Source organism: Simochromis diagramma, unplaced genomic scaffold (genome assembly GCF_900408965.1).
Source record: "Simochromis diagramma unplaced genomic scaffold, fSimDia1.1 OVJJ01000626.1, whole genome shotgun sequence".
Classification (NCBI taxonomy): domain Eukaryota; kingdom Metazoa; phylum Chordata; class Actinopteri; order Cichliformes; family Cichlidae; genus Simochromis; species Simochromis diagramma.
The window spans coordinates 78318-143534 of record NW_024387430.1 but is presented as its reverse complement, the minus strand read 5'-3'; the positions used below and the strand labels follow the sequence as shown (position 1 = coordinate 143534).

Here is a 65217-nt window from a genome sequence, read left to right as displayed (position 1 = left end):
AATAAAGAACATCAATGCTCTGTTCATGTTCCAAAAATGTACAAAAAAAAGGTTTGTTCACATTTAGCACGTGTGTGCGTGTGCTTCTGCACCACAGGGTAGAAAATATAAAAGCATATGTACCAGGCAAGCTCTTTTTGTCACGGTCCTGGGTCTCCTGACCCAGCGTTTTTAGTTCTTTGTGGTTTTTGTATTATTGTACTTATGTGTGTGATTTATTCTATGGTTTCTAGTTTCGATCCCTTGCCCTTCATGTTTCTCTGTGTCCCCTCTGTTCTGTGTAAGTCTGTGTCTGCATGTTTGAGTTCCCCTCTGTGTCCCCTCTGTTCTTAGAGTCCTCTGCCTTATGGTTTATGTCTCTGTGTTTCTTAGTTGCTGTCTCCACTGTGTCAAGTTCGCGTCTCTGTGTGATCCTTCCTGTTTTACTTTGAAGGTCCGTGTCTTATGTAAATGTGTCCTGCTTTGCTTGTCTCGTCAGTCCTGATTTCTCCCAGCTGTGCCCTCCTTCTGTGTCTCATTCCCCTCGTTACTTCCCAGTGTATTTAAACCCTGTGTTTCTCTGAGTCAGTGTCGTGTTGTTCCTCATGCTGTGTGTGAGTCTCCCCTTGTCTTCTGGTATGTGTTACAATTAGCTCTTCCCAGTTTAGTTTTGTATCTCTGTTATCGTTTGTCACCTGTCAGCAATAAAGCTGCATTTTGAGTTCAGTTCTGTTTTCCCGTGAGTTTGTGTTTGGGTCCTATTTCCTGCCTGCCTTTTATTACTCCACACCGATACATGACACTTTTTTTTCTTTGTAAATAACAAAGGGCTGCCATGTTTAGCTTGTCGGATTCTTATTAACTCACCCTCGAGTTTTTGCTTCTCATTGGAGCATGTGAAAAACAAATAAGAGGCTGTCTGACGTGTGAAATAACAAGCTGTGAAAATGATTTGCAGGAAACCATAAAGTATTTCCAGTGGCTGAGAACTGAAAAAGGAAATCAGCATGCTTTCTAGAAACAGCTGTAATTCCTGTGAGTAAATCACACTTTAATGAACTGTTCTCAGACCTTACCATTTCCAGCAAAGGCATTTTATTGTTGTGGTACAACACTAAATCAGAATTCATTCTTGTGTGTTTGCCTGGCTAAAAAAAGTAGCTTCTCTGTGGCTCAAACTCAGGATTTACCTGTAGTCATCATATAATCTAAAAGTGTACACTTTTTGCTAGTTATATTACTAGTCATATCAACTAATATCATATCATGGTGTGTGAAGAACAGGTTACAATTTCCAGCAAAGAAATGTTAAATGAGCAGCCACTGTGTTGTAAATGAATGGATATTTTGTTGATAAGAACAATGACTTGTACTTAAGTAAACATTATGAGTCAATGACTTAAAAATTTAAGACAGTACATCCTTCCATCCATTTTCTAAACCTTGCACAGGTTCAGGTTGCAGAGGCAGCAGCTTGAGCAGAGAAGCCCAGACTTCCCTCATCCTGGTCACCTCTTCCAGCTCATCAAGGTCCTGGGTCTGCCCTGGGGCTTTCTCCTGGTAGGACATTCCCAGAATATATTCCCTGGGAGTCATCCAAGGGGCACAGTCAGATGCCCGAAACACCCCAACCAGCTCCTTTTAATGTTGAGGAGCAACATTAAAGCTCCCTCTCGAATGACCAAGCTCCTCACCCCAGAGATGGGGTTCCTCACTCGATCTCTAAAGGAGAGCCCAGCAAGGAATCGTATTTCTGCTGCTTGTATCCACAACCTTATTCTTTCGGTCACTACCCACAGCTTGTGACCATGGGTAAGGGTAGGAATGTAGACTGACGGTAAATTCCGCTCAACTCTCTCTTCATCACAACAGATCTCGAACCGCCACCTTATGAAGGTTGAGGTGTTTGTGCGCTCCAGTGATCCTGGGAACTAAGTTGTCAGGAGCAATCTGCCCCTGGTAGGGTCACCCGTGCAGATCCTGGGTGAGGGGCCAGACAAAGTGATTCAGGCAACCTCTATGCAGCATAATAAATCACAGGTCCAGCGTACCACGCCTGGGGCATGGTTAATTGGGTCCTACTCTGGAGTCAGGCTGGGTAGTACAGTTGGTGGCTGAACCTTAACCCATGGGGTCCATATTGTTCAGTGGTCTGTGGATCAGGTACCAGTCAGAGCTGGCGGTCCTGGTGCTCCGATCTAAAACTGGTTAAGTAATATAATAATAATAAAAATAAGACAAATCTATAAAACACTAAATATATTTAGTATAAATCTAATAAATCTAAAGTGGCCTGCATCTGGGTGCATGTAGTAACATTTTTTGATGACCTTCAACTCTTCTTAAGCAACACTTTATTCGTGCAGTGCAAAACCAAAAGATCATATCAAGTCTCAATCCTATACTGCATGACCAAATATAGATGACATAGAGACATAACAGGGATGCAAAATATGTCTGGAAGGCTGCTTGGGTTTGGTTGGTATGACTCCAAAATAAACAACTTCCCCAAATGGCTGCTCTCCGGGGCTTTAAGTGCTAGTGTGGTGGCTAGTGCTTGTATGGGTTTAAATGTGTTCATAAATATTTTGTACTTGTAAATCAGTTTTGTACTTGTAAATCAGAATGCGTATATTTTTACATCTATAGATAAGAATTTGTGTGTCAGTAAAGCATCCCTCCAACAGCCAAACCCATCTGTTCTCTGATTGGATAGTTAAATTTGTGATTGACATGACATTTACCCATCAGCTGAAAGGAAGAAAAATTGAGTCAAAATTCGTACTTGTAAGTTGAAACTTGAGTGCAGAGTTTCACACTTATTTTTTTGCTTTGTATCTGTAACCAGACCTTAACAAAAAAAATTTGTACCTTGTGTAAATATTTTTACACACACAAATCTTTTTTACGCACAAATTCTTTTTACACACACAAATCTTTTTTACGCACACACAAATTCTTTTCTACAGATGCACAAATATACGCATTCTGATTTTCAAGTACAAAATATTTATGACCACAATTTGAGCCCACATGCTTGTGCTACTTGGCTTGGTGACCGTGTGTAGCAAAGACAGGAAGTTTGGTAGCTAGGGTGGTAGATGTTGTTGTGCTAGGTGTGTGGTGGCAGCTAACACACTCTCCCACCTGGCTCTTTGGAGAAGAGGAGGCTGGAAACGCGAGCCATGCTAGCGCCCGGGGACCAAAGTGTTAGCTTGCTCGTGTGGACAGTTAAGCTAGCACTCACATTAGCTGTGTCCCAAAACGTAGGCTGCATCCTTCGGAGAACCCGGCCAGGTCCTAAGAAGACAGAGAAGGCCGGAAGTGCGAGGCTGTGAAATGGGACGGTCTAGCCTTCAGATTTACATCACCGCTGTCTCGGTGGAGTTTAGTAAACTCGGCCTTCTGCTCCTTGTTATCTAAAATATAACAGGACACTGGTGTAAATTCTCGACCGGCTCACACTTCCTTTCAATGAGTTTTCTGTTTGACGTTTATTCAGCTGTGTGAAAACTAGAGATGGCACGATACCACTTTTTTATGTCCGATACCGATACCGATATCATAAATTTGGATATCTGCCGATACCGATATGAATCCGATATAGTGTTTTTTAATCAACAAAACTGTTTTTTTTTAAATATCTTGCTGCATTTTGTATAAGTTCATACTCAAGTTTAAAACAACAACTACACTAAAGCTATTCTGTTATACCTGTATGCAAAAAAAAATATTCATAGTTCATCGCAAGATAATGTGACCAGAAAGTCATTAAAATGTATTATGTGGTATTTGTACTTATTGACAGTTTTGGAGGCGAGAGACGTGCTGAATGAGAGCCAGGTGTCACAGGCTGGGTCTCTGACCCAGCGCTCTGAGTTCATGTTTGTATTTGTCTCATTTTGTTATGTGATTAGTTTTTGTGTCATTTCCTATCTGTCTTTAGTTTGGGCAGTTATTGTTTATTGTTCCTCTGGTTTTCTATGTTTTGGGTTCTTGTATTATTCAGCACGCATTAGGTTTGTTAAGTTTGTGTTGTCATGTCTAGTTTTAGTGTTTCCTGTTTTATTCTGACAGTGTCATGTGTTCTTTGTTCATTGTATTTAGCTTTCCTCTCCTGGTCCTGTCATTAGGTTTATGTCAGTCAGCTGTTCCCCCATGTGTCTCCACTTCCCCTGATCACCTCATGTATGTATTTAAGCCCTTTGTTTTCTGCATGCCATTGTTGGGTTGTCTGTTTATTTTGACCTTAGTCTTAGTTAGTTTTCCTCACCCTCAGGCATAGTTATGGTTTTTGTCTGTCAGTTCTACATTAGTCATAGTCTTTGCCTGTTATTTTCCACCACAGTTATAGTTTTTGGTCTTAGTACCTCTTAGTGTTTTGTTTCTTAGTGTTTTGACAGTTTGCTTTGGTTTCCTGGTTTTCCCTTGCCGTTATCATTAAAGGATCACTTTTCTGTTCAAACTTACAACTCATCGTCCTCATCTGCTTTTGGGTCCTGTTTCATCACACATCGGCGCACCCCGCTGTGACACCAGGAGCCATGTGACTCTTATGTTAAGGTATGTGCTACAGAACAGAATGATGAAAAAAGCCATTGTGGAAACTCTAAGACAGTAGTTAGTACTGGTTTTTTTTTTTTTCCTCTTCTCCTCAGGTTGGCTTGTTTCCAGATTCTGATCCCTTAGAAAGACAGAAGACTCAGATGGTTCCCCACATTTTGTCCATTCCTGTTATTTTGTCCATTCCTGTTATTTTGTCCATTCCTGTTATTTTGTCCATTCCTGTTATTTTGTCCATTCCTGTTATTTTGTCCATTCCTGTTATTTTGTCCATTCCTGTTTTTTTGTCCATTCCTGTTATTTTGTCCATTCCTGTTATTTTGTCCATTCCTGTTATTTTGTCCATTCCTGTTATTTTGTCCATTCCTGTTATTTTGTCCATTCCTGTTATTTTGTCCATTCCTGTTATTTTGTCCAACACAAATGCAAGAACAATCATGCCAGGATTGTGAGTGATTGCTGAAAATGTTGAAATGTACTTACTCACTTTTTATTATTGAAAGAAACTCCGTCCCGGGTCTGGTCCGTGGATCGGGTTTCCCCAAGGCGTGGGCGTCTATAAGCAGAGTTTTGTCTTTACCCTATAAGATTCAAAATTATTCTTAAGTAACACTCAGCAATATATTCTGAAGTAGCACTCAGATATGCCGTCAGCGGGTTAGTTACGACGTCGGGAGCAGTTAGGAGAACAAAATGATACAGAGACTGTTCAGGTTGCTTTCCCAAAATCAACTCAAAGTTTTATTCTTTTGTGCAGCGGTATTTATAGGCAGAAAGTTCGTGTGTCAACAAGTTTCAAGTTAAAACCATATAAGGAAGGTCCCCCAGCTCTGAGAGAGGCCTTCTACAATTGTATCTCAACATACCTTTGACAGGTCCGTTAAACACTAGACAGTTGCAATCCTTTGTTCTACAATTGCAGTAAGATGCACTCTCAAGGCCTATAAATCTTATACAGAGGTCTCCTACATCCGTGAGTTCTGACACAACCCAGATGGTCTTCACATAAACATCTTCTGCAAGGGAGTGATAAGTAAAAGAGTGATTTGTTGGTGTTTTCCCTCAAACCTTAGTATCTACTTTCACACCATAAAATCTTGAGTTGACAAAGCAAGAGAAAATGAGGTTAACATAAAGAGCCTTGTTGAGTCACAGAATCTTCTGTTCTAATATCATCAAAAAAAGTACCCAGTACATGCTCCCATAATACTAAAATATCTAACAATTATTATTTGTAAATATGTGTACAAATGGTTGGGTTTTTTGGTACTGTTTTTATCAATAAATCTCAGCAACAAAGGACATACACCCATGTGTGTTGATTTCTCCCTAAGATGGCAAACTGAAACACTCCAAGTTGGTGACTTTTGGAGATTTATTTCCCTGGATGATTGAGAATGCATCAGACGAACACAAAAGGAAGTTCACAGCTTTTAGCAGCTCCCCCACCCCCTCATTCACACACCCCCACTCCCCTCCCTCCAAAATTCCCAGGTAACAACCTAATATACATATGAATGACTAGCCAATTTAGCTTCCACTTGGCTGAAGCTAAAGCCTAGCTAAAAGCCATTTGGCTGGTAGGAGGGTTTTAAAGGTAGAAAAGCCAAATGGCTGCTCTCCGAGGCTTTAAGTGCTAGCTAGGTCACCATAGCTACCCGACCGATTTATTAAAAAAAAAATTTAAAAAAATGCGTTATTATTCCTGTCCAGCCATTCCAAGCTAGCTACACCAAGCTTCCTTAAGATGGCAGACTGCATACTGCCCAGAATTTGTCCTTGCGTTTGCAAAATCTTAGGTTCAGATACACATGACGCTTGTGTGATGTGCCTCGGACTGAAACGCCCAAACGGCTGTTTCCACACCAGGTTTATCTGAACACTGCACTTGCTTTACCCTGAAAATATAAATAGCAACACTTCACTGAGTTCTTTTGATTCCTCAGAGGCATCCAATGGAAGACAAAACACTGCTCAGTAGACCATTTAACATTTTATTACTTCTAGAAGCGTCCTGCGTCCTGCATGACACGTTGCCACGGATCAAAATGGTGGTGCGCCCTGTTAGAGTGAATTGTTAAATGTTGTCATTTTTATGCTTGCCAACTCTGATGAAAGGAATTCCACTGTCCTTCCCCCCAGATTCTCGAGGTTCTGGGTGGGGGGCTGTAATGTTTTATTGCAGATACATCCTATCTGGAAGATCTGTTTCTTGTGTTGTAAGCTTCCTGCTTTTATGACCCTTTTGGTCAGCAGGAGGTCACACAAACGCACCCCCATGAGACAGACAGACACACACACACACACACACACACACACACACACATTCTTACAGAAGTTCACACATATACATACAATGCCTTGTCTTAGAACCATGTGGGCGTCTGCTTCGCTGTGATGTGTTTTGTGTGAACTGTCTCTCAATAAAAGGCAGCAGGAGGAGGTCAGATTTGGGGTCATTTTCGTGGTGGACACAGACGAGGCCTCCCTTGCGCGAGTAATCGATCGATCGACTGTCTTGTTTTCTTCATGATGAATAAGTCTCTAGAATTAGCGGGGCTTGTGGAAACACAGACCCCAACACGCCCCTAACAGTTTTATTACAGAAGCTTTCTCATTCTAGTCTAAACAACAGTGTCTCAGTAACTTCCCACTAGAGATGGTCCCCTCTTATCTACATTTTTTCCCAGGCAAGTGTGAGCGAGTCTGCAGCTTTCTACTCCCCAAGGACACATGGTCTCATGCCTTTGTTTTTCAGGGCTGTGTCCACTTAATACTACACTATATAACTTTATAAAACTTATTATTAATAAAAAGCATAACATTATTGAGGCACTGAAAAATTATTTATTCCCAACAGTCCCTCCTTTGATCTGATCAGATCAGATCGACACTACTATAAGTCATCGAGTATCATCATGTTGTCTTCAGATCCCCAACAGCCCTGTTAACCAAGTTTAGCAATAATAGCCAGATAGAAGGCACACAACAATCACCACAAATTACCCAATTAGCTGTAAAAATGGATAAGGAAACCCTAATGGACATAATACACCCCTTCCATTGCCCAAGGACAGATGTCATCCACTCCTCCAACGGATTATCAATTCAAAAATATTCATGCATTTATTATTTTTCTTAAATGATGTTCTGAGTCTTTGCGGGGCTCTAGTTACAGAACCATCTGGGGTTGCTGGGAATGAAAGTGCAGCACATCTCTCCAAATATTACACACACACACCCTTTTTACCCACTAGGTGTCTGCCCCCTCTGTCCCCTTTAATGGTTGCACCATATATGGGATGACTGCTGTGTCTGGGGAAATGTTACACACAAAGGATCCTCGTATCTCCGTGACCTTGTCTGGTGTCTGCTCCTTCCTCTGTAAGAGACGGTAAAGGAAAACACCTCTCTGCCTAGCCTCAATCGTCTAATTTTGTCATCCATTGTTCTTCTAGTGATTCAAAGTTGGTTTAGATTATCATGTTCGGGACTCTCTGACCTAGAGAATTTGTCTAATTATTATCTATGTGTGTAAGCGTGTTTGCAGTTGTTTTTCCTGAATACTATCGTTGTTTATATTTAATGCGGGAAGAAACGGTAAAAACTGTGTTTTATAAGGAAAGTGCTTGAAAGCACTCTCCGCCTGTGAGCAAAAACAAAACCAAAAAAACTCACCCTTTCCTATTGGTGGAAAAATGTACCATGTCGACCAACCAAAAAATTATATGGCAACATGGCATTTAGTTGTTTAGGAAAGGGGGGAGTTTTAGGAGTGACATCGAAGTTTTGAGATGTGAGAGATTTGCAACGTTTAGCGTGTTTGGAGTCTAAAGTTAGTGTGTTGTCTTGTGTAGTTAGTGTGTAGTGTAGTCAATAGTTTTGTTGTATGTGTCGGAACAATGAGGCGACTGCTGAACGTCACAGGTGTTACAGGAGTGATATATCTCCTGTTGTCAGGCCTGCAGGTATCAGGCTTGGGATGTTCTCCGTTATCTCATAGTGGACAGAAATTATTTTTGGAGTGGCACAAATAATTTGTGTGGCATCAAATTTGATGCAGAACACCTGATTGTTCTGTAAATAGTTTGAAATGTTTTTTTAAAAACGCCTTGGCTGCATTTTTAGGTGCAAAAAACTTTGTTGTTTGCATAACTCAGTAACTTTTTTGAAGAAGTAACTATATAATTAATTGCCCAACATTGCTCATTATATACTGTATTTTGCAGAGAGAGAGTTACAGGACTCTCTCCCAGACCACAGACTCATAAGTCAGAGTTTTATTTAAAAAAAATATAAGTTAGCTGAAGCACTTCATTAAAAGTAGTCTAACATAAATGCTGTAGTTTGATTATTTTAATAAACCATGTAACTTGGATGGATTTGATGCTGGCGTGACCACAGTGCACACGTCTGCTGTTGCTCACAGTGGACCAAGAGACCGCTCAGGGAGTTTGTGTGTTCGCTTAGATACATGAGAAATCAGAGGGAACATGGCTCTCAAGCACAAGTATATAGTAGATTTTAAAATGGTATAACCATGCTAAATATAAGATGCCCAAGTGTGCACCAATGCACCCTAATGCAGTCCATTGAACTGTATGTTTATAAGTACATGAAGTGTACTTCTATCTCTATATCTGAAAAGAGTCTGTGTAAATAATTTCTGGATCTACTGATTTGTTTTTGATGTAGCACCTCTTTTATTAAGTCTGTACTATAACCTGCAGATGATGAAATCCACTTTATTTTAGAAAATTTAAAATATTTGATCAAGAAAGGTAACATAGCATTTAAAGACACATCTTAATGGAAGCAAAAGTGAAAATTTGCAATGAAGTTTATGTGACTGAAAATCCAAAGAAGAGTGAAAATCCAAAAGCTGCTGCAATTCTTTGTATCGATCTCCCTGTGTGTGTGTGTGTGTGTGTGCGTGCGTGTCTGTGTGTGCGCAGTTTGGAGACAGGACTTCCGGAGTTGTTGGAGAACATAAAAGTACAATCACTCATGACAAAGTTACTTTTTTTTATCCACCATCATGTATTTTCAAACACCAAGTTGTAATTTTGTTTCATTTTTAAATGCATTTCCAATCAGCTTATTTTCAAGAGGTGCAGTTTTCAGTACACTTTATAGATATGAAACTCAAAAGTGTTTTTTTTATTTAAGACAGTGTAAAAAATCAAAATTTTCTGTATCACAATCATTTCTATAAAAACATGCTGTCTTTATGGGGATAATATGACACATATTTTGTGGTGCCTATTAATGATCTGTGGTCATTATTAAAGAGGAAACAAGAACATGAAGCTTGATCCCAGGTTCTGTCCATTTTCATGATAAGTGACAGCACAGAGATCTGTTAACGTGAGAATGTGGGGGTTTTGTTTTTTTTTTATCATAAAGATTGTGATGTGAAGTATCAGCAGTGTGTTAAAGTGTCACTACAATAATGCTGCTGGGAGAAAAAGGTGCTTTTTAGAGATGTTTTTAACAGAAGGCTTAAAGCACAAAAACTATAATTTTTGTTTTTTAGAACTGAACAACTGGAGCTAGTCTGTAGTAAGGACATTGTATTTTGATAGACCAAGTGATTGTCCCTTTCAGCACTTGAAACGCATGCTGTTCTTGACAGTCGTTCACAACTCACCATTCTTCTGACATGAGCTGCTCAGCATCTCCACCTAAAGTGGAAAGTTGAAAACTTATCACTTCAAGATTCTTTACAAGTTTCCAAGTTTTCCAGCAAGGCACCTAGCACTTTCAGACCACACATACTCCGTATTGTCAAAGGAAATACAAGCATCTCCATTGCTGCTTGTAGGCTCTGACCATACCCACCTTATTTCTCCTATTGTTCGTCAGACATCGCCCTTATGGGTCTCCTGCAGCAGTCAAAACCCGCTTAGGACGGACACTCAATGGTTCTATCACAGACATCCAACCTCAGAACTGTTCAGTGCATGCCCAGTGTTTGTTCACTCCTTTTAGTTTTCCTGCAGATGAACTGTGCTATCATGTTGAAAAACTATGGTAACTTGAAACTTTACCTGTGAAAACTTAACATATCAAAGCAAGACAAGCAAACCTTAAAACTCCTTGAACACGATACAGAAAGGGTTCAAGTCAAAAGTGTTAATCATTAAGCCACCTTTCTTTGAAGGTTGGCTAATTCACACAGAAACAGGAGGACTTCTCCATTTACTGTCCATTTTATTATTAGTGGCTCTATATAGGATGGCAGCTCTTTTAACTCTAAACCTCAGCAAAGCATGTTTAAGGTCTGTTTCCTTACCACAGTTCACAGACCAGATATTTGGAGCGCTGTCTGTTCGGTTTTTCCTAAAATGTTTAGGAACATTTGGCTTCACACTGCTTTGATAGAAAACTGATGTCATGCAACATAGACGAAGGTTAGCTAAATTTAACATTTACATTTTTTCGTTATGCTAACATTTGTTTCGCAGGATATTTGAAGTGATTAAAACCCCAGTACATTTGAAAGTTTCTTTCCGGACTGCTTCGTTTTGACCGGCTGCTTTTTTTTCCCAAATATTTTTTAAAATGTTAGATTCTCATTGAATCTTGGGATAGGGTGGGCAACAATGATACACTTGACCGGTCCTTCAAATCTGGGAAAAAGAAGGACGCATTTGTGGGGCATAAATGGGCACCCTTTGTTGCCTCGCTGTGGCATAATTGGCCTACACCTTGCGTATCGGACTTGCAGACTTGAGTATTGAGAAACAGCCCATCAGTCCATGGTTAGGAGCGAGTCAAGTACAAAAAAGCAACAAACATTTTAGTCCAAAAGGATTGTCGCATGGACTTCATTTGTAAGTGGGAGAAAAGACTGGCTCAATTCATGGCAGCAGCAGCTAGTAGTGGCACTTCTGGTCTACTGTAGCAACTAGTCCTGCAACTACTCCACCAGATGTGCACTTGTTGTGATGTTTATACAATCTTTGTTCAACTTAAACTCAAGACTTATTATAAAAACTGCTAAAGACATTAAAGGTAATTCTAATTGTAACCCCTATAGACCTGGGGTTTTGTTTTTTTCGCCTTATACTATTATTTCCAACACCTCTTGAAAACACTGTGATTTTCCGTAGTCCAGTGAATGCAACATAAGCACGCTGCTGCATTAAGCTAGACAAGGCAGAGGGAGACAGAGCAATTAAAAAGCTACACAGTGAGTCTTTTGATATAAAATAAGTATTAGAATGTACCTTTAACAATCTCTAACTTGAAGTTATGTACTTTTCAGAGCCTTTTATGTGTTTTGCTCTCGACCAAACCAGGTGGAGCGTGTGTTTGTTTCTTGGAAACTCCGGTGAATTACTAAAAATGACAAGTTAGCAGGAAAACCTATGCTAATTTTAAACGTGGTAACTACTATGTATTGTCTAAAAAAGCTAAAACCAGTTGGAGTACTTGAACTGTGTGTGAAATGGAGTGTTATATTTTTTATTTCATTGTCTATTTGATTAGGCACTTTCACAAATGTGCCATACTAATGCAAGATGCATTTTTATTTTAGTTGTACATGTTATTAAGTGCCTTTTCTGCACTTTGTCATTTTAGTTATGAGTTATTTTATATAAATGAGTTGTTTATATAATAATAATTTATATAATTATATGATTAAGTTAAAACATTTCATGATTTGATTACACATGCCTTAAAAAGGGGTGTATAAATATTGTGGCGAGCTCAGACAAGGAGGAGACGGAGGTATCGTTTGGTCTTGCTTCCCGTGAGCTAGTCAGGGAGCACAGCCGTTTATTAATATTTGCAGAAGAACACTGTCGCTAGCTAACTGCTCAGCGCGGCGACAACAACAACAACACAGGGCGCCCTCTGACCCCGGAAGGACACACCGTCGCAGCGAGAGGGCGTCACCTGTCACTATGGCAACATAAACAAAACATAACTGTACAAACAGAACCCCGAACAGCCCTGACCCGCTACATAGCCCCCACCTAAGGGGTCAGTCGTCCCCGACGACCCCATTACCCCACACAAAGTCCTGCAAATGTCCAGGTGCCTTCTTTTGGCGCACCGGCCGGTCACGACCGGCGGGGGAAAAGTCACTCAGGTCAGAACATGGGGTGCCACCATCATCCCCTGCCCCGGCGTCTGCCGGAGCGAGCGGTCGGTACGGTGAGAGCCTGTCCCGGTGCAACACCACCATGCGCCCCGGGCCCGGCATGCGGATACGGTACACCACGTCTGTTAGCCGCTCCACGACCTCCGCCGGCCCTTGCCAGTGACTGCAGAGTTTGGGGGACACTCCTCTCTTGCGAACCGGGCAGTACACCCAAACCTTGTCGCCAGGCATGAAAACCCCCCCTCGGCACTTGGTGTCGTAGGCTCTTTTCTGTCGTACTCCGGCGCTGGCCTGGGCCTGGCGGGTGTAGTCATGAACCACCTGCAGCCGCTCCCTCAGCCTCCTGTAGTAGTCCATCTCTGGCCCACCATCAATCTCCGGCTCAGGGGGGGGACCCGAACACCAGATCCACAGGCATCCGGAGCTCCCGTCCAAACATCAGAGCGGCAGGTGTGCACTGGCTGGACTCCTGCACCGCAGTCCGATACGACCAAAGGACCAGGGGCAGATGCCGGTCCCAATCCCGCTGGTGGCGGCTGATGAGAATGGCGAGCTGGGTGGCCAGCATGTGGTTGAAGCGCTCGACCAAGCCATCGCTTTGCGGGTGGAGAGGTGTGGTTCTTGTCTTCTCCACCCCCAGTCGCCGGCAGATCTCCCCGAAGACCTTCGATTCGAAGTTACGCCCCTGGTCACTGTGGAGCTCAGCCGGGACCCCAAAACGGGTGAACATCTCCTCCACCAGCTTCTCGGCCGTCGTCGTTGCGCTCTGGTCCGGCACCGCGTAGGCCTCTGGCCACTTCGTGAAATAGTCCATAGCCACCAACACATACCGGTTCACTCACTCTGTGACGGGGAAAGGCCCTAGGACGTCCACTCCCACTCTTTCCATTGGGGCCCCCACCAGGTACTCCTGAAGGGGGGCAGTGGAGCGTTGAGTTGGGCACTTCTGTGCCGTGCAGGTGTCACAGCAGTGCACATGAAGTTTCACATCCCACTTCTGACACCAATGTGGCGAGCTCAGACAAGGAGGAGACGGAGGTATCGTTTGGTCTTGCTTCCCGTGAGCTAGCCAGGGAGCACAGCCGTTTATTAACATTTGCAGAAGAGCACACTGCCGCTAGCTAACTGCTCAGCGCGGCAACAACAACAACAACACAGGGCGCCCTCTGACCCCGGAAGGACACACCGTCGCAGCGAGAGGGCGTCACCTGTCACTATGGCAACATAAACAAAACATAACTGTACAAACAGAACCCCGAACAGCCCTGACCCGCTACAATATATTTGAATGCTCTAAAGAAATACAAATTGAATTAATAGAAACAGAAACAATGTTAGACCTTGATTTTGAAAACTTTATGAGATCACATTTTATTTAGAAACAACTGTTAAGAACTATTTTGTTCATTGCTCTGTACTGTATATGCAGACTATTTTTTTGTGATCCTGGATCCTGAAGTTGGTTCTGGATACGGATGGTGAGCAAGACCCTGTGAAAACTCTTGGCGAATCCAAAAGCACTGTGGCCAGCTGTTCTGGATGCAGGAGTAGATCTACATACTGAATTACTTTAAACCACAGGATTTCAGATAAGCAAGAACAAAACCCATTACTCCATACGGATTGTTTTTTGGAGGAACTATTAAACTCACAATATCCGCTTCATCAGGAGTCAGGTCTGAAGAGACTACTCATTTTATTTCATTTTATTTTTGCTTTAATTTTCAAAAAAGCGCTTTTCTCAGTTAATCTTCTCTGTTAATTTTCTTTGTTGTTTACATTGGTTTATTGCACCATTGTAACATTGTAATAAACCTGCCAGCTGTTCAACATTCAATTCTCTCAAATTAATTTTACTCCTCTCAAATCTAGTCTATAAGCCTAGCCTAACTATACTAAGCAGGTGTTACATAATGAAATATGATTATTTTAAAAAGTTGCATTATTCAGACTCGTAAAAATACTACATAATAACAGATAATAATATAACGTAAAAACTCTCTTTTTTTTTAAGACTAAAAATATGTAAGCTGCTTCCAGAGACAGTCACATGGACTATATCCAAAATTTTGTGAAAAGCTCAAACCCATGAAAGACACCATTTACCCCACTTCCTTTGTTAGAGAACAGGGAGGATGAATTTTCACCTAATTTTCCTTATTTATTTCCTTACCATTCAGAGCCTATAAAGCTCTGAATGGTTTAGGACCAAAATACATCAATGACCTCCTGACCCAGTATGAACCATCCAGATCCCTCAGGTCATCTGGATCCGGTCTTTTATCAGTCCCCAGAGTCAGAACCAGACACGGAGAAGCTGCATTCAGCTTTTGTGCTCCTTATATCTGGAACAAACTCCCAGAAAGCCTCAGATCAGCTGAAACACTCAGTTTATTTAAATCCAGGTTGAAGACTCACCTGTTCTCAGCTGCATTTGAATAAAGCACCAAATCCACACTTTAAGCTTAAATTTCAAAACTTACATTTAACTACTGATTTTATCTACTGTTCTGATTTTATCTGTTTTGATTTTATATACTGTTGTTTGTTTGTTTGTTTGTTAATTAGTTAGTTAGTTTATTTGCTTGTTTTAATCAATTTTAAATCATGCTTTTTATTTGTTCTTGTTTCTAATGTCTCTGTAAAGCACTTTGAATCACCTTGTTGTTGAATTGTGCTATACAAATAAACTTGCCTTGCCTTGCCTTGCCTTATTTAATAAGAAACTAATTTTTAAAACAGATGATGAAACATACGAGATGTCAAGAAAAACACATGTTATTTTTTTCCCCCAGATTTATTGATCTGATGTCATTGCAATTTATAAAACACAATAGAAAGTCTCATTTTGATAACACACCCAACCAGAGACATTAAAGCACTGAATATACTGTGTGCTTACACAAAAAAGGCATATAGCTCATCAAGATCAATTCACCACCTGGGGCCCGTTCTTCGTACCTCGCTTACTACATCCAAGATCAAATGACGCATCCAAGACTAAATCATCACGCTAACCGTGAGCTCGCTAATCCGGTTCTCCGAACACACCTGCTGTTGACGATTAGTACAGCTGGATGAAGTAATATGAGATCACTGGGTGTCATAAAAGGGGCTACGCATCGATAGTAGAAACATTGATCGGCAACCCTCTGATTGGTCGGCGAAAATGTCGAAGGAGCGCGCTTGGTATTTTTCGGCAGCAGAGCAAGAACTCTTGAGTGAGGGATTTCAGGAGTTTCAGAGTTTAATTAAAACGCAAGGGAACACTGCAAAGGCTGCAAAAGCAAGGAGAGAGGGCTGGCAGAAAGTTGCTGACAAATTAAAATCGTAAGTAATTTAATAATAATAATAATAATAATGGAGTGGATTTATATAGCGCTTTTCAAGGCACCCAAAGCGCATGACAATGCCACTATTCTGTCACTCTCACATTCACACACTGGTGGAGGCAGCTACAGTTGTAGCCACAGCTGCCCTGGGGCAGACTGACAGAAGCGAGGCTGCCATATCGTGCCATCGGCCCCTCTGGCCAACACCAGTAGGCGGTAGGGTAAATTTATCATATCACACTATATTATCCAATATTATATTACATTATATTATATTGTGTTATATTATATCCCCTTTCACATTAGAGCCACAACAGGACCCACTAGAACATGGGAACAAGTAAAAGTGAAATATAAGAATATTCTACAGAATGGTAATATTTATCACTTATATTGCTTTTAGTCTCTTGGAAAGAGACCCTGAAATAATCTGTTTGTTCATAACAGCAACCAAGAAAAGGGCAGAGCACAAAAAGACAGGTGGTGGTCCTGCACCCCCTCATCAACAAGTTGGTTAAGTAAATAATACCCTCACGGGAAAATCGATATCTCTCTATGAGCACACTGTCGCGCTGAGCTAAAGGATCCTGTCTATCTCGCAATATACGCTGAATTCTGAAAACTCTCCTTATCAATCTTGCACCTTCCGCAATGGGTGGCTCGCGTATACGGACAGGATATGACTGCGACAGATTTCCCAAATCCACCTTTGCTTTTATAGCCGTGGTCTCTCATCTTGATTACACGAAGTAATTTACAATTACTACTCTGAAATATGAATTACATCTGTAATAATCACATACATGTAATAGAATGATTAATAGTACATTTCCCTTTTTTAGGAAATGAGCTGTATGTATCTGTGTGAAATCAATAAAAGAATCAAGTGCTGCATTATCTTTAGTTACATTGATGTTATTTATTTATGGTGAAACAGTGGTGGAATATCGCTGTTGCTTTCGTATAAATGAAGCGGACATACCTGCGTGGCCGCGATCTAATCCTGTTTACATAAAGTAAACCTGCTCCCGAGCAGGTTTACGCTTACGGCTCTGTTGCTATGACACCAAGTCCCGGATGAGCTTCGGGGAACCGAACGATCCAAGATCACGCGAAATCGTCAACAATCAAATCCAGCTAACTTACTTAGCGAGGTACGAAGAACGGGCCCCTGGTCTACCTTCTCCCTGTGTATAAACCTATCGTACACAGGGAACCATGCTGTGAAAAGATGGTGAGACTGAAGTGGGCTCTGAGGGATGGTGGATTGAATTACAGAATACAATTTATTTTTTATTTTTTGTAGATAACACACAGTTTGATCCACTTTTTTCTATTTGTGTAAGTGTAAAGATTCAACATAAGACTCCTCAAAGAAACAAAAATTATTTATAAAGTCTGAGTCTCTTTTTTTGTTTTTAACTTTGTTATTGAAAAAAAGACGAAAACTGACTTCTCCATAATAGAAATGTGAATATATCAATTACCAAAAAAAAAATGAGAAGAAAAACAACACATACAAAACATATATTTGATATCAGATTATTTTTCATTAATTCAGTTAAATTGAACTCAGGGGAAGAGTTCCACACTGGTAAATTTTCTGTGTACTGAGAGTATTTTACTTTTGGCTCAGAAGATATTGAGACATTTTCATTAATATTACAAAAACCACATCTGCGATATCTTCTGTACAGCAGAAGGAAATGAGGAGCAATACGAGTAGTTACTTGTATGCCTCATCAAGACTTTTTTCTGCCTGATCTTTATTGATTAGATACCAAAATAATGGGATGTTAGCACATTCTGCTTCATATTCTTCAGCAAACTCCCTATTGTATTTTTTCATTACATATTTCCAGTAGTCTGATGCTTCGAGACTCTTATCTGGCTGAATATCCCAGTCCTTATAAATTTTCTTGTATTTCTTATAAGGGCGCCATTCATTGTTTGTATGACTGCAACGAAATCTGTTGTCACTGATCACTGAGGATGAGCATATGTCAGTGACAAGTCGCTCTGTCCGCTCCCACCTGTATCTACCCAATCCCTCCGGCCTATGCAGTGAAACAAAGTGCTCAGTATGGACTTTTCAAATTCAAATTCAAATTTTATTTGTCACGTACACAGTCATACACAGTATGATATGTAGTGAAATGCTTGGACAACTGCTCGTGACCTAAAGAAAAAAAAAAGGAAAAGGCTATGAATAAGATAGGAAATAAATATGAAAAATTAAAAAGGGTAAATTTAACTAGGGAGGAATAAAATATAAATTAAGGTTAAAAATGAAATAACTGTACAACACAAATTAGAATGAAGGGTAAATTTAACTGGGAAAGAATAAGATAAAATATATAAATTAAAGTTGAAAATGAAATAACTGTACAACACAAATTAGAATGAAGGGTAAATTTAACTGGGAAAGAATAAGATAAAATATATAAATTAAAGTTGAAAATGAAATAACTGTACAACAAAATACACAATATAGAACTATATGAGAATGTATGAAGAAATATAAATAAATATATACACAATAACAGCAGCTGTACAAGTATTAACTGGAAATTAAGAATATAATGTCCAGTGTTGTGCAATCCACATTATGTCTTGTGCAGTGCAAATATGCTTAAAGTGATTAAGTGATGAAGTGAAAACAATATCCAGAAAGTCCAGTGTGTGTGTAAGAACTATATGTGTGGGTCAGTACTGTGTGGTGGTGTGATTGAGAGACCGTATCGCCTGCGGGAAGAAGCTCCTCCTCAGTCTCTCTGTGTTGGTCTTCAGGGAGCGGAATCGCTTTCCTGACCTCAACAGAGAGAACAGTCTGTTGGGATGGCTGAGGTCCTTCACGATCTTCCTGGCCTTGGTCCAGCACCGCCTGCTGTAGATTGAGTTCAGGTCAGGGAGCTCGGAGCGGATGGTGCGCTCAGCTGATCGCACAACCCTCTGTAGAGCTCGTCTGTCCTGCATGGTGCTGTTCCCGAACCAGGTTAAGATGTTTCCCGTCAGGATGCTCTCTATGGTGCACGAGTAAAAGTTCCTGAGCACCTTGGAGGGCAGTTGGAAGTCTCTCAAGCGTCTGAGGTGGTAGAGACGCTGACGGGCCTTTTTCACCACGGTGTTGATGTGACAGGACCATGACAGGTCCTGCGGGATGTGAACTCCGAGGTATTTGAAGCTGTCCACTCTCTCCACTGGGCACTCGTTGATGACAGGGGTCTGGTAGTTCCTCTCCTGCTTAGTGCTGAAGTCCACTATCAGTTCCTTTGTCTTACTGACGTTTAGAAGGAGGTTGTTCCTCTGGCACCAGTTCTCCAGATTCCTAATCTCCTTCAGGTAGGCAGTCTCGTTGTTATCAGAGATCAGGCCCACCACGACGGTGTCGTCAGCAAACTTGATGATGGTGGTGGAGCTGGTAGTGGCCACACAGTCATATGTGTACAAAGAGTACAGCAGGGGGCTCAGAACACACCCCTGGGGGGCTCCAGTGCTGAGAGTGGTGGAGGCTGAGACATGTCCGCCCATCCTTACTGCCTGTGGTCTGCCAGTTAGGAAGTTGGAGATCCACTGACACATAGATGAGCTGAGTCCCAGATGCTCCAGCTTGGTGGTGAGTGTGGAGGGAATTATGGTGTTAAATGCAAAGCTGTAGTCTATGAAGAGCATTTTAACATAATTCCCCCTTCTAGTGTCCAAGTGAGTGAGTGATGTGTGGAGGAGATGAGAGATGGCATCGTCTGTGGAACGATTTGGACGGTAAGCGAACTGTAGTGGGTCCAGTGTGTCTGGTAGTGAAGAAATGATGAAGTCTCTGACCAGGCGTTCAAAGCACTTCATCACTACTGAGGTGAGGGCTACAGGGCGATAGTCATTGAGAGAAGCAGGGTGGGGTTTCTTCGGGACAGGAACAATGATGGACTCTTTGAAGCATGTGGGGATCACCGACTGAGATAAAGAGATGTTGAATATCTCAGTGAACACAGGAGCTAGCTGGTATGCGCAGTCTCTGAGGATACGACCTGGGATGCCGTCTGGTCCTGCTGCTTTCCTGGTGTTCACTCTTTTGAAGGCTCTCCTTACTTCATGCTCGGAGATGACGAGCACGTTTCCGGTGCTGGCAGTATCTTCCTGTCTGCAGCCGTTAGCGCCGCTAACACTAGCATTGTTGGAGTCCTTAACTGCAGCCTCGAAGCGAGCATAGAAAGTGTTCAGCTCGTCTGCCAGAGTCACGGCCGCGTTCGTCATACCGGTTGTTGGTGCTTTATAGTCCGTTATTGTCCTTAGTCCCCGCCACAGGCTCCTAGAGTCACTCTGTTGGAGTTGTGACTCTAATTTCCTCCCGTAGCGCTGCTTTGCCTCTTTCACCGCCCTCCGCACGTTATATGACGCGGCTTTGTACATCACATCAGTGAAGCTCTTGTTCTCCTCTTTCTTTTCCATTTTGGCTGCTGCCTGAGTCATCTCATTCAACTGATCCAGGAGCAGTTTCCTGTCTCGTAAGTTCTTCTCATGGGCTGAAACATCCGACACATTCTGGTGAACAAACTGACATTTAGGCTTTTTTCCCACCTCCTTCATCCTGAGAAAAGCGTGCACAACTATTTTTAGGATATTTTTCATTTCTGTTGAATTCTCCATTGCAATGTTGACTATGGTGACATCACTCAGCCCCACAACAAGTGTTACAAGTTCATTGTCGTGCTCATAGCTGTTGTCCAGTTGTGCAAGATCTAGTGACTTTAAGCCCTCAGTGTCAATGATCACCAAGAAATCACAGTTTAGGACGTTTTTCATGTCTTCATTGATTTTGATGAGCAACATAAAGGCACCTCGAGTACATCGACCACTGCTGACTGCAAACTGCACTCCAAACATGGTGTTAAGGAGAGTGGACTTTCCTGTGCTCTGAACTCCAAGAACTGTGACTACTCGTATCTTTCTGTTTGGAGACACCAGGTCACTGAGCTGAGAGAGAACATCACTCACCCACCTGAGAGGGATGTTGGATGCATTGCCATCTACAAGCTCAAGAGGAAATCCATCAAGCAACAACTCTGCACACAGTTTGGGCAGATGCTGCAATTGTTGACGTGATCTGTGTGTTTTTGGAAGAGACAGTGAAGCTTCATAGATCTGATCCATTTCACGGAAGAAGTGTTCAATCCCCAGTGAGCTGATGGAAATCTGTCTGTCAATTTCTTCTATCTCCTCTTTGTTCTCAGAGTTCTTGCATTTTTCTTTATATTTCTCTTGGAGTTCAGACAGCTTTATACGAGACACATTATCAAGGTTCATTCTCATCCATTTTAGGAAATAAAGCCTCTCTGTTCCTGGGCTTGATATCCCTGTGATGAAGTTTGTCATAGCTGTTGACATCTCATAAGAGTTCTGCTTTTGCCGCAGTTCTTTTTTTCTGTTTCTGAAGATCACTTTTGTAATCTTCTGTATTTTTAGACCCAACATTTCGAAGTCGAAACTCTTCCTTCTCTAACAAGGTCAGTGTTTTCCATATTTGGCCTTGTCTGGGAAGCTGATCTTCTTTATATTTATAGATATCCTGAATTTCTGCAGTGATGGTTTTTGCATTTCTCTTTGCTGTCCAGCACTCTGGAGAATCTTCATCAACCAGTATTCCCAGTTCATGAGCAACATCCACCATCTTCTCTATTTTCATCTTCAGCTCTGATTTCTCAACCACATTACTGACTGTTTTCCTCAAATCTTTTACAAAGTCTGCATCATTTTTCTGCTTTGTCTTAATCATGACATTGCCTTTAGTGAAGCCCAAACTGTTTGCTGGTTTTTTCACAGCTTCTAAATTGAAGCGCTTGCTCTCATAGTTACCGACCAAGAAGATCTGTCCTTTGTGGTGTTGGCTTTTAAGCAGATTGAACACAGACTCAGAATCCAAATGGTCAAAGAAAACAAAAACTGCTGCAGATGTCTGACACAAAAAGGAGTATTGTGTTTCAAATGAAGCAATGTCCCCACGAAGGTTAGCTACAGCCACTGGCTGACCGAAAATATCAATGTTTGTGTTTCCACCAGGAAGATACCAAGTAATTTCAGTCAGCCCGTTGGAAATTCTTCTTGGACTGTCACCACACTCCATGTTGTGGTGAACAAAGGTGTCGTGGTACTGCTGAGAATTGCTCAGAAGCTTATTGAGAATCTCTGACTTGGACAAGGAGCACTCACCCAGTCTGACAAAAGAGACCATTGGAAATTCAGAGAGAACAATCCTTTCTTCAATGAAGCCCTTTGACTGTGAAAGAGACTGAGGTCTGTACTTTTTAACAATGTCTCTCATGGCCCACAGCATGAGTGTGCACTGTCCTGTGTCACAATTAGGAAGCAGCAGAGGAACAGAGAACTGACACATGGACATTTTTAGTGCCATTTCCTGCTGTAGAAAACCATCAGAACACAGAAAGAGAGCAGTGATTATGTCGAGGGGGTTCACCATGTCCTCTGTGTTTGAATGGTTGATCATATTATCAAGATCTAAGTATGCACTCCCTGTTTCATCATCACTGTTTGATTCAGGCACTGAGGTACATTTCACATTCCTAGCAGTGACATTAAACATCATTACTTTTTTTAGAAAATACCATGGAAGGTCTGATTTACAGTTGACAGGTATATCAGTGATGGTCCTCATGTCGATCTCAAGTATTCTTTTTAGTGATAGCTTCCCCCTGTAATACTGCTTCAAGCCCAGTTCTTCCAATAAGCTCTCCAGATCTGTCACTGAGGATGTGAGATTTAAAAGTTATTGCATTTGTGTTGTTATTTACAACTTAACCAGTATGCCATCTGGTTTTGTAATTGGTGTTAACATTTACTGTGTGTGTGTGTGTGTGTGTGTGTGTGTGTGTGTGTGTGTGTGTGTGTGTGACCTTTGCTTTCATCCTTCATGTCTTCAGGGGCCTGGCTGGCTTTTTCTTCCCCTGGTTTGAGTTTGTTGGGCTCCGAGCTCTTCATGTCTGTTGACTCTTGCTCAGTTTCTTCCTCTCTGGATGTGGTCACTGTGTAGTTCTCACATTCACCCGTATGAGTGTCCAAATGCAGAGACACTAACTCACTGCTGGCATTCAACATTGTCTTCACATGACAACAAGAAAAGGTGAAGATAATAATAGTAATATTAATAATATTATTATTTGGTTTTGTAACCTGGACGTGTGTCCCTCTATCTATAAAGAGATGATCTATACTGCTCGCCCAAGTGCAATGTCTACAATATCCGAATCTAGGTTTGGGAAGGAGATTGGCGGTAGCAACTCTGTAAGAGCAATGAGACTTCCAACCCACATAACACGCACGACCACAGGTTGGTGAAACAAAGTTTGCTTTATATATATATCTTCTTTGGATCAGTTCCCTTTGCTCATCCTCAATGTAGGGATACCTTCAAATGCAGTAACCATCTCAAATGCATCACAAAAATAATTGAAACAATCAAAATAGATGTAAGACAAGAAACACAATATTTCAACACCCCAAAGAAAAGGAAAAAGAAAAGAAAATAGCATGTGAGTGTCCAGTTCCTTATGGTGTCAGTTTATTCAGTTACCCACTGTCCTGGGTTAAGAACTGAAAACGACCTGAATCTCAGGCGGAGAAAAAGTAGCAAAGAAAATGATATGGTATCTCTCAGGTGGGCTTCCTTTTGTTTTTTTCCCTACCGCCCTCCTGGTACGGCAGGCATCAACGTGTCGGCGTCCTTACACAGAGAAGGCCTCCACAGCAGCAACAGTGTCTTAGACCCACGATACCAGCTCCTCACTTGGCACCCATGGAACTGTACCTCAAAAAAAACCCAGTCTGCACACAAATACGCAGAATGTTAGATGTCCACATTCCTTAAATGTCCTTGTTCCTAATGTCCTTGGTTCTTTTGAAATATTAAAATTAATTTGCATCTTGTGACACATTAAAAGTAAATACACCGGTATTACTGTGCATCACCCGCAGTTACAGTAACAGCACAGCTATTGCACGTGAACTGCGCATAACCACTTAGCTGGCCGCGGCTGAACTAGCAGGCCCAAGAAAGTAAAAACATTAGACACTCATAATAAACAAAACTGTCACAACATTGCAATACTATGAAAACACATCTTAAACATCATTAAACACATTTACTACTATTCTGACTGGTTAGTTATTTTTTTCAGTGCATTGAACTGCAATAGCGGTGCTAAGTGAGCTAGGCTAACTCACCAGAATAGTTCAAAAAGTTCGAAGAAATACTCCGACTCCTTTCAGGTAGGTACCCGTCTGTGGTTCACCGCTAACGACAGCTCTCTCACAAATGTTAATTGAACCTCTTTTCTCTCTTTCAACTGGAAAAAACCGTGCTCCGCGGCAGCATGGAGTTTTTCCTTGCCATCCTTTTTCCTCTACACCACACCTTCACGCGCACGGAGCTGCAGATGGTGCCTTCATGGCAAGCCCGGAAATTAAACTATCAAACAAGTACTACGATGCATTCAAAGAACCCTGTACTTCTGATTGCTGTAAATCTTACCAGGGTTACAGTTTCATTTACAGACCTCAAATCATATTGTGTCTTTCTGCTTTAGCAGTAAAAAGCATAAAGCTGACTTTTACCTCCTGCAACAATCTGCTGACAGTCACCCCCAGCAGGTGCCGATGGAGGTCATGTACTAAACCTTCATCACTGTTTTCCTTTTTAACAAATGATGATAAAAAGAGAAAAAAATACATTATTGCAAACACATCTATAGAGAACAATATCTCTGTTTTCCCCTTGATCTCACAAACAATTTGAGTACTTTCAATAACATAAGCAATACAAAGCAAATGAGTAAAACCTGAGTATGATTTTTATACTCCTTTTTAGCCCTGTGCCCTAAAACATGTGGTTCACAAAACAATTGTTTTGTGTTAATAAGATTTTTGAATTGTGGTTTTTAAATATTTTGGCCCTTTAATACAGTATGAATTTAAAAGCGTGTGTTTAACAGCCTAAGTGGTGTTCTATTATTGGACATACAACATGATTCACAGGCAGTGACTTGTACACATTTTTTTCATGCTGAGACTTGCTGGCAGCCTGAAATGTGCCTCAAGACCTCTCGTGAGCATGCCACGTGATCTGTGAGTATCAGGCATATTTAAGCTTTTGTGGGTGAGCGAGAGACATGTTATGTGTAGTTTTAGACATTTGTACATACAGAAAAGTTTTTTAAAGTCAAAATGGTCATATTCGTGAAGCTGAACTTGATAAATTGTGCATAAATGATCAGTATTTATTCAGGTTTGGATGTACACAATTGTAAAATGCTTTTATGTGTGGTCAGATTGCTTGGTATGATGGCGCCTGTGTTTGGCTTTGCCGCTGCCGGGTGCAGTTTGTCACGCTCTTTCGTCGTGCTGTTTTTCTCTGCTCTGCTGTTTTCTATTTGTATCAATGATGTACTGGCTGCCTTGGTTTATGATCGTTTGACACTGTTATCCATCCAATCTTCAATGATGGCTCAAGATGTCTCATCTTCCTCCTCCTTTGGCACTTTCCATCCTCCGCCAGTGGCTGGATCCTCGGCCAGCGTCCTCAGCGTTCCCCGCAGACCACGGAGAAGGAGAGGAAGAAGAGAAGGTATCCAGGTGAAGCTTAGGCTTTTCTGGCGGCGGGGGCTGACTGGAAAGCGATGTCGAGCGTGCTTTGTTACCTATGCTCAGAACAGCTCCATGGAGAGGAATTTGTGTTCCACGTCACTGCTCGGATATGCAGGGCCCGGCTCTCCGAGACCGTGCTGCCTCAGAAGGGTTCATCCAGACTCTCCTGCTGACTGGCTTTTCATCCCCTCGGTGAGTGGAATCTACGAGCGTGAAGGCTCAAACCCCGAGTATTTACGTCCTTTAACTCGAGCCTCTGCCAAAAATGATGCTTCCACCCCGCTGAACATGGCGCTTTTTAATGCCCGATCATTGACTAATAAATCGTTCGTGCTTAACGATTTTATATCTTCTAAAAAACTGGACTTCTTATTTCTGACCGAGACCTGGCAGCGGGACTTGGATTATTCGTCTCTCATTGAAATGTGCCCGAACGGCTATTCCGTCATCAGCCAGCCTCAGGGATCTGGTCGTGGAGGAGGTCTCGCGGTGGCATTTCAGGGCCGTTTCAACTGCCGTTCAGTGAAAGTTGGACACTTTCTTTCCTTTAAATTACAGCTTATTAAAATCGGAAGTAAGGATCCTTTTTATTGTGCTGTGGTGTATCGTCCACCCGGCCCAAATAGCTTGTTATCGGAGTTTAGCGACTTCCTGTCCTCTACTATGAGGTTGTCCAGACTGCTTTTAGTTGGGGATTTTAACATACATGTTGATGATGACTCCGACCTCTTTGCCAGAGGTTTTATCAACATTATGGATTCTTTTCATTTTACCCAGCATGTGTCCAGCCCCACACATAACAAAGGACACACACTGGACCTTGTTTTTACTTTGGGTTTGAATATTGATTCTGTTTGTTCTGAGGACATTTTTTATCTCTGATCATCACTGTATTCTTTTTAACATGTCTTTTCATGAGCCTTTGTCTCCTGTTCACCGGACAATTATCTCGCGCATCATAAATTCCTCCACAGCGGAGAATTTCTCGGATGCTTTTAATTTAACACTATCCCCGCAAAACGGCGTTGATTTCTTAACAGATCTATTTAATAACCATTGTTTTTTGATTTTAGATGAAATCTGTCCGGTTAAAATGAGACCCGTTTCTGTTTCCAAGTCCTTACCTTGGCTAAATGACAACATCCGCTCCATAAAACATGATTGTCGTAAAGCTGAGCGCTTATGGAGGAAATCTCATTTAAACGTTAATCTCCTTTACTTAAAGGATATTTTAGCCTCTTTTAACAATGCAATTAGAGATGCGAGGGCTGCTTATTTTTCTCATCTGGTTGCAAAGAGCAGAGGTAATCCTAAGATATTATTTGACACTATTACTGATATTATTACTCCTGCTCCACCTGCTGCCACTAATTCTTCTAATGAAGACTGTGAAAATTTTCTTTCTTTTTTTCTAGAAAAAATTAGTAATGTAAGGAAAAAATTGTCCCCATCAGCATCTGCATTGTCAGTTCCTACGCCAGCTCGGCCTGTCATTTTAGAAAGCTTTTTACCCGTCTCACTACCAGAGCTGGTAAAAATAGTTAATGCAACAAAAGCATCCTCCTGTTCACTCGACATTTTACCCGCATTGTTATTCAAAAATGTCTTCCATTCTATTGGTCCCTGTGTGCTCACCATAGTTAACACCTCACTGGGGTCTGGTAAAGTCCCTGCTTATTTTAAAACTGCTGCTATACACCCCCTGTTAAAAAAGCCTACGCTGGACCCATCTCTCACTAGCAATTACAGACCAATCTCAAAAATACCGTTAATTGCTAAGATATTAGAAAAGGTTGTGGCTAAGCAGCTTACAGCAGTTTTAGACAAACATAATATCTTTGACAGATTTCCGTCTGGGTTTTGTAGAGCTCATTCTACTGAAACAGCCCATCTTAGAGTTTCCAGTGACATCCTGATGCAAAACAATGCAGGAAAATGTTCTGTACTCCTAATGTTGGACCTCACGTCAGCCTTTGACACCGTTGACCATTATATTTAGCTTGAAAGGCTGAAATACTGGGTTGGTGTATCTGGGTCTGCCTTAGAGTGGTTCTCCTCGTATCTCTATGAACGATACTTTTCTGTGGCGGTCTCTAAGTACAGGTCATCTTCCACGTCCCTGTCCTATGGTGTGCCACAAGGTTCTGTGCTGGGGCCCTTATTGTTTTTAATATATCTACTTCCTCTCCAGCATATTTTGAGCCCCTTTGAGGACATTTGCTACCACTGCTACGCAGATGACATCCAGTTATATATATCTTTTAAACCTGAAGATGTTTCTAAGCTGCAGATTCTAAATGTGTGCTTAGAAACCATCAAAGGTTGGATGGCTGACAACTTCCTCCAACTTAATGAAGAAAAGACTGAAGTCCTTGTATGTGCTCCAGACAGACATGTACCTAACATAATGAATGCTCTTGGTCCTCTTTCAACATTTGTGAAATCGTCTATCAGGAACCTAGGGGTAACCTTTGATTCTGCTCTTACCCTGGATGTCCATGTCAAATCTCTGGTTCGGTCCTGTTTCTATCATTGTGTGGATGCTTAAAGCATCCACACTATTGAGTTCCTCTTGGGACTTCCGTACACTTTTTGGCACTTAACTACTTCCACAATTTTCAGCCGATTTTCACCGTTCAAATTTTAAACTATTCTGCTATTTCTGCTAATGTGTGCTATGTCTTTTGGTATTTTTCACTATTATACTTTTTAAAATATTAAGCTTAATTTGTCCGATTGAAATGAATGGGAAACTTCTGCAATTCTGCTAAAATTTGCTTGTTTTTGAAACTTAACTACTTCCTCATATTTTCACGTAGAACAACCATTCAAATTTTAAAATGTTCTCGAATTATTGGGCTATTCAGGTATGATTCAGCTTTTTCAAATCTTTTACCGTTTTACTTTTATGCCTCTTAAAGTTTTGAGTTGCAAAATTGTGATTTTTCACAAAATACATGCGTTGTTATGGTTGCTATGCACTTGGCTTCCAGTGTGCCACTGAAGGTTTTGCAGTCTTCTCTTCATGTCCGAACAACTTCTTGCTACTTGCTCAATTTTCACTCAACTTCCACAAATTATACATCAAACGTAGGTATTTTTGCTGGCTTTCTGAAAATGTCACTATCATTGTTGTGGGATTTATAGAATTTTGGCAAATCTCCTCAGACCAACCAAAGTCGCAAAACTCTCCATAGAAAGTCAATAGAGAGCTTGTTCAAAATCACCGCTTGATTTCTGTAATGAGAGGCATATTCGAATCGTCATATCTCCTTAACGAAGCGAAGTTAAGACATGAGGCTTGTCCCAGTATATCTTCAGACACTCCTGACGCTCACAATTCGAGAATTATTTTCTCACCTATTACCGTTCTGAGATGAGTTAGACTTGTTTGAGGGTAGGAAATTCGTCCTTCGCTCAGATTTCTTCAGATTTCAAACTCTGGAAATGAACCACTTTTTTCTCTCATCATATCGTTTTAATGGATTTCCACAGAGACCTGAAAATTTTCATGATTGTTCACCAAAGCCTGCTGTCTCTTACGGTGAAAGAATGATATCGATACTCCAAACAGATTTAGAGTTAGAAAGCGTTGTTTGAGGGCAAGTCAAGGCAGTTTTTGCTTTGCTCTACTCAGTTATGGTGCATTAGAAGTCAAATATCTTTAATAATTCATATTTTAATGATAAATTGTCAACACTTTAAGATTCCCCCATCTCTTCTGAACAAAACGGTGTAAGAATGACCAATCTAGCCCCTTCGGTTAGGAAATTATGGTCATTTGTTTGAGGGGAGTCGTCATTATGAGAAATAGACTGCAAAAATCCTGTGTCTCTCTGTGCTGCGTGAACCTGTTTTGGCGGGAAAAAGTGCACAGGCTCTCTGATTGGTGGATTCAAATTCAGCAGCTCCCAGGCTGCTTGACTGAGCTAGAAACTTACTTCTCTCTGTGTGTGTGTGTGTGTGTGTGTGTGTGTGTGTGTGTGTGTGTGAGAGAGAGAGAGAGAGAGAGAGAGAGAAACATAGTATTTCTGCCAAATTATAGTATTTGTGCTAAAACATAGTATTGATTTAAAATTACAATATTCATAGTGTGTGTGTGTGACAGAGAGAGAGAGAGACTGAATTGGATCTTGTGTGTGTCTCCCTGTGCATGTGTGTTTCCATATATGTCCATATTTGTGATTGTGTGGCTGTTATATATATATATATATTTATTTTTTTGCCGATTTTTTTCATTTAACAAGTATATTTGAGGGACCCTTAGCATGTTCAGCATTTTTTCAGCTGTCCATTTTGCTTTTCCAATTTTTCTGTTTAAGTTATTACTATTGTGCTAAATCATGGCATTTCTGCTGTTTTATAAGATTTGTGCTAAATATAGTATTTCTGATTAATTATAGTTTTTCTACCAAATCATAGTAGATTATTTTTGCTTTTTATAGGATTTTTATAGGATATTTATATTGCTTAATATAGTATTTATGCTTTTTATAGGATTTGTGCTTAATATAGTACTTCTGCTTATTATAGGATTTGTGCTTAATATAGTAGTTCTGCTAAATGTAGTATTTATGCTTAATCATAGTATTTCTATATATTTCTGCCAGGTCCCCAGGCAGCCAATCCTCTGTGAGGACTGAGGCATTCAAATTTACATATCAGGGCCTGCACGGCTTCCCAGCCAGCCAATCATATATGTGGGCTGAGGCATTCAAATTTGCATATTGGGGCCTTCGTGGCTTCTAAGCCAACAAGTCATCGATGTCATATATCTCTAAAAATTCATATTTTAATGATAAATTGTCAACTCTTGACGATTCCCCCATCTCTTCTGAACAAAACGGTGTAAGAATGACTGTTCTGGCCAATACAGTTAGGAAATTATGGTCATTTGTTTGAGGGGAATCCTCACTATGAGAAATAGACTAAAAAAATCCTGTCTCTGTGCTGCGTGTGTGCACCTGTTTTGGCGGGGAAAAGTACACAGCCTCTGTGGATTCAAATTTAGCAGCTCCCAGGCTGCTTGACTGAAAACAGCCTGACTGAAAACACTGCCTCTGTCAGTGCGCCCCAGGGTGGCTGTGGCTACAATGTAGCTTGCCATCACCAGTGTGTGAATGTGTGTGTGAATGGTTGGATGACTGGATGTGTAAAGTGCTTTGGGGTCCTTAGGGACTAGTAAAGCGCTATATAAATACAGGCCATTTACCAAAACATGCTTCTCTGTGTGTGTGTGTGTGTGTGTGTGTGTGTGTGTGTGTGTGCGTGTGTGTGTGAAACATAGTATTTCTGTCAAATTAAAGTATTTGTGCTAAAACATAGTATTGATTTAAAATTACAATATTCATAGTTCATCACAGCGTCTCTGGTAAATCACAGTATTTCTGCTCTGTTGTACTATTTTTCTAAATCATAGTGTTTCTGTAATGCTTAAGTATTTTTGGCTAAATATATTCTTTCTGTTATCTTATACTATTTCTCCTAAATTCTTGTATTTTTGAGAAGTTATCATGTTTCTGGTAAGTTACAATATTTCTGCTAAGTTCTGCTATGCTATTGTATTTCTGCCAAGTATTATGTTTCCTCTAAGATATTGCAGTTCTGCTAAGTTATTCCATTTTAGCAAAGTTCCTTTACTTCTGCAAAGTTTTTACAATTTCTGCAACTTTTCAGCTTTTTCAGCTGGGTTTTGCATACAGCTTCAGTTTTAAAGCATCCACACTGCATTTTCGCAGGAAATGCAAATTTTTCTAGTTTAAGAAACATTTCTAAATTGAGCCCTATAGTATCTCATACTGAACTGGAGATTGTTATTCATGCATTCATTTCATCACGATTGGACTACTGTAATTCACTGTTTACATGTCTAAACAAAAACTCCCTGGAGTGTCTGCAGATTGTCCAAAATGCTGCAGCAAGGCTTCTGACAAAAACATCGAAATACTCTCATGTAACACCATTGCTTATACAGCTGCACTGGCTCCCCATTGAATTCAGAGACCACTTTAAGATTCTGGTTCTGACATTTAAGGCTCTTCAAGAACAAGCACCAGCGTACATCATTGAACTTTTACAGCCCTATGCCCCTAGTAGGTCCCTGAGGTCTTGTGATCAGGGCCTACTTGTTATTCAGTATACAAGACTGAAAACCAAGGGTGATAGAGCTTTTGCTACTGTGGCTGCCAGACTGTGGAATTCTCTTCCTCAGAACTTAAGATCTGCAGACTCAGTGATTACTTTTAAAAAACAGCTAAAAACACATCTTTTTAAAATTGCATTTTGTTAACTTTTGACTGTTTTTGTTTTATACCTTGTGAAGCACTTTGTGATCTTTTATCTAGAAATGTGCTATATAAATAAAATTTTACTTACTTACTTGGTATTTGTGTGTGGATTAAAGCATGCGTATGTTACACAGGTTACACAGAAATCACTGTACAAATTTCTAAGGCTTGGTTTACACTTCTTGATCATTTTATACGCTTTTAATTTAAAGTAGGCCTGCAGCTCAGCTTTGCTCTTTAAAGTGTTTGTTAAACAGTTCTTTCAAGTAAAACTCTCTTCTCCTTATCCTATTATTCTTGTATTAAGTATATGCATCCTCTCCAAATTCAATAGTTTTCTTACACCCCAACTGCACACACACACACACACACACACACACACACGACTCTTTTTCTCCCAGTGTTCAGTTATAACCATCATCATAATATCTGGCCCACTATATCTGACTTGTGACTTATCGTTCTACAGCAACCCAAAAATGTACATACTGCAATTTAATCAGCACAGTGTGTTAGACTAATGTGTGCTGATACATATTGTTAGATTGTTTTTATCATTGAAAGATTTATGGCTCAGCCATAAACCAAAAATTACAGGCCACAAAGAATGAACACCTTGCATAAACCAAGATGGCGCCGCGTATGGATGCCCTGGTGCTTCAGTGCGTCACTTTTGTTTTATTTTTGTGCATTTCTTCTGTGTCTGGGCACTCCTCTGGATACTCTTACACCAGAGAAGAGCTCCTTAACTGCAGGACTACAACGCCTGTGGATTTATTTCCAATATTTGTCGCATCTGCGGCAGATTTACTGCAGACTCTGATCAGGAAAGTGAGACGTCGAAAGAGAGGTAAGCGAGCCGGCGTACTCGTGCGTTTGAGGAGACGCGGACTGAGAACGGCTCTTCCTGGGATCTTCCTTTCCAATGTACGCTCACTCGGGAATAAGATAGACGAACTGGCCCTGATGAGAAGCATGAACAGAGACTTTGCCTCCTCCTGTGTCTTATGTTTTACGGAGTCGTGGCTCAGTGAGGACATCCCGGACTGCGCGCTCAAGCTGGAGGGCTTTCATCTGCTGCGCGCGGACCGGCAGGCCGCTCTCTCCGGTAAAACCAAAGGTGGAGGTGTCTGCTTCTACATCAATAGTGGCTGGTGCACAGATGTAACAGTGATTGCTCAGCACTGCTCTCCCTCTCTGGAATATCTTTTTATTCACTGCAAACCGTTTTATTCTCCGCGGGAGTTTGCTTCATTCATCCTGGCCGCTGTTTACATCCCGCCAGACGCGGATGCGCAGGCAGCTCAGTGCGCACTCGCAGAGCAGATTCTCCACATGGAGCGGACATACCCGGACTCTCTCATCATTGCTCTTGGGGACTTTAACAAAGCCAATCTGAGCCATGAGCTTCCGAAATACAAGCAGTATATTAAATGCCCGACCAGAGAGGAGAGGACATTGGACCACTGCTACAGCACGATCAGCGGGGCCTATCGTGCGGTGCCCCGCGCTTCACTTGGACTTTCTGATCACGTCATGATCCACCTGATCCCCGCGTACAGACAGAGGCTGAAGCTCTCCAAACCTGTCGTGAGGACTAAAAAACTGTGGAGCAACGAGGCTGTGGAGGAGCTTCGCACGTGTTTGGAGACCACAGACTGGGACACAATGAAGGCTGCTTCTAACAGCTTGGACGAGTTTACGGACACTGTCACCTCCTATATCCACTTCTGTGAGGACAGCATTGTGCCATCACGCACCAGGGTGAGTTATAACAATGACAAACCCTGGTTTACTCCTAAACTCAAAAAGCTGTGGCTGGAAAAGAGAAAGGCGTTCAGAAGCGGAGACAGGGACTGCTACAGAGAGGCCAAGTACAGGTTCACTAAAGAAGTGGACATTGCTAAACACCAGCACTCTGAGAAGATGCAGCAGCAGATCTCAGAGAATGACTCGGCCTCTGTGTGGAAAGGTTTTAGGAATATCACCAACTACAAGCCTAAAACCCCCCACTCCACTGACGACTTGCTCTTAGCCAACACCCTAAACGACTTCTACTGCCGTTTTGACGAGCCATCAGGCAGCCTTCACACCTCCAACGACCCCAACAATAGAGGCACTTTGGACACTCATTCCCCCACCTCTCCCCCCTCCATAGAACCATCACCACCTTCAAACTGTTCACCTGCAACACCCGCCTCCTCACCCCACACAAAAGAGGATTTCACACCACCTCCTCCGACCACAACTCTTCATATTTATGAAGCAGATGTGAGGAAGCAGTTTAGGAGTCTGAATGCTCGGAAAGCTCCCGGCCCAGACGGTGTGTCTCCTGCCACCCTCAGACACTGTGCAAACGAGCTGGCCCCAGTGTTTTCTGGCATTTTCAACTCCTCACTGCAGGCATGTCATGTGCCTGCCTGCTTCAAGTCCTCTACCATAATCCCTATCCCCAAGAAACCTAGGATCACTGGACTAAATGACTACAGACCCGTGGCTCTGACATCTGTGGTCATGAAGTCATTTGAGCGCCTAGTTCTCTCCCATCTCAAGACCCTCACGGCCCCCCTCCTGGACCCCCTGCAGTTTGCATATAGAGCCAACAGGTCTGTAGACGACGCCATCAACATGGCCCTACACTTCATCCTGCAGCATCTGGACTCCCCAGGAACCTACGCCAGGATCCTGTTTGTGGACTTCAGCTCTGCCTTCAACACCATCCTTCCAGACCATCTCCGAGGCAAGCTTTCCCAGATGAATGTGCCTGATCCCATCTGCCGGTGGATCACCGACTTCCTGACGGACAGGAAGCAGCATGTGAGGCTGGGAAAGAATGTCTCGGACTCCCGGACCATCAGCACCGGCTCCCCTCAGGGCTGTGTTCTTTCTCCTCTGCTCTTCTCCCTGTACACCAACTGCTGCACCTCCACCCACCAGTCTGTCAAGCTAATCAAGTTCGCAGATGACACCACCGTTATTGGGCTCATCTCGGACGGGGATGAGTCTGCCTATAGGAGGGAGGTTGAACGTCTGGTGTCCTGGTGCAGCCACAACAACCTGGTGCTGAATGCCCAGAAGACAGTGGAGATTATTGTGGACTTCAGGAAGCACACAGCCCCACTCCCCCCATCATCCTGACTGACACCCCCATCACCTCTGTAGACTCATTCCGCTTCCTGGGTACCACCATCACCCAGGACCTGAAGTGGGAGCCCACCATCACCTCCGTCATCAAGAAAGCCCAGCAGAGGATGTACTTCCTGAGGCAGCTGAAGAAATTCAACCTGCCAACACGGACGATGATGCAATTCTACACTGCAATCATCGAGTCCATCCTCACCTCCTCCATCACTGTGTGGTACGCTGGAGCCACTATCAGGGACAAACAGAGACTGCAGCGTGTTGTGCGCTCTGCTGAGAAGGTGATTGGCTGCAGACTCCCATCTCTGCAGGACCTGTACACCTCCAGGACACTGCGGCGTGCAGCTCGGATCTCAGCTGACCCTTCTCACCCTGGACACAGTCTGTTTGACCTGCTCCCCTCAGGCAGGAGGCTCCGGTCCATTCGCACCAGAACCTCTCGCCATAAGAACAGTTTCTTCCCCTCTGCTGTTGGACACATGAACAATAACCACATGACTGTCCCCGCCACTAACACATGACCCTACGCTGTGTCACTGCATCATTTCATGTTTGGCACCGATCACCACCTGCACTCATGTATATATCTTTCTACGTAGCACTCATAAGTCTTATTCTCATGTATATATCTCATGTATATCTCATGCACATATCTTTCTTTCTACATAGCACTTTAATTCTTATTGTTTGCACTGAAGCACCGCAGCAATTTCCTAATGTTGTAAACCTCAACATCTGGCAATAAACCCCATTCTGATTCTGATTCTGATTCTGATAAGGAATCTTTTGCTTATTGCAGACTAGACTGCTGCATTGATAATCACCAGTGAAAAAAGCAGCTTGGTGAATTCACTAGTTAGCATCTGGTCTTCCTTATCATTCACATAACAGAAACATTGCTATGAACAATAAATAAATAAATAAAAGCATTAAACAACTTACCGAGACAGAAGAGATTTGTCGGTCAAACTTATTCTGTTTCTGCACTACTGGCAGTAAAACTGTTGTACTATTGCTGTATATAACTCACGTCCTTTGAATTCTTCATATAGTGTAGTGCACCGGGGATTCTGAACACCTCTTTTATGCCGTTAGAACACTTTCATTTTCGCTCAGGATCATGAGATTTCTTGTAAACGTGTGTAATACCTCATTTCCTTTCATTCTGTAAGGCAGTGTAGCCCAGAGTTGATTCTGACTGCCTTTTCAGTCAAGAGTAAACATGAGCATTACAAGAACTTTATGTTCCACACAAACATGCAAACAAAAAGAACAATAACGGACAACCGTGTAATGTGCTTCAAAAGTTTAATTTAAAGTTTAATTTTATAGATACAGTGGCTTGCAAAAGTATTCGGCCCCCTTGAACTTTTCCACATTTTGTCACATTACAGCCACAAACATGAATCAATTTTATTGGAATTCCACGTGAAAGACCAATACAAACTGGTGTACAAGTGAGAAGTGGAACGAAAATCATACATGATTCCAAACATTTTTTACAAATAAATAACTGAAAAGTGGGGTGTGCATAATTAATGTCAATGCTCAAATAAGAATAAATAAGCTTGTTTGTTTTTTTTAAACATTCTTGTTTTACATTTCTGTTTGAGTAATGGAGAATGAGGGACAGGATATAAGTGACCAAAATAATGAGCAAAATAATGACCCCTTTTTAGCACTAAACATGGCTTTAGCCATGTTAAACCCAAATAACACTGGTAATTCTGAAAATACGCTTTCACAAAGCAGTGAGCACCCTGCTGCGAACAATCATAATGACCCTTTAGAACTGCTCAATTTAGATCTGGCCCAATTACATGTAGTGAAAGGATTTCACAAAATAGCTTTCAAAGTTTGGGTGTAGAGCCAGTACATACAGTGGGGCAAAAAAGTATTTAGTCAGCCACCGATTGTGCAAGTTCCCCCACCTAAAATGATGACAGAGGTCAGTAATTTGTACCTCTGGTGCAAATTACTGACCTCTGTCATCATTTTAGGTCATCATTTTAAGTGGGGGAACTTGCACAATCGGTGGCTGACTAAATACTTTTTTGCCCCACTGTATCCAATCAGAGTCAAACGCTCCTGAGTCTGAAAGCCACCTAACACAAAACATTTCTTCTTCTGGAGAACTGGTAGGAAGACAGGGCAAGATTCAAATACCCCCCGAACTGTTAAGTCCGATAAATAGGTTAAATGAAAACTGGTTGAATGACTCTCAATACCGGCAATCGTCCGGCTGCCATCAGGTCCCGCCTCGTCAGCTTCATCCTCGCCTGGTCCGGCCTCCGTGACTTCATCCTCATCCGGCCCGGCCTCCGTGACTTCACCTTCATCTGGTCCAGCTTTGGTTTCACCTTCACCTGGGCCAGCTTCTGCTTCGTCTTCGCCCTCGCATGGTCCAGCCTCTGTGTCTTCGCCCTCGCCTGGTCCAGCCTCTGTGTCTTCGCCCTCGCATGGTCCAGCCTCTGTGTCTTCGCCCTCGCCTGGTCCAGCCTCTGTGTCTTCGCCCTTGCCTGCAGCAGCCTCGCCAGCAGCAGTCTCACCTGCCTCGCCTGCAGCAGCAGCTTCATCACCCTCGCCTGCAGCAGCCTCAGCATCCTCATCCTCGCCTACTGCATCGGTTTCAGTCTCGCCTGGACCGGCTTCAGCATCGGCTTCAGCCTCAGATGCAGCTTCAGCCTCATCCTTCTCCTCATCCTCACTTGGTACTGCTGCTGGCACGCCGCCATCCGGTCTGCATTTGGCGCCTCAACATCACCGGCCATTTTCTAGGCCGCTGGCTTGTTATCATCGCCATCGTGGACGGCCTCCTGAACGGCCTCCTGAACGGGGTTGTCGCCGCCACTACCTCCCAGGGAACCTGGAACTATGTCTTCGACTCTGCTCCCCTGTGTGTATTTTGGACATTTTGTTTGGATTCCTGGGGGGCTCTTGTTTTGTTCTGTTCCGGGCCCTCCTTCCTGGGCCTCCCACCACCCACCCGGGCTTGGTGGTTCATTTGTGTTTTGGGTCTGTCGGGAGCCAGCCCTTGGGGGGGGGGTACTGTCATGGTCCTGGGTCGGTGACCCAGCGCTTTGTGTTTACTATTATTATTTATTTATTATCTGTGTCTTCCCTCTGTGCTCTGTTTCGGGTCCCCAAGTTTTGTGTTGTAAAACAGTCTGTGTTCTGTTTTCAATATGTTCATATGCTAATGACACAAATAAGTGTAAAGTGTATTTCTATTGTTATACATCGGAAAATTGTGAATCTTTTATTTTGACATCTGGATAGACAGGAAGGCTTTCATTTTGACATGTGCATAGACAGGAAGCAGGAAATTCAGAGAACAGTGGGAAAAGCATGGCTACAACTTTGTAATCATTCATGTGGAATCCAAAGCAATCCTTCAAAGGAGTCCTTCAGAAAGCAATAGTCGTAAGTTCTGTCAGTTCTTTGTATATTAAGCAATTAATAATAGGGTGTTTTGAGACATTATTTTGTACCTTCTTTGAAGTGCAGTTATAGGGTGTAGCTTCTGAGCTAATGATACAAGTGTACACTCACCCACTACCTGCTTGTTTTTCTTTGTAGTAATATCAGTTTGGATATCTACAGTATACTTATTTCATGGTCTCCTGTGTAAGTGCCTGAATATATTTACCTGCTGATTATATGTCAATCGATTAAGAGTTTTGTATTATGTGTTTTTCTAGTTTCACTCCAGTTCAATGATGTCAGTGCAAGATGATTGCTATGTTTGGAGTCATTAAAGGAGCAAGTACGCTCACCTTCCTGGCTCTTGAAAAGGAGTTTGGCTGGCTGTTTATCTATGTTCACACTCAGGGAGTTTAACACATAGAGAGAACAGTACAGTCTGTGTGTTTCCTGTTTTACTTTGTCGGTCTGTGTCTCGTTATGCCCATAAGTTCCAGCTGTGTCCTCTCCTGTGTGTCATTTCCTGATTACCTGATGTGTGTATTTATACTGTGTGTCTACCTGTGCTCCTCGTCGCGTCGTCTGTGTTCATGCTGAAAAACTAGTTCATGCATTTATTACTTCCAGGCTGGACTACTGCAATTCATTATTATCAGGATGTCCAAAAAACTCACTGAAAAGCCTTCAGCTAATCCAAAATGCTGCAGCAAGAGTCCTGACAGGGACTAGAAAGAGAGAGCATATTTCTCCTGTTTTGGCTTCCCTACATTGGCTTCCTGTTAAATCCAGAATTGAATTCAAAATCCTGCTCCTCACATACAAGGTCTTAAATAATCAGGCCCCATCTTATCTTAATGACCGTGTAGTACCATATCACCCTATTAGAGCACTTCGCTCTCGTACTGCAGACTTACTTGTTGTCCCTAGAGTATTTAAAAGTAGAATGGGAGGGAGAGCCTTCAGTTTTCAGGCCCCTCTTCTGTGGAACCAGCTTCCAGTTTGGATTTGGGAGACAGACACTATCTCTACTTTTAAGATTAGGCTGAAACTTTCTTTTTTGCCAAAGCATATAGTTAGAGCTGGATCAGGTGACCCTGAATCCTCCCTTAGTTATGCTGCAATAGGTGTAAGCTGCTACACAGCAAATTCAAAAGCGTTAAATGTTTTGGTGTTAGTAGTCTTCTTGCAAAAGTAGAGTTAATTTTACTCTAAGTAGAGTCACATTCTTTTAATGTAACTCTGAGGTGTAAAATGATAGTAGTTAAAATTGAGTGTTAAAAATGAGTGTTTCTATTTCAAATCTGGAGGTGTTACAATGGAAACATTAACTCTTGACCTCTTAACTCTGAACTCCTACAGGGGCTATTACACCAATAGAGTAAATTCACAGACTCCGCCCCCAGCACCATAGGCTCCAATTGAAGCTGAAGTGAAGCCGTTTCAGAACATTTTGCTCTACATATTTGAGTTGTTTACCATGCTTGGTAAGTCAATTTTTCAAAGATTGTTTCAATTATTATTATGAGCTTTTACTTCTGTGGCTCTTTGGAGTTGAGACAAAGCTGTGTGAAAGGCATTAGCCATGTTGCTCATGATAGCATAATATTCTGTTTTAGCTAGCTGAAAGGTATTGTTTGCGGGTAAATACTACAGCCTTGAAAAAAAGCTTGCATGTGAATTTTTAGTCAAATTTTTGGTCAAATACACCTAAAACAATGTCTAAAATGTGAAATGTTGGTATAATGGTGCTACTTGAAGCCTGAAAACGATCTCCCATAAAAAAAAAACAAAAAAAACCGAGCAAACAGCAGTAGCAGATGTCCTGACTGGGTTCTACGTTAGCATTTAGATCCCTCCAGAGTTTTGTGCACACGGTTTAAGTAAAAATGAAAATGGTTGAGGTTTTACATTTAGTTCAGTATTACCTGTTGTCTGTGTCCTTACCTTTTAGGAAAATACTTTACACAAGTAATGGCTCAAAAATGATTGCTTTTTTTTTTTTTTTTTTTTTTTTTTACTGTGCTGCAATTGATTTGTGCCATTAATTAGTGTCAACTAATTTTTATTCAATCTCCACATAGGATGTGCTTGTGAAGATGGAATATGGGGGAGAGCAGAAGTGCATTGAAGTTCCACAAAGTGATGAATGAAGGACAAGCATATTGTATTGAAGAAATAAGTGATGAGAATGCTGTTATTTGCATTTACCATGTCAGACCTTTTGATAAACAAAATTCTAATGAAAGTGAGAACATGTACACTGTTACATCTTTCAGAAAATGTTTTGAAATTGTGGTGCACAGTTCAGAATAAATGTTTTTCAAAAACCATTGCATCTTTTTAGTAAATGTTTATTTCCAAAAGAAATTTCTAGAAGTTCAGAACAGGAAAATTCCCGCTTTTTAGAATGAATTAGAAGATAACTCTTACGTAGTTAAACTAAAATACTCTTTGAGAGTTAATATATAAACTCTTAACACCAAGTGTTAAATTATCAACTCCAGACAGATTTGGTGTTTAACACTAAATCAGAGTTAATGTACCAACTCTCCAAAAAGAGTTAAATTAACACTGTCTGGTGTTTAACACTTTAATAGTGTTGAAATCAAACCTGACAGTGTTAATTTGGACATGCTGGATTTGCTGTGTAGGGGACTCCCATGGTGCATTGAGTTTTTTTTTTTTCAGTCACCTTTCTCACTCAACATGTGTTACAGACCTCTTTGCATTGACTCATACTTGTTATTAACCTCTGTCTCTCTTCCACAGCATGTCTTTTATCTTGTCTTCCTTCTCTAACCCCAATCGCTCGCAGCAGATGTCCACCCCTCCCTGAGCCTGGTTCTGCTGGAGGTTTCTTCCTCTTAAAAGGGAGTTTTTCCTTCCCACTGTCACCAAAGTGCTTGCTCATAAGATGTCATATGATTGTTGGGTTTTTCTCTGTATGTATGTATTATAGGGTCCACCCTACAATGTAAAGCATCTTGAGGTAACTGTTGTGATTTAAATGTTACAGTAAATTTCTAGCTTAGCTTGGTTTTAGCGTACAGTGTAACAGATGTACCAGTAAAAAGAAGGTCCAAAAAAATCTTCATCTTGAGGTTTCTTGTGCAGGATTAAAGGAGCCAGACTTTGTTCAGAGAGGCAGAACTTGATTTTACATTGACTATAACTTGGATAGCATAGTGGTGCTGTCTACAATGGGAGTTTAATCAGATGACAAAATTATCCCAGGGTACTATTCCACTTATGTACACCTTCTTTACTGTCTTTAATAAGTCCTTAACCACATTTTTTTTTCAAACTTGCCGTTTTAACAAAAAACACTGAAGAAGACACCTATTGGTTTCTGAAGGTTTGTGTGCAGCATTCAATTTACATCCCAATGCATCTCTAAATCTGTCTGCACATCATCCACACACAGTTCTGCAGCGGACGTTATCCCCTCATCAAAGCATGTGCCAGATTTCAATGTCTCATTATGGAAATTTGTGATTGTTTTTTGCATTTTGTTGGGTGCAAAATAAATGTCACTATTAATCAATTTTTTTTCTTTTACCATATTTGACTGCTCAACCCTAGTTTAAGAATCTAGATATGTGGACACACACTTATGAAGGTTGATGTAAAAACCAAATTTTGGGCTGAAGGTATTTATTTTAAATCCAACACAAATCATAACAACACACAACATCACTGAAATGCCATGTCATTACACCATAACATTCTAAGGACTGATAAATACACATCACTAAGCTCATTTGGGGTTACAACTGAGAGCCTTAACATAATTAACTTGATTTATTAATCATACCAGATATAAAATGGATGATTCTGTAAGTCCTTTAAAAAGTCTAGGTCAGATGAGTAAGTAGTAGATGAGTAGTCAGATGAGTAAGAAATACACATACTAAAGTGGAAAAAAATGTATACTCAAAGGGCGGTGTAAAAAATGCAACCTGTAAATATTTGACACGAGATTCCTTATGCAAATTACACAAATTATAAACCTTATATCTACAACAATATCTGACAAGAAACAACATAACTCAAGGTTTATATGTCATATCTGTTCAATAATTTAATAAATCACTTGTCACTAACTGCATGCATTGTGGATTCCAAAAAAATGACATTATTTTTGAGATCAGATTATTTTTAATTAAATTTGTTAACTACAAACTCAGGTGTTCAGTAGTTTTCTCTGCTTCAGTATCACAAATACACTACCTCTGATAAGTTCTTCTTTACGCCAGAAGGAAATGAGGATTAATGCAAGTAGTTACTTGATGTAAAATGATTCTTTGAGACTTTTTTCTGCCTTTTCTTTGTTTAATTCTTTCCAAGCTTCTGGGATCTCAGCAGTTTCTGCTTTATATTCTTTGGCAAAGTCACTGTTGTATGCTGTCATTACATATTTCCAATAGTTTGATGCATCAAGGCTCATATCTGGTTGAATATTCCAGTCTTTGTAAATTTCCTTGTAGTTTTTGTAAGGGTGCCATTCATTGTTTGTATCACTGCAATGAAAACTGTCGTCACTGATCACCAAAGACGAACATATTTCAGTGTCAAGTTTCTTTGTGCTCTCCCACCTGTATCTACCCAAACCTTCTGGTCTATGCAGTGAAGCAAAGTGCTCAGTATGGGCTTTTCCTCCTGCATCACAGGGAGCTTTACAGAATGGACACTGTTTGCCACAACCAATCAACTGGCTGAAAAGCTCATTCTGTGGATTCAGATGGAGATGTTCTAATTTCATTTCAAAGTTAGATTGTTTAAAGTTGTTCCTAAGAGTTTCTGTCATGTCATTCACAGATACTGTGAGCCAGTCAGCAAACTGTTCCTTGTCAGCATTGTTGAGTATCATGAAAGCACCAAGAGCATCCTGGGAAATGACCATTTTATCTCCAAGTTCTTTGCAAATATCTTCAACAAAAGCCTTCAAATCATCACTCTCTCTGGTTTTTGCCTTGTTGATGGCAGAATTTATGCTGTCAATACATGACCGTAGATGTCGCTCCTCAGACTCAAAAACTGATGACTGATTTGAGAAGCGCTCCTTTATTTGATCGAGTATCCATGTCTTTACATACTTCTCATATGAGCAAATATAGCTCAGATAGTTTTGAAAATCCTCCTTGGAAAGCAAATCCAGTAAAATTGAATACTGGAAGGACATTCTTGTGCTGAACTGCTCGAGTTTCCTCATTTCATCAATGATATCAGGACCCAGGGACCAAATTATGTAGTCTTCAACAGCAGGCTTCAAACACCGATTTGTGAATTCTTCTGCCTTCTTCTGACACTGGTCTTGTTCATGAAACACATCTTTGAAATCATCACGAAACCTTTCCTTGCTTTTAATCAAACATCTGTACGGATCATTTTCTTCTATAAAATCTTCGTGCATTTTCTGAAACTGTCTGGCTGCAAATCCACAGATGTGCTGTTTTAGAGAAACTTCAAATTCGATGTTTATCTTAACATCTCGATTGTTTTGCAGCTTCTCATCAATCATGTGGAGGATCTCCTGGATGTAAGTGTCACGGTAATTATTTTTTCTCTTCACTTGTTCATTCACAAAGTCTGTGCAAAGATCTATGATGCTGTCAGCCAGATCTTTTATGTGATCCTGACCAGTCAACCACTTTTTTGTTCCGTGTTTAATTTTGTTGTACCATCCTTCAGCTGTATATTTGAAAGACTCTTTTCCAAAACTTTGCAGACTCATTTCACTTAATAACTCATTTGCATGTCTCCCCCTGTGTGTTAGATTTTCTCTCAGACAGCAGGACACACTGTCTGTGACATTTTTTGATTTTTGTTCAGAGAAAGACAGTTTTTCTAAAGTTTCACTCCACATCCTCTCAAATTCTTTGTCCAACTCTGCGTCTGTCGTTTGGATGTTTTTTTTCCGACATTCATCAATTAATGCACGCACTGCTTTTTCAATCTTGTTTCTATTATTATTTTTAATTTGAATAATTTCTGTCATTCCTTGTTTGTTTTCTGTTGCTGCCTCAAGCTGATACATTACACTATTTTCCATTTCATTACAAAGAATCTTTCCACTATTTAAAAATTCCTCTTTGTATCCTTCAACCAGATACACATGGCCCTCACTTTGCTCGAAATACTGTGTCAGATTGTCCAAAAGCTTTGTCTCCCATGCAGACAGCACTGTGGAAACTTCACTTTTCAAAGATCTGAGAAATTCTCTCATGTCAGATGTTTCAGATTTCACTGTGATGGTACCAAAATTGTGAATTGTAGTCTCTGCTTTTCTTACCCAGGTGTACATTTCTTTTTTGAACTTCCACTCCCACTCATTGAACTCTGTGCAGAGCTTCATGTATGCATCAGCTATGAGGCTGTTTCTGAAGCTGAAGATGAAGTTTTCATGCTTTACTGCATTCCACAGACTTTTCACCCACTCTTTAAACTCCATGATATCATTAGCAGATGACTCACAGTTTCCCAGTAGTTGGATGATGTTTTTCCTGAGCTCATATACAGCCTCACTGTATCCTGCATTAACTGGTGCCATTGGTGGGTTTCCATTCCACAGTCCAGGAATGTACCAGGTCCCAGTGTCTGGACTGTACTCCATCACATCAGTGAAGCTCTTGTTTTCCTCTTTCTTTTCCATTTTGGCTGCTGCCTGAGTCATCTCATTTAACTGTTCCAGGAGCAGTTTCCTGTCTCGTAAGTTGTTCTCATGGGCTGAAACATCCGACACATTCTGGTGAACAAACTGACATTTAGGCTTTTTTCCCACCTCCTTCATCCTGAGAAAAGCGTGCACAACTATTTGTAGGATGTTCTTCATTTCAGTTAAATTCTCCATTGCAATGTTGACAATGGTGACATCACTCAGCCCCACAACAAGTGTTGCAAGCTCATTGTCGTGCTCATAGCTGTTGTCCAGTTGTGCAAGTTCTGGTGACTTTAAGCCCTCAGTGTCAATGATCAGCATGAAGTCACAGTTAAGGATGTTTTTCATGTCTTCATTGATTTTGATGAGCAACATAAAGGCACCTCGAGTACATCGACCACTGCTGACTGCAAACTGCACTCCAAACATGGTGTTAAGGAGAGTGGACTTTCCTGTGCTCTGAACACCAAGAACTGTAACTACCATTATCTTTCTGTTTGATGACACTGAGTTAATGTCAAGAGAAATCGAGTAGTTGTCAGGGGGCACCGAGTTGATTTCTGAATGCACAGAGTCATTTTCTGGAGGTGCTGATACATTGTCTTGACAAAGCGAGTCATTGCCTGGAGGCACAGAGTCATTGTTTGACACTGTGTTCATGTAAAGAGAGACCGGGTGATTGTCTGGAGGAGCTGAGTCACTGTTTGAGACTGATTTAATGTCAAGTGAGGCCGGGTCATTGTCTGGAGGTACAGAGTAATTTTCTGGAGGTACTGAATCGTTTTCTGGTGATGCAGAGTCACTGTTTGACATTGAGTTAATGTTAAAAGAGACCGGGTCATTGTCTAAAGGAGCAGAGTCGTTGTCTGGAGACACTGAGTCATTGTCTAGAGACACAATGTTGTTTTCTGGAGCCACTGAGTCATTTTTTGACACTGTGTTCATGTAAAGAGAGACCAAGTCATTGTTTGAAAGCACAGAGTCATAATGTCGAGGCACCAAGTCATTTTCTGGAGATGCAGAGTCACTGTTTGACACTGAGTTAATGTTTAGGGAGACCGGGTCCTTGTTTGGAGGAGCTGAGTCATTGTTTGATACTGAGTTAATGTCAAGTGAAGCCGAGACATTGTATGGAGACATTAAGTTTTTGTCCGGAGGCACCAAGGGGTTTTCTGGAGATGCAGAGTCGTTGTTTGACACTGAGTTAAAGTTAAGAGAGACCGGGTCATTGTCTGGAGAAGCTGAGTCATTGTTTGAGACTGAGTTAATGTCAAGTGAGGCCGGGTCATTGTCTAGAGGTGAAGAGTTGTTTTCTGGAGATGCAGAGTCGTTGTTTGACACTGAGTTAATGTTAAGAGAGACCAGATCATTGTCTGGAGGTGCAGAGTTGTTTTCTGGAGCCACTGAGTCATTTTTTGACACTGTGTTCACATAAAGAGAGACAGAGTCGTTGTCTGGAGGTGTCAAGTTGTTTTTTGACACTGATTTAATGTCAAGTGAGGCCGAGACATTGTCTGGAGTTACAGAGTAATTTTCTGGAGGCCCCAAGTCGTTTTCTTGAGATGCAGAGTCGTTGTTTGACACTGAGTTAATGTTAAGAAAGACTGAGTCATTGTCTGGAGCCACTGAGCCATTGTTTGACGCTAAGTTCATGTCAAGTGAAGCTATGCCATTGTCTGGAGACATTGAGTCGTTGTCTACAGATACGATGCCGTTCTTTGGAGGCGCAGAGTCATTTTTTGACACTGTGTTCATGTAAAGAGAGACCGAGTTGTTTTCTGGAGATGTCAAGTTGTTTTTTGACGCTGAGTTAAAGTCGAGTGAGGCCGAGACATTCTCTGGAGGCACAAAGTCATAATCTGGAGGCACCGAGTCGTTTTCTGGAGATGCAGAGTCGTTCTTTGATACTGAGTTAATGTTAAGAGAGACCAGATCATTGTCTGGAGGTGCAGAGTTGTTTTCTGGAGCCACTGAGTCATTTTTTGACACTGTGTTCATGTAAAGAGAGACCGAGTCATTGTCTGGAGGTGTCAAGTTGTTTTTTGACACTGATTTAATGTCAAGTGAGGCCGAGACATTGTCTGGAGTTACAGAGTAATTTTCTGGAGGCAACAAGTCGTTTTCTGGAGATGCAGAGTCGTTGTTTGACACTGAGTTAAAGTTAAGAGAGACCAGGTCATTGTCTGGAGCCACCGAGCCATTGTTTGACACTAAGTTCATGTCAAGTGAAGCTGAGTCATTGTCTGGAGACATTAAGTTGTTGTCCGGAGGCACCAAGGGGTTTTCTGGAGATGCAGAGTCGTTGTTTGACACTGAGTTAATGTTAAGAGAGACCAGATCATTGTCTGGAGGTGCAGAGTTGTTTTCTGAAGCCACTGAGTCATTTTTTGACACTGTGTTCACATAAAGAGAGACAGAGTCGTTGTCTGGAGGTGTCAAGTTGTTTTTTGACACTGATTTAATGTCAAGTGAGGCCGAGACATTGTCTGGAGTTACAGAGTAATTTTCTGGAGGCCCCAAGTCGTTTTCTTGAGATGCAGAGTCGTTGTTTGACACTGAGTTAAAGTTAAGAGAGACCAGGTCATTGTCTGGAGCCACCGAGCCATTGTTTGACACTAAGTTCATGTCAAGTGAAGCTGAGTCATTGTCTGGAGACATTAAGTTGTTGTCCGGAGGCACCAAGGGGTTTTCTGGAGATGCAGAGTCGTTGTTTGATACTGAGTTAATGTTAAGAGATACCAGGTCATTGTCTGGAGGTGCAGAGTTATTTTCTAGAGCCACTGAGTCATTGTTTGACACTGAGTTCATGTTAAGTGAGGCTATGCCAGTGTCTGGAGACACTGAGTCGTTGTCTAGAGATACAATGCCTTTCTCTGGAGGCGCAGAGTCATTTTTTGACACTGTGTTCATGTAAAGAGAGACCGAGTTGTTGTCTGGAGATGTCAAGTTGTTTTTTGACGCTGAGTTAATGTCAGGTGGGGCCAAGTCATTGTTTCGAGGCAACGAGTCATTATCTGGAGGAGCTGAGTCGATGTTTGAGACTGGGTTAAGGTCAAGACAGAATGAGTCATTGCTTGGAGTCACTGAACCATTGTTTGACACTGATTTCATGTCAAGTGAGGCTATGTCATTGTGTGGAGATATTGAGTCATTGGCCGGAGGCACTGACTTATTTTCTGGATAAGCAGAGTCGTTGTTTGACACTGACTTAATGTTAAGAGAGACAAAGTTGTTGTCTGAAGGTGCGGAGTCGTTTTTTGACCCTGAGTTCATATGAAGAGAGACAGAGTCATTGTCTGCACTAACATATTTGTTTTCTGGAGGCACAGAGTCATTGTTTGACATTGACTTAATGTGAATTGAGGCCATTTCATTGTCTGGACAGACTAAGTCCTTGTTTGATACAGAGTTCATTTGAAGAGAGACCGAGTTGTTGTCTGGAGACAACGAGTTGCTGTTTGATAACCCTGAGTTATTCCCTGAAGACTCCAAGTCTTTCTTTGGTGACACCAAGTCATTGAGCTGAGAGAGAACATCACTCACCCATCTGAGAGGGATGTTGGATGCATCTCCATCTACAAGCTCAAGAGGAAATCCATCAAGCAACAACTCTGCACACAGTTTGGGCAGATGCTGTAATTGTTGATGTGATCTGTCTGTTTCTGGAAGAGACAGTGAAGCTTCATAGATCTGACCCATTTCACGGAAGAAGTGTTCGGTCCCCAGTGAGCTGTTGGAAATCTGCCTGTCAATTTCTTTGATCTCCTCTTTGTTCTCAGAGTTTTTGCATTTGTCTTTGTATTTCTCCCTGAGTTCAGACAGTTTTATACGAGACACATTATCGAGGTTCATTCGCATCCATTTCAGGAAATAAAACCTCTCTGTTCCTGGGCTTGATATGCCAGTGATGAAGTTTGTCATAGCTATCGAGATCTTATAAGAGTTCTGCTTTTTCCGCAGTTCCTCTTTATGTTTCTGAAGATTACTTTTGTAATCTTCTATATTGTTAGATCCATAATTTCGAAGTCGAAACTCTTCCTTCTCTAAGCAGGCAAGGTCTTTCAATATTTGGCCTTGTCGGGGAAGCTGATCTTCTTTGTATTTATAGATGTCTTGAATTTCTGAAGTGATGGCTTCAGCATTTTTCTTTGCAGTCTGGCACTCTGGAGAGTCTTCATCAACCAGAATTCCCAGTTCATCTGCAACATCCACCATCTTCTCTATTTTCATCTTCAGCTCTGATTTCTCAACCACATTTCTGACTTTTTTCCTCAAATCTTTTACAAAGTCTGCATCATTTTTCTTATTCGTCTTAAAAATGATGTTGTGTTTTGTAAAGCCCAACTTGTTTGCTACTTTTTTCACAGCATCTAAATTGAAGCTCTTGCTCTCACAGTTACCAACCAAGAAGATCTGTGCTTTGTGGTTTTGGCTTTTAAGCAGATTGAACACAGACTCAGAATCCAAATGATCAAAGAAAACAAAAACTGCTGCAGATGTCTGACACAAAAAGGCGTATTGTGTTTCAAATGAAGCAATGTCCCCACGAAGGTTAGCTACAGCCACAGGCTGACTGAAAATATCGATGTTTTTGTTTCCACCAGGAAGATACCAAGTAATTTCAGTCAGTCCATTGGAAATTCTTCTTGGACTGTCACCACACTCCATGTTGTGGTGAACAAAGGTGTCGTGGTACTGCTGATCATTGCTCAGAAGCTTATTGAGAATCTCTGACTTGGACAAGGAGCACTCACCCAGTCTGACAAAAGAGACCATTGGAAGTTCAGAGAGAACAATTCTTTCTTCAATGAAGCCCTTTGACTGTGAAAGAGACTGAGGTCTGTACTTTTTAACAACGTCTCTCATGGCCCACAGCATGAGTGTGCACTGTTCTGTGTCACAATTGGGAAGCAGCAGAGGGACAGAGAACTGACACATGGACATTTTTAGTGCCATTTCCTGCTGCAGAAAGCCATCAGAACACAGAAAGAGAGCAGTGATTATGTCGAGGGGGTTCACCAGGTAATCTGTGGTTAAACTGTCAGTCATATTATCAAGATCTGTGTCTTTACTTTCTAATTCATGATCACTGTTTGACTCACAATCTGATGTACATTTTACGTTCAAAGAAGTCACATTAAACATCATTATTTTCTTTAGAAAATACCATGGAAGGTCTGAGTTACACTTGGCAGGTTCATCACTGATGATCTTCTTATTAATCTCAAGTATGCTGCTGAGTGATATCTTATTTTTGTAGTACTGCTTCAAGCCCAGTTCTTCCAATAAGCTCTTCAGGTCTGTCACTGTAGATAAAAAGATCTGTGTTACTTCTAAAGAAACTGTAGGTTTTTGTTTTTAAAAAATATATATTGTCTGTTGTGTATTGTGTTACTTTTTCTTTCATTGCCCTTTTACCATAATTTGATTTAATTGTGGTTAGTTCTTACATCAGGGTAAAGAAATGTGTGTCATTCCCCATTTGCCCTCAGTGTGTCTGTCTGTGTTTAAAGCAGGGGTACACAACCCTAGGACTCAAGGGACATGTCCTGAAGGTTTTAGATATCACCCTGGGTTAACACACCTGAATCAAATGATTAGTTCATTACCAGGCCTCTGGAGGACTTCAAATCATGTTGAGGAGGTAATTGAGCCATTTAAATCAGCTGTGTTGGATCAAGGACACATCTAAAACCTGCAGGATCCAGGTCCTTAAGGCCTGGAGTTATCTTCCACTGTTTTAAAGCCTCGTGTTTGCCTTAGCTATGTTGTGTTGTACCATTTGTATGCCTGTGTTTGGGTCCGTTCAGATCATGACAGAATGTGACTAAGCATTAAATACAGCTGGAGTAATGTTACATCTGAGGGGAATTACTGATAAATGCCTTTAACTGCTTCAGTCACCAATAATTTCACACATTTTTTAACAATATAACCCACTTTGAAGTACACTTAAGAAAATTCAAAAAAGAGTTTCCACACTTGTTTGATTCCTCAGAATGCATCCTCACTACAGCCAGCTCTTCCACTGAGCCTGTGAATCTCTCACATGAGCCCAAGGGTTCATGCGCTGCTTGAGCCTGAACTTGAGAATTCTGAACCAGAGTCTGAAGGTCTTGCCCCACCAGAATCCAACCTCTCATGTTCCCTGAGCCTATGGGTCTCCCAGTTGTCTCCTAAGCATCCCAATTGTTCTGGAATTGCTGTTAATTTTTACTTACTTGTGTTTGTAGGGGTAACAGCAGACTGACTTTTGCTTTTGTTCTTTGTGTCTTCAGTAACCTGACTGGACTTATAAAATATTGGAAATACACATAGAAATCTATTATTACAAACACAATACATAGTGAGAATATTATTTCTTTTTCATAAATTTTACCTTCATCCATAGTTGCTCCAGGTTATTTGGTATGTTTCTCTCTGAAAGTAATGAGAGCCAAGCCTTTAACTAATTTGAGCACTTTCATAAACATAAGCTATAAAAACCAAATGAGTGAAATTGGAGAGAAAAAGCTGAGCATGATTTTCCTACTCATTTACATTAGTTTCTGTTTGGGGTAGGCATTCTCATGGGTGTGTCCATGTCTTGTTAACAATAGCTAGAGGTTGTCAAGCCACTGTTAGAAACTTAATAACTCGTTTAGCATGTTAGTAATGAAAGGATTGATTATAGAGAGGGAAACTTCTGCCATGTCCGGTTTAGCCAAACAGACAAGTTCAACAGTTGCAGGCTCCACCAACACTATCAGATGAACATTTCTCAGAAATCACTGACTGAATGATTGTTCAAAGTTTTTTCATTGTGTCGCCTTCATTTTTCATGGATATTAGATGCTGCTTTAGACACATACAGTTAAGTGTCTTAATTCATGTCATGACTTAATTCAGCGATGATTTCATGTCAAAATATTTTTTATATACTTTTTAAAAAATCAAGACATTGGTTTATTTTTCTGAGCTTATTAACAGCTGTTTTTCATATATATCTGGTCCTCACACAACAGCCACTGCAAACTTGTCATTTTATAGATTATGATACATTACTGTACATTAAAAAGTATATAAGAAATATTTAAAACAAGCTGCCTGCAGCAGTAATACTGATCCATAAAAACACTGATCGTGGAACATTTTTCTGTAGCTTTGTACATTGATTAGTTATTTTTTGGCCTTCTTTGTTGTGCACATAACAAACATCACTGGAAAAAAAAAAAAAAGAAAAAGTATTAAACACCCTACCTTTGCAGAAAAGAGATGTCAATCTAATGCTGTCAACCAATATATTTCGGTCTCTACTGTATTAGCAGTCAATTATTGTCTTGTTATTTTCACAAATCCCCTCCTTTCAGTCTTTGTGGCAGTGTAGTACAGTATTGATTCGGATCACTCCTTTTGTAGTGTTAGGTAAACACTTTCACTTTCACTCAGGATCACGTGATTGTTTGTAAAGCCTTTTAATCTAAACTGCTTGAGCACATGACTGTTTTCTACAGATAAGCAGAGGTGGCAAAAGTACAGATTTACTGTTTTTACATTTCCTACTCTGTGAGTACAAGAAAACAATTATTAGAATATGATGTGTTAAATTTGCTTAGATGAGAGGGCCCAGCAGTAGATCAGAGGAATAGGGAAGGATTTGTCTGTGTGTTTCAGTCTGGTTTAGCTATAGGCCTGAGAGTGTGTGTAATTGTGTAGAGGGAGAGGAATTGATGGACACCGGGGGTCAGCCTTTCATAAAAGGAGACAGGAAGCTACAGTTGGGGGATGCTGATGCTTGTACCTGAATGTAATAATAGCTCATAATTGTAGGTTTAGAAGTAGGTTTGGAGAAGACTCTCCACATGTTTAGCTGTAAAAGTGAGACAACAAGAGGCCAATGGCCCAGTGGATGCAGAGTGGGGGTCTCAGTGCTTGTAACCTGTTAACTACAGTGGAATGCAAAAGTTTGGGCAACCTTGTTCATAGTCATTATTTTCCTGTATAAATCGTTGGTTGTTACAATAAAAAAAATGCCAGTTAAATATATCATATAGGAGACACACACAGTGATATTTGAGAAGTGAAATGAAGTTTATTAGATTTACAGAAAGTGTGCAATAATTGTTCAAACAAAATCAGACAGGTGCATAAATTTGGGCACTATTGTCATTTTATTGATTCTAATTATTTAATTAATTAATTATTTAATTAATGAACTAATTATTGGAAGCTCAGTGACCCCTGACCTACATAAACAGGTGAATCCAATAATGAGAAAGAGTATTTAAGGGGGTCAATTGTAAGTTTCCCTCCTCTTTTAATTTTCTCTTAAGAGTAGCAACATGGGGGTCTCAAAACAACTTTCAAATGACCAGGGCCCTATTTCAGGAAGCCGGTTTAGTGCAAACTCTGAGTAAGTATACCCTGAGTTAACGAAAACTCTGGATTTTCGGTTTCACAAAGCGAGTTTAGATTAATTCTGAGTGAGTTACTATGACGACACACTCCGTGAAGCTAACCTGCCCCCTAGCAGGTTTACTTCAACTAACCCTGACGTTCTCCGCCTCTTTGTCGGAAACCTGACTGTAGGAAGTGTCAGACATGGCGTGCCCCTTCCTTGAAGAGCCAGTAGATGTTGAAGCCCAAATTCTCCGCAGAGCTCTCCGCCGGGAGAGAGTGATTAGAGCACGTTTGGACATTTCCTGATGATTACCTGTGTGAACGTTACCGTTTTTCAGCACAATCTATAATTCATTTGAATAACATCCTCAGGCCTAATATTGCTCATGTGACACATCGCGGACATCCTCTCAGTTCTGTACATATTATTTGTATTGCACTTCGGTTTTTTTGCAAACGGGAGCTTTCTGTATAATATTGGTGACGCTGAGCACGTTTCCAAGCCTACCGTCTGTCGGGCAGTCAGGAATGTTACAGTTGCACTGAAACGTCTCCTGTACTCGTTTGTGGTGTTCCCTGGTCATAGACCCATAAGATTTATCAAAGAGGGATTCCACAAAATTGCAGGTATCAGGATGAACGAAACTTAATTCATGATGTGGTGATATTTGAACTACTACTTAAATTTTACATTTATTCTCACGGTTCCCAGGCGTGATTGGCTGTATAGATGGCACTCACATTCCAATCATTGCTCCTTCAGTAAATGAAGGAGACTATGTGAACAGGAAGTCTTTCCACAGCATTAATGTACAGGTACATAGTTCCCTGTAGCATTTCAAACTAACAAATTATTTCATTATAGTAATGGATGCTAATTTGTGTTCTCTGCACTGTGAAGATCATATGTGATGCTGCCAACATTATCACAAATGTGGAAGCCAAGTGGCCAGGCTCTGTCCATGACTCACAAATATTCCGTGAATGTACACTGAGCACAAAATTTGGACATGGTGAGTTGAGAATACTTTAAAATATATAAAGACCAATTGCTACAGGGACATTTGAACTGAAGTGTATCCTTCTGTCTTAGAAGAGTTCACTGGCTACTTGCTTGGTGATAGGGGGTATCCATGTTTACCCTATTTGCTTACCCCTTACCCTGACCCTGACCCGGGCCCACAGCAGCGATATAATCTGGCTCATTGCAGGACAAGAGCCAGAGTTGGAAACACTATCGGAATGCTTACGGCCCGGTTCCAGTGCCTTCAAAGACTCAGGGTCACCCCAGAAAGGGCATGTGACATTATTGTGGCATGTGTGATTCTTCACAACATTGCCGCAATTAGAGGAGAACACTGTCCTTCTGAACCAAACATCAGCAATGATCCAAACCATGAACATCCTGACCCTCCCACGGACATACAAGATGGAAGCGCAGTCAGAGACACCATATGTCACAATCATTTCCTTTGACCCATCACCTCAACATGTTGAAAGAAGAATGAACAGATTTTTTGTTCAGCTGGCTTTATTGGTCGCCTGTATTTCCTGTACACAAAGTATTAATAAGTATATTATTATGTTGTTCAAACACTGAAATAATTCGTCCATCTCTGACCACTTCACCCACCCTTAACTGATGTTCCAGCAGTAAAATCTCAATCTTGGTCTTTTGGATCTGCTGCTTGAAGTGTTCCATTTCCAAGTCTCATTTTTTCATTTTCTTGATCAAATAGGTCTTGTACAGCTGCTTTACAGGGAGCTATTGAAACACAGAAAATAGCATTGACATTCATAGTACATGCCTACTTAGGTTGGTTGTAAATCAGTGCTGAACATCTTACTGAGGAAAGGTTTGTTGGAGAAGTGGCTGGACCCTCTTCCTCTTCATTTCCATCATCACTCTGTTAAAGACATAGAAAGTCCATGGTTTTATTATAGTACCACATTTTATTCAATTGTTATATTTTCCATTGTAAGATGTAAACCTCATAAAGTGTCTCTGTTGCTTCCTCCTCTGTAACAGCTGTCAATGTTTCTTCATTATTTTCCTGTAGTAAAGAAATTAACAACATTGCTGTTCTACTGCAAAGTCATATAATCTGTGGAGTATTAAGAGTACTCACAACTGCATGTTGGTCTGGCTCAACAGGAGGCTGCACCAGATGCAGTACACCACCACCATCAACTGATAGAATATGAGGTTTATACAGGTCACTTATAACTTACAAGGGACCAAATGGCAATTAACAAACATATACCAATCACCTTACACTTCATTGTCATTATGCTCTCAAAGACAGCCAAGACTGAGGGAAGGCAAAATCAGTAGGAAAATAACTTCACTACAAAATAATCCATTATGGCAAAGAGTTTATCAAATGGATGAGTAGCACTGCAAAGGTGACTGTGAAGAAAGGATGTATGCACATCATGTATTATTTTGAATTTACCTCTTATGTAGGCACTTGTGTCTTGCGGGGTTATTGACTCAGAGGATGTCCCCGCAGAGATGCCTTCAGCCACAGGGCGCCCACTGTTTTGGCTGAGGGCCAACTGCTCAGCCTCTGTGAGTGGTGGTGGTGGAGGACCCCCACCTGTTTTTCGGGCCTCCGCTTTTTTTCTGTTTTTTTCTGAAACCGAATATTCCGAGTTGGACAGTTCGGGGTTACTCAACCCTGAGTATCATTTTTAACTCTGAGTTTTCTAAACCCGCTTTCTGAAACAGACCCCTGAAGACAAAGATTGTTCACCATCATGGTTTAGGGGAAGCATACAGAAAGCTGTCTCAGAGATTTAAGCTGTCTTTTTCCAGTTAGGAACATATTGAGAAAATGGAAGACCACAGGCTCAGTTCAAGTTAAGGCTCAAAGTGGCAGACCAAGAAAAATCTCGGATAGACAGAAGTGACGGGGCTGTGGCCCCCCCACACTCCCTAGCAGATCATTACATGGAGAAACCTTTGGAATGCAAGCATGCTGATCCACACAGGTATGTACACAGGTGTACACATGGGTATTCACAGACGCGGACTAAAGCTTTCTTGGCTGCTGCCTCAAAGCACACTGTGCACTGTCTATCTTGCGTGCTGCACAATATCGTTTATTATTTAGTAACTATTGATATCTATGACTAGCTAGTTTATTGTGATGGTGCTTTGTTTTCTCTATTATTATGTTGCTCTTTGTTGTTTGCTGTCTCCTCTGTTTGTTTGTTTTTTTTCTCCATACAGGTGACCCAGGAGTTGTTTTTTTTTTTGTTTGTTTTTTTTTGTTTTTTTTTTTCTCTCTCTTCCCCCCCTTCTCACCGTCTCTTCTCCCCTTTGGTTTTCTTTCTTTCTCTCCCCCTCTTTCTCTCATTCATTCCCCCTGTCCTATTTATTAAAAAAAAAAAAAAAAAAAGAAGTGACGAATGGTGAGAACAGTCAGAGTCGACCCACAGACTAGCACCAAAGACCTACAACATCATCTTACAGCAGATGGAGTCACTGTGCATCGTTCAACCATTCGGCGCACTTTTCACAAGGAGATGTTGTATGCAAGAGTGATGCAGAGGAAGCCTTTTCTCCGCCCACAGCACAAACAGAGCCACTTGAGGTATGTGTTACGAGTTCAAATATTGAGGGTGAGCACAAAAACAATAATGGACCAGAAGAGCTTTGGTCAAACAATGATTTTAATGAACACACGCGTGGGGAGATGAACACTGCCCACAGACAGCATCGATCTCCACCCAATGATATACAAGCAGTTGTTTTATACCATCAGGGTTTACTTTTATGACGCCCCCTCATGCGTCAAGCAGATACAATACATGCATGAGTTTCAAAACCACAAATGTTCTGTTGACGACTTTTGACACATTTAAAAGGACATCTTCTCCGTCTCGAGGCCAGGTGCTTCCTATTAATCTTCTAACTCTCGCTTATCTCCTGGAACAAACTGTCCCTTAGGCAGACACAATTTTGCAGTCACAAGCTTTTGCAAACTATTATTTGAACTCTTACCTAAATATGAGTCTAACTACTGTGTGTGTGTGTGTGTGTGTGTGTGTGTGTGTGTGTGTGTGTCTCGACCTCCAACGCACTCGGCCTCACCCCGCCCGTTGGCGCTTCTAACCTTTTACCAGACAGAAGCTCTCTGTGATAGGTGTAATAATCTTAACTAAGAACATGTGTAATCTATTGAATAAATGCTTTGATGAAATGATAATTAATGTAATGGTAATGATGATGGTTATGAATATTTCCCTGATCTCCACACTCCCGCTTTTGACCTCTTGACCACAAGAGGTCACCATACGTTGCGCTGTGTCACTTCTCGGCCCACTCAGCTGCTTCCATGCCCATCAATGGCATCATGGGCCCGGGTCACCGCTCCCAGGTCCACTGCCCTCGCTCTGACCCTCTCTACCCGTCCTCTGACCAAGGGAATGAGACAACAACCTCTGAGACATGAGACAAAAACAAACACCTTTCCCTACTACGCCTCCCACACTTATCTCCTCAATTGGTCTCTTAATTATTCAAACCTGGTTCAAGCTATCATGTTTGGAACTCTCTAATCAAAAGCGAGCCTGACTTATGGCCTTGGCTCCCTATTTCGTCTACCTTCAACAACGGTGGGAGTGAAGCTCCCGTGGAATGTGCTCTCTGTCTCCTCTATTATCAGAAAAAGCAAGGTCCTGACTCTCTGAAAACAGTATTTCTTATAACTCAGCAGTATAATGCATCATAAACAATATCATTCATTCACAATAAATCAGCAGCCTAATGTAATACAAATCAGTTTAACAAATGTAATAGTTATCACCTTCTTCTAATTCAGGAGAATAATGCAAACTAAAACTACATAATAATTTCACAATCATTAATCAGGGGCATAACGTGGCATAAGATAATATAATAATCTCACAGTCCCCCTTTGATCTCTTTTTAAAGAGATCACTCACACCCTAGAATCCAGGTTTGCGAGGTCCATTTCTTCTTCTTAGTCCTGAGGCCCTGTGTCCCCGTTTAACAAGTGGACCATATGGGATGACCTCTGTGATTGCGCAGTTCAGATGCAAGAAAAAACTATGATTACAACAACAATAGTAGGTACAGATGACACTTCCATCACCCTCCAGTTCTCCCACAGCTTTATTTTGGTGCTCCAGTTTCCCCAACCTCATTTTGGTGCCACCTTGTACCTTTCAAACGTACTCAGACTAGAACCTCTGTCCAAGGAGCTTTTAACCTTTACTTTATTGCTGCAGCTATCAGTGTTTTCCAGTCGGGTGATTCTCTGCTCATCTTTCTTCGACCTCAGGGGTTAGACCACCCTTCAGTCGTTGCACAGATCAGGGGATTATTCTGCCCCAATTTTCAAACAACGATCTGTGTATTCTGGGGTCACAGCTGTGTCCCCCTTTTCACCAAGAGCCTCTCGAACCTCATTGGTCTGGTGTTCCTGGTTTTTCACCAACCCCTTCATGGTTATTGCTGTGTTTATGGGATCCATCCTCTTGAGGTGACTAGCTGGAGCCCAAACTGCATAACCCTTGGCCCCAGTTGCTGTCTCGGCAGTCTCCACGTCTATCTCTGCTGCGAAGGATCCTCATATCTCCGTGACCTCGTCTGGTGTCTGTTCCTTTCTCTGTAAGGCAGAAAACCAAAACACCTCTCTGCCTAGCCCTGATAATCTAATGTTTATATTCATTGTTCCTCTAGTGATTCAAAATTGGTTTAGAATATTCAGAATGTTCAGGACTCTCTGACCCAGGGACTTATTCTAATCATAATCTATGTGTGTGTAAGCGTGTTTGCATCCTCTGCACTCAAAGTCAATACCTACAATATATCAGTCCGGACCATCAAGCCGAACGAAGCTTATGACCTTCTAAAGACTGAGTGCCAACTCATTATGAGCACATTTGCAATGCGTATATGAAAATAAAAATAACCACTTATTTTAGTAAAAGAAATCAAAAACAAATTAACCATTTTTACTTCTACCATTTGCCACCTTTTTACAAAAATCATGTGTTTCTTTCAGCCTTCCGTCCTACGATTTCCTCTCCAGTGCGATACTCAGCTTCTCGTGAACACAGGCATTTTATCCTCTAAACGCTATTCAGTTTATTTCAATCATTAATGCTTAAACATGAAAATAGTGATTTATACTTCTCACTGGTTCTCTAAAAAAATCGGGGAACTTTTGGGTCATTACAAGCTTGAGTTTTACCATACCTAAATTATTAAACACACAAATAAAGTCATATAATATTCATAAAACCATTGTTTGATGTTAAAACTCATCTTCCCCCTTTTTGACACACTCCCATGTGTCAATTCACCTGGAGCTAGAAATTAAAAGAAACGGTTAGTGACATCATATCTCAGAAAGTATCAGAAATTCTCCTCTCGGGTATCGTTGCCCCAGTCTTGTCATCCTGTGTTAGGGAATGAAATCAGTTTAGTTATTATGTTAAATCTGTTCAACTCCTGGCTCCGCCCAGAGCCTGCGTCCGCAGAACTGCCTAGAAACAAAATCCGTATTAATATGAACTTCACATTTGAAATGCCGTTTTTCTTTTTTTTCCCTGTTTTTCCCTCACTGACCTCAGCAGGGGAATCTATGTCTTGATTCAGCCATGAATCCAGCTCACCTGATTCATCACTGAGCCCAACTGTCACTGGCACCTGATAGTGTGGCACTGCATATTCTTCCCTTGATGTCACTATTTTCAATCTGTTAATTAGAGTGCTTAAACATGAAATAGACTGCGTCCACAACAGGTCAATCCAGCTGTGAATGTGGCCTATTATCAATCTATTACCAATCAATAACAAAATGATAGCTTTTATTTTATGCATGCTTTAGTCAACCACTTACCCACAGGATCATCAATCCTAGAAAATTCCTTCTCCTCATTTAATAATGTCTGTCATCCTTCCATGGCCTGGTAACCGGTCCCTCCAGAGCTGTATCATTTTGAAATATACATTGTTGCAAAAGCAGTTTCACCCCGGTTCGTATATTCATCAGGACTCCAGAAAGAACACCGGGACTCAGTAGTCAATTAACAACACTTTTATTAATACACACTTATTGATTACACCTTCTAGAAGGGAGATGTACAGGACCCCGGACTTTCTCTGCAGATCTCAACTCCTTTGTCTGTTACATGCAGTTTTGTATAAGTGACCCCCCTTCTCAACCCTCTACAAGGTGCCATAAAACTAAGTGCTATGTCTACATACTTTTACTTGTGTGTGTGCGAGCATGTGAATGCCTACATGTGCGCGTTCCCGCGTGTCTATGTGAGTGCCCGTGAGTGTGCGTGTGGATGTGTGTGCGTGACAGTTAAAACACTGTGGGTGTAGGTGACTCCCTAGAGGTCATAAAAAACCCATCTCCCTTCCAGACCACAGTTATCCAGTTACAAATGTTGAGACTTTCACAGTTCAACTGGGGGAGGGGTCTCCTACAATCTACTCCTAAGTTCATGACACAGTCAGGCCTTTATTACATTGAGGGCAGTGTCAGTGTCTCTACAATAATTCTACATTCTATGATAACACATTTCTAAACTCTAAAATAAGCTAAACATTCCTAAAAGTCCCCCTTTTTATCTGCCCTAAGGCAGATAAAACTACACTAAATCTTTCACCATAATGTTTTCATACTGTGACTCCCCATTTCCCAAAAGTGGCATCATGGTGTTGGCCTTTTTATCAGATTCTCCCACAGCACGATTGATGAGTCTTACGAACAAGGCTCTGATACAAGGCACACAACAACACCCACATGTCACTAATACTGCAATAAAAACAGACAAAGAAACCATAATTGACATACTGAAACCTTTCCATTGCCCAAAGACAGAGGTCATCCACGCTTCCAACGGGTTTTCCACTCGCGAATGCTCATACACTGCGGTGGACAACATCTTTAGGCCTTCCAGAACTCGGGTCACAGAGCCGTCGGGGACTGTGTTATTTGGAATAAAAGTACAATACATATCCCCAAACATCGCACAAACGCCCCCTTTTTATCCCAACAACATATCTAATGCCATCCGTTTTTGTACTGCCATTAAAGATGTTGGACTCAACTGTTCAGCAAGCCCTTGCATTTAATGACAGAACAAAGATTAAATGTATACGAGGTTGTGGACCCTTTAACGTAGTCCAACTCTATACCGCCATAATAATCAAAACACTCATCTGATTTACCTGTTTCACTACGTTTGGTTCGCTTCACCGTGGCCTGTGATGGTGGAGTCGCTGGAATGGATTCAGGTCTGTCTCTGGGCAATTCACTTATAAGAAAAATCACAGTTACAATAACAACAGTCACACCTAACACTACCGTTTCTCTCCAATTCCCCCTCAACCAGCCTAGAGAAGTTGACATGATTTAAATGTAGATAAAAGGCTCGTCTGTTTACATCTCTCCCTCGCAGAAGGCTTCTCTGCAGAGCATCAAATCTGCATGGCAGAGTGACACACTTTAGGTGATCTTCATCCTTGGGAAAAGTGGTGTCAACTATTTCCCAGTCTCCTAGTATTTGTGCCTCACACAGAATCACAATTCCATCGCTGGACTTCCTCTGCGCTGTCACTTTTGGAGCTTGGCACGCTCTCTCCATCCCCCAGGTTCTCATGTTCCAACGCTGCTGAAGATTTAAGGCAGAGCACGTCGTACACCTTAGTTGTCTTCCTCAGCGTCAACATTAAATCTTTTTCATTGTATTTAAGATTTTGCTGTGGGTAGTCTCCTCTTGATCTCCTGGAAGCTCAGTAGCACAGCTCTCTGTGTGATGTCTGCTGTGCTGAAGATGATCTCTGATCCTCCTGAAGCCTCTCTCCTGGCCTCAGCTCCCATCTTGTGGACGATCCTCTCAGCCACTCCTTCTCGTCATGGCACCTCACGACATCTACAGATTAAAAAATAACACTCCTCTTGCCACATGGCTTTCACCATGTGTCAACTCCCCAATGAGACATGCACAAGAATGTTGCACAGTCTCTCTAAAACAATCTCCAGGATTTCCCACTTGGAGCAGCCATACTCCAACCTGTAACCCTGTGTAAAAACATTAATCAGCAGTCACATGTTAAGCTTGTTTAACTCCCAGCTCCACCTGGAGCCTGTATCCTGGAAAACAAATCTGTTAAATCAAACTTCACATTTGCAACCAACTGTAGATCATAAGAGTAATAAAGTATTAGGCATAAAAGACAAGTATCATGTGCAGGTTTTCTCCAATCATTAAATCATTATTATTGCCATAATTTGTCCCAAATCATGAGTCATCCCAATTTATTCCACAATTTAATCGGTGACTTTCCTTAAACAATGTCACTCCACTCATGTATCACTAGGAGCTCAGTAGTGGCCAGCTAATGAGTCCCATATTAAACTATTCCATAAACACTGCATCTCTTATTTGCTTTCTCATGTGACTTGTCTGTTTTCTGCTGAATCCTCTACATGCATTCTTAGAAAAAACAAACATTAGCAACACACATTGACCATCCCGGTGGTCAGACGCAGGTCAACAGGTTCCAGAGGTGCTATAAAAAGACCATAAAGTTAACCATCCATAGCTGTGGAAAGAAGTGACACTAGTTTCAACACAGGGAATGTCTCACATGTTATTCACTTCTCCCCTGTACTATTCAACATTTTCCCAAGAACACAATGTAATAGCATAATCAATCCTGTAGCCTGTAAACACAGTTCCCTGCACACATAAACCCAGTAATCCTGTAGTAAGAACATTAACCATTAGTGTGTCCTGCTGTAACTCACATAATCAAACACATGATTAAACCTCTGCTGTAGAAAAGAAATGTAAATGTTAGTGCTGCGCAGGTGTATACACTCTTTCTCACAGTGACTTCTGTGAGCAACACAAGCCCATGAATAACACACCCCTGGTAGATTCACAAACACAGAAAGTGGCATTTAAAAGTTAAATCAGTACGGCCAAAGCTCACGCAACCTCAGATGTTGCTGTCATCTTTCTGCTCCTGTAAAAAGAAACACATAAATTGATCCACCCTTTTGTCCTGTCTAGGTGGAGGTTAACCTTGAGTCGTGGTCAAGTCTTGTCAGCTTTTACCAGTCAGTCAGTTTGTTTTTATTTCCATTCATTCATTCATTCATCCATTCTTTCTTTCTTTGCTGATAGTGGAAACTATCGCCGCATTTGATCTCCACCCTCAGCAAAATGACGTCATTTCAAAAGGAAAAACAAGAACTTTAGATCAGATTACCTCGCTGAACCTTTTTAGGCCGGGACTCTCATTTTCTAATTATCCCAAATAAGTGGCTTTCTCCAGAGCCCATTTTAATGTGGAGAAACTCGCTTGCAACAATTTTCTCGACGACGTGTAGCACTTTTAATTCCCGACGTGCAGATCTGCTTAAAGAAAAGAAATTCACAAACAGAAATCAGTGCACTGTTCAAAAATAAAATGAAAAATAAAAGATAAAACTGAAAAACAAAAGTAAATAAAAAATACAGAAGCCCGTTCTTAGGGCTTGTCGCAGAATATTCTTTCTCTTATAGGTGAGAAAACACCAAATCTAAAACTTGTTGCCATGGTAAAACTTTCCCCATACTTCAGAAACAAAAACAAAACAAAAATCTGCTAGTTTCACTCATTTAAACTCTGGCTGCAGGATTCTGTTCACCCCTGCTAACATGTTCCCCAAAATAATACTAATTCAGTCGTCTATGTATCAGTTCTCACCCCACTCACTAAACCAGACGAGATGATGGTAACAGTATTGCCTACTTAAAATTGTGTTTGATCCTAATTAGCTTCAATACGTGTGTGTGTGTGTGTGTGTGTTAGTCGGGTTAATACATTTTCTATTTCTGTGTGTCCTTTTATGTACCTTCCCCCTTTTTTCTGAAACAAAACTCCGTTCACTCCAAATTTTGTTTCAGAAACATCTAAATGAAAAACTCTGTCATAGTCAGGTACAACTAAACCCCAAATGCTTGCAGGTTACCATCGGCAACCACGCTGTGTGTTATTAACCCCTTCTACAAATACCCTCTTTTAATGTGTTACACTTTATGTATGATTTTGTGCTACCTCTAGTGCATATCATGTGCATGTGTTGTGTCACCTTTCCATGTTTCTAACAGTACACTTGCATACCTCAGTGCTTGTCTTCCTCCCCCTTTTGTGTCAATCTTGGAAGTGTCAATCCTCCACTTCCAGGCAGTTGTCTGTCTCCCTGGATTCCTTAACCCAATTTGATTCCCCACACTAAAACAGCAGCCTCAGCCCTCTTCTGCTCCTTTCCTCTCCGTTCTTCTCTCCCACTTTGCAGTCCAATGGCAGTCAGTTCTCTTCAGCTTTGTCCCGTGTATCTCTTTGTCCCACTGTCTTTTTCATTGCCATCTTGCTCCAAACATGGCAAGTGTCAAACTCCAACAATCTTCTCAAAAGTCCTTCGCACACAGTGAGGTTGCAGTTTGCTGGAAACGCATCTCCATCCATCCAATCTAGATGGTGGTTCTCTTTCTGATGCCGTTTGCCCACAGCGCTGCTGGACCTCTCTGTTCAGAACTCTGGTATTGTCTCTTGGACTCCTGTCCACTGTTGATGTTCAAGGCTGTGCTTCTGGAACTGCACTCGGTGTCTTCAGTGAGATTAGCTTCCTTGGAGCTTGCTTGTTC

General features: G+C 41.3%; 1 protein-coding gene and 1 pseudogene across 3 annotated transcripts; both read right to left on the bottom strand.

Moving 5' to 3' along the window:
- Positions 1-13493: 13493 nt before the first annotated feature.
- On the bottom strand, positions 13494-36313 carry LOC120722412 (annotated as a pseudogene).
- Positions 36314-41127: 4814 nt separating this feature from the next.
- On the bottom strand, positions 41128-52529 carry LOC120722409. Of its 3 annotated transcripts, none has more exons than XM_040013406.1 (4): positions 52387-52529; positions 51527-51567; positions 51369-51438; positions 41128-50453 (listed from the first exon to the last, which is right to left on the bottom strand). In XM_040013406.1, the coding sequence occupies exons 2-4, from the start codon at positions 51530-51532 to the stop codon at positions 42772-42774; spliced, it is 7758 nt and encodes a 2585-aa protein (XP_039869340.1). In that variant the 5' UTR covers positions 51533-51567; positions 52387-52529; the 3' UTR covers positions 41128-42771. The 3 variants fall into 3 exon arrangements, with proteins under 3 accessions (XP_039869340.1, XP_039869342.1, XP_039869341.1); XM_040013408.1 differs by having other exon boundaries at positions 51369-51433; XM_040013407.1 differs by lacking the exon at positions 51369-51438.
- Between the last annotated feature and the right edge of the window lie 12688 nt (positions 52530-65217).

What these genes read in the sequence shown, in the direction of transcription:
- LOC120722409 (XM_040013406.1), bottom strand. An exon ending in TGTTACCCCTACAAACACAA is followed by an intron (nt 50,454 to 51,368) that starts GTAAGTAAAAAT and finishes TTTTATCTACAG; the next exon opens with TGACAGACCTGAAGAGCTTA.